The 72,089-nt window shown below is 35.1% G+C and overlaps 2 protein-coding genes across 4 annotated transcripts; one reads left to right on the top strand and one right to left on the bottom strand.

Moving 5' to 3' along the window:
• Nucleotides 1-56,865: 56,865 nt before the first annotated feature.
• LOC145108863 (cold shock protein 2-like) lies at nucleotides 56,866-57,828 on the top strand. The gene has a single exon (XM_079045950.1). It carries the CDS (start codon nucleotides 56,939-56,941, stop codon nucleotides 57,641-57,643), a length of 705 nt encoding a protein of 234 aa, XP_078902076.1. The 5' UTR covers nucleotides 56,866-56,938; the 3' UTR covers nucleotides 57,644-57,828.
• An 8,973-nt stretch (nucleotides 57,829-66,801) lies between these two features.
• On the bottom strand, nucleotides 66,802-71,170 carry LOC145169052 (uncharacterized). Of its 3 annotated transcripts, XM_079087642.1 has the most exons (10): nucleotides 70,674-71,170; nucleotides 70,466-70,580; nucleotides 70,010-70,097; nucleotides 69,805-69,913; nucleotides 69,149-69,231; nucleotides 69,032-69,062; nucleotides 68,889-68,955; nucleotides 68,681-68,791; nucleotides 68,512-68,577; nucleotides 66,812-66,898 (listed from the first exon to the last, which is right to left on the bottom strand). In XM_079087642.1, exons 7-10 carry the CDS (start codon nucleotides 68,949-68,951, stop codon nucleotides 66,875-66,877), a joined length of 264 nt encoding a protein of 87 aa, XP_078943768.1. In that variant the 5' UTR covers nucleotides 68,952-68,955; nucleotides 69,032-69,062; nucleotides 69,149-69,231; nucleotides 69,805-69,913; nucleotides 70,010-70,097; nucleotides 70,466-70,580; nucleotides 70,674-71,170; the 3' UTR covers nucleotides 66,812-66,874. The 3 variants fall into 3 exon arrangements, with proteins under 3 accessions (XP_078943766.1, XP_078943767.1, XP_078943768.1); XM_079087640.1 differs by having other exon boundaries at nucleotides 66,802-66,898; nucleotides 69,032-69,231; XM_079087641.1 differs by lacking the exons at nucleotides 69,805-69,913; nucleotides 70,010-70,097; nucleotides 70,466-70,580; nucleotides 70,674-71,170 and having other exon boundaries at nucleotides 66,802-66,898; nucleotides 69,032-69,765.
• Between the last annotated feature and the right edge of the window lie 919 nt (nucleotides 71,171-72,089).

Genomic DNA, 72,089 nt, shown 5'->3' with positions numbered 1-72,089 from the left:
CCTTTCCTTCCTTCTCTAAGCTTCAAATCACTAAAATGGCACAAAAATAGCTCAAGAACACTCATAAACTGATTAGGGTTTCGAGAATAGGGTCTGAGGGTGATGGAGGCTGGAGTGGAAGCCATATAAGTTGTTTAAATAGGGTGCAAACCCTAAAATTTAGGGTTTTATTCATACATCTCTACTTGTCGAGTCGGGGCTTCCGACTCGTCGATTAGGCTCTTCCACCCACGTCCAAGATTCGTCCCTACTCGAAGAGTTGGGGGCATCAACTCGTCGAGTCCCAGTGTAAAAATGCAAAAACTCAAAATTTAAAATACGTATCGGGAACCGGGCATTACAAAGACATTCAAGGTTTTCTCACAAAATGACATTCATCAATTTGAAGGGGTGTTGATTAGGTAAATTTTTCGGGTTTCGGGTAATTCGGGTTTTCATGTTAAAAAAAATACCCGCTACCCAACCCAAATTAAATTTGGGTTTGGGTAAAAAAATACTCCATCTTCTTTCCCTCTTCAATCGCCAAATCTGCGTGTTTATTTCCTTCTTGGACTAGATCTGTTTGGTGGTGGCTTCAAGGCGACGACAACATATCTTGACATGATGGTGTTGGCTTCTAACACTTGATATTGCTATATTTATACATATTTTAGGCAATATTTAATACATTTTATTTAATATTTTGGTTATTTGCAAAGATATATGATACTTATGAGATTAAATTATATTTTGCAGCCAAAAGGAACAATCTTGAAGAATAAGGACCATAATTGACAGGAAAGCAGAACTTTGGAGGATTAAAGAAGTAAATGCAGAAAAATCCTTGCGAAAAGCCCAAATCGCGACGTGGCCTTTGTAATCACGATGTGGAGTGAGTGTTCTAGAAGATAAGTGCACGAGAAGTCAGAGTCCTTGCCCGATAAGGATTTATCTCAAATACATGACGTGAAATCCTTGTTCACGTCGTGAAGTGTGAAAATTCCTAAAACTCTAAATACTCATTCACTTTCATGGTTTGAGGAGGCTTGGAAGATTTTCAGAGAGATTTCTGGAGAAGAGTTATTCAGAAAAACCAAGAGTAAACATTCTAGGAAGGAGATTTAATTGAAGATCGAGAGATTAAATAATAAATTCATCATCCTAGTTTGGTACACTATGATTATGTCTTTTACTATTGAATTTGTGTTTGTGATTTCAGTCATGAGTAGTTGAATTTAGCTGCTTCTGTTTAGCTAGATGAAGCTTTAACTCTATGGTTTAATTTATTAAATTATGTATTTTAATTGCTGGTTAAGAGCTTGTGTTTGATTATCTTGCCTAGCATGTTAATATTTGATACTTTGATTGCTTGAATTCAGGTTATGTGTAGCTTAGTGACCATTATATTACATGAACTTGTTACCTAGTAGTTTAGTGACTATTAAATTGCTAGAGCTAGGATCGACCCAATATTAGATAAGTGATAAAAGTAATTAATTTAACTGTGTTGGAGAACATAAATTGTGACCACAATTGTGTTTATTTAGATCAATCTTACATAGATTATCTACATCTTATAATTGATTTTGCATTTGCTAGTGTATGACCATATATAATTTTATATGAATTAATGAAAATATTAGTAAATTTGGACTTGAATTGCTAATAAAATAATATTTGATAACCAACATTAATAATCCATAATTAGTAGCTAACCATAGATGAGAAGTGGATTCGAACTAAATAGAAGTGTTCTTAGTAATTGTTTGAAGTTGTTAGTTAAAGAGTTTAAGTTTGTCTGAACTTGCAAAATCAGATAAAAATCAACTTAACTCTTGCTTGTTTTAGGCTAAGTTTTAGTAATTAGGTTGATTAATTAAATATGTTCCATGTGTTCGACCCCAACTTACTTTACTATACTATACACTAACTAGGTACACTGCCTATAGGTGCAATAATAGATAAGTAGTTAGGTTAAAAAATTTAAGCTAGAAAAGGTATAGTCTGCACCACATCAACACTGTAGCAGTTTTGGCTTCAAGTGATGGTGGTAGCTTCAGAATACCGATGGTGTTGGCTTCAAATTAGAGATGATGGTGGAGTGTGGTGTTTCTCCGACGTTTTGGTCTTGTCGAAGTTCTGTCTCCCCGAATCTGATAATGGACATGAAGAAAAAGGAGGGAAAGACCTTGGATTTGAGTTGTAGGTTATGGTTAGAGGTATAGGTGATTGTTTTTCGGTAGTGGAGATAGGTAGTTTTCCGACGAAAGGGCTAAAATGGTTGTAGAGATTGTTTTAGGTTTCTATGCTGGTAAAGTTAGGAGATGAGTATAGGAAGAATGATTGTACATCAGGTCATTTTAACTTGTTTTATTAAAAAATATATAAACTAATAATAAAACTAAATAAAAAAGAAATTTGAAAGGGTAAAATAGTCATTTCAAGTGGATCAGAGACAAAACACACAATAAAATCAAATGTTAGGGACGGTCTGAGTGCAAAAAAAATTTAAAAAAAAAAAAACTTAGGGACAAAACACGTAATTTCTGTAATCGGCATGGACGATTTTACTAATTTGTTCTAAACTTTAATGTGGATATATATTATTTCATACCCACTCTCATTATTTTACATACCGAATCATCATTTTCTTATATATTATGGCATGATGTTAACGAATATTTATAATAAATATCATATGTATCAATTAAGTGACATACGCGAATAGTGTCTTTTTAATGCTAATCGTTTGATGTTCAATAACTTTTAGTCGTAAGTTGATGAGTCTTTATATTAAAATAAATTTTCAGTTCAATTAACCAACTTTTTTAATTTTTATAGTTGTTTAATGATCTTAGTAGAAAAGTTTTAATTGATTAAAGGAGGTCATTCAATCATTTATCTTGAACCATATTAATTTGAAACCCCCACAACTTTTCATCTTGGGCATTTAATGGATTGTTTGATTAAAATATTTTTACTACATAACTTCTTTATCTTTTCAAGTTATGCTAATTAATTCATTATTTAATCAAAATATTTTATTTATATAAAAACATTATTTCCATATTAGATTACTTACACTTCTGCTTTTTTTTTTTTTTCATTTTGTTTTTGTTATCGGTATGTTAAAATGGAAAAGAATGTAAACATAGAGGGATATACAAAGTAGAAGATGACTACAAGTGATTTAACATATGACAATATGTAAGTGTTCTTTATTTGAGTGTAACCTTACACTGCTAATATCCATATATAATAGTGTATTTTTCTTTATTATTTTAACTTCATTTTCCTTTATACTTTCTTCAAATTTCACAAAAAATGTTTATGATTTTACACTTAGAGCCAAAAGAAAATGATGATATATTTTAATATAATTTGTTACAATTTGTTTGATTTAGGATTGTGGTATATTTTTGTTGTAGACATCATTTTAGCTATTTTGTCATAATTTTCTAAGTATATTAATAACTTTTGTGCAAAGATAGAACTTCATTAACGTCTTGAATTTTCTTTAGACTATGATAATCATCACTCATACAAAAATATGTTATGCTTAGTTTTTCTAGCATATGAATTTTTTTCACGTCGATTATACTTCACTAAATCATGATATACTTTAAGAAAGAGTGTTATATGTAATAATAAAAGAAGCGATACCGTTAATTTAAATTTATATATTTTGATTAACTAATGAATTAGTTAACATAATTTGAAAAGTTGTAGGAGTTATAGAGTTTAAAAATACTTAAAAATAACATTAAATCAAAATATATCCAATTTTTTTTATTTATGTGCAACCTACGGATATAGACAATTAAAATTATACGATTAAATATAAGTACTATAACTAGGTTATAACCCGTGGAAACCATGGGTAAAAAAGAAAAAAAATATTGATAATTTAAAATGGTTATGAAAAATAAAAAATTTATAAAATTTTATTAAATGAATAAGATATAGGTTTTGAGGTCAAGGGTTCAAGTTCGGGACATAGGTGAATTTAGGAGTAATGTAAGAGTTGGTTATATTTGTCATTCCAAAAAAATACAAAACATTATTGTATGAAAAAAATAAAAAATAAGAGTGAGAGCTTTTATTATTATTTCAAATTTTATGCAAACATAACATATATAAAGAATCAATTTTTATTTTCTGGCAATGTAAAATGTTAAAAATTTGAAAAGTCACATTAATTGTTTGACCTAATTTTTATTTATTGTATTGCAATCACATTTAAAATAAACAATAAATACAAACAAAAATAACTTTGAAAAAATATATATGGAAGTTATTATAGCATGACATAATTGTCTATATTTATGTGTTTCAAATTAGCAACCTGTCTCTACCTACTTGTTCACTATAACATTCTATTTTATTTTTCTTTCTATTTACCTGTTGTACTTGATACAATGATACTACATGCATTTTAGTTAAATTTGTTGTACTTGATACAATGATACTACATGCATTTTAGTTAAATTCCTCAAAATCGTGCTAGAGTTCCATTTTTAAAAAATAGACACCTAAACTGAAAAATATGAGCTAAGGTATATAACAATTTAATGATAGAACTGACATACAAAAAAGTCATGCCTAAAAGGTAGCACCAATTACATTTGTTAGTTCAATTTTTAAATAATTCCAATGAAAGTTCTAGAATTCCGTTTTATTTGTTAATCAATCTCAGACCAACAATAAATCCTTGGCTGAAAAGGCATGTAATTAGGAAGGCTTAGGTTTGCAGATTAAGTAATGTGAAATTCATGAATTAGACCGAACGGGGACCAATGTGATATAAATCAAACAACAGTCGTATTGGATATCTTGTGGCCATGAAACGTTCTATAATTAATGGATTTACAAATAATTCATCATCAATATCCGGTATCCAATTTATGGGCATCTAATTAGAAACATGGCCACAACATCTTGTAAAAGTCCATGTAAAATTTGTGTAAAAGACAAAACATTTATGTTTGTAGTTATTGGTAACGAGGTTATGTATCAAAGTCTTTTATGTCGTTTGTTACTTACTAAAACCCTACAACATTCAACAACGGAACTAATTAGCTTTAATAAGTTACCAAATCAAACAACATAATAGCACACCTGATAACCACATTTAATTGCCAAACATTTTTTTTTCACTTTCATTGAATCATACAAGCAAGAAATCAGAAAAAATAATATGAAGATGAAGATTTATATTCTTGTAGCCCTAGAGCTATGTGAGATGTTTACATAAATCAAAATCTTAGGAAACCTCTTTCTGTAAGTCGTCAAAATAGAGTCAAATTAATAAAAGAATATAATTATCCATATTTTTGTACACGAATAAGCATACTTTTCAAGGGTGAGAAGGGAAAGAAATAAAACATATTTGATCTTTCATAATAAGGTTAAGTGTTCAACCAAAATAAATTAATAATCATACACATTTCTGAAATTATGAATAGTATGTGTCCACATATACCCTTACCTTAGCTAAGAATTTCATGAATGTGAGTAATTAGAATTTATAAGATGTTATAGTATATTTTAGTTAAGAGAAAAAGGTAGGGTTACCTTACAGATTGGCAAATGTATTTAAAATGGCCAACCTCTTTGTCATTCCTACATATGACTTTACCCAAAAACAATTAATAGATACATCTTTCATCATTTCCCATTCAAAGCAGATTCAACTGCAAATAGTATAATATAAACTCACAAAAGTCAAATAATCAACAACCTACGAGATTCTCAGTTTAGAAATCAAATACAAGTTTGTACCTGTAAAACTCGTTAGCCTTTCAATCTGCCGTCTTTGTTAACCCAACTTTGAAATATAACTTCCATTCTTTAGATGAATCACCAACATCACTGGATTATTGTTTGTGATAATCTAGACATGAGACCAAAATGAGCTAAAAATCATCTACTAAATAAAAACAAACACACCAGTAATTCTTATATACTAACCTTTTTAGGGATGGCTGTTATGTCTTTAAACCACAATTTCTACAAACCGGTCATCATAATCTTTGACACCTGAAATCAATTAAATAACTTAGAAAACAATAGGGATAATAAAAGAGGAAACTCCATGAAATTGTCCCCCATACTTTAAGGAAACATCACCTAACAAATAAAACTTTTTAATAACTTCTTGTTTCTTTTCAATCTCTTTCTTTTTTGTACCCTTGAATATTTTTTAGTCTTAGGACATCCTTCCTTTTAAGTTCATCCAACTCTCGTTTTCTATAACTGAAGACACAAAATCAAATAAGTTTTACCTGTAAAATTCTTTCTAAATTCCTATTTTGTTACTGAGGCTTTTCATCAGAGGAAATGTAATGAATCAAAAAGAACATATTATCCAATCTCTACAATCACATTATTAATCCTATACTTCAAACATATAAGAACACTGTCGATTTGATATTTATACATGCAGATAAACAGCGAAGAAAGGTCAAAAGATAATTAGCATGATAAAAAGAAGCAAACATCATAATACATTTAACTACATAGGTCCTGGCCTGGAGAACCTATTGTAATGCTTTGTGATTTGACTGTAATCCAAATGGGAAAACATCTTGTTAATTTATATGTAAGCAATGGCTAAACTGTTTATGTATTTTTTTCTAATTTTCAAAGTGGGCTTGTTTTTAGAAAGAAAACAAAACCAAAATCCCTAAAAAACAAAGTGAAATTAGTTAAATCCAGATACACCATGATACTTTGATAAATTCATAAATGAATCGTATGCATCACTAAAAATCAAAACGAAAGTAATGGAAATACAAACATGGAAGCAAGGCGTGGATTCAGATGTGTAGATGTTTTGTAATACAAACTACAAACAAAACAAAAGCAATGGAAATGATTCGCACATTACCTCCGTCAGTTTGTAAACCAAATCGAATAGAAATTGATGATGGTCAAAGTCAGAGGAGGCGATCCCTAACCTGAATCAAGAGAGAAAATGAGAAAGACCAGAAAATGATATCCTCAAACTGTCAGCGGAATACTGAAATGCTTAAATTGAACCCCAATCCGCAAAATTAAATCACCATTTTAGAAAACACAAATCCTTAAAATCATGAATTTCAAGTCCCGCTCATTCTAATCAACACGAAAAGCTTGGTAATTTTGAAGCTGAATTCTCAGATTGAAGTTAGAAACTGTTATCTCTTCCGGTGCATTTTAAACGGTGTTCGATACTGAAGGCGTATATCCGAGATTTGATAGGTAAAGAAATGGGCGGGAAAAATCGATTGAGGGAGGCTAATAAAATGCCACGTGGCAAATTTGGTTTTATTTATTAGATTATGGGATATAAGTCTTAAATGTCAAACCTTTCGATAAACATCTCTTTTATCATATTAGTTATATTTAACAACATGTATATTTCTATATTTTTTTACAATATAATTTTCTTCATGTACAAGGTGCGGGTGTTCGACTAGCTCTCTTATAAAGTTGTTCATTCAAAAGAATGTGGTTCAAGATATACCATCTATCTTGAATCATATATATTTAAAACTCTCAAACATTTTACATTATGCTACTTAAAAGATTATGTAACACCCGGTTCTCGAGTTGCTTCATTGCTCGGGGGTGTGGCCCAATCATCAATTGTCATAAGGCTTAGGGCCTTGGGAAATGGAAGGATTTGTTCCATTGCGGATGTGGGTGCCATTGTATGAGTGATCCAAGCGTTCGATGTTGTCTTCGAAGGTCAAGGGTATAATCGTAAATTGGTGTTCGGTTTTTTATGGATTTTGGGTTTTGTTCGGGAGGTTTTAAGGCTTGGATGTGTCGTTAGAAGCATAGGGCTTCTCGCCGCCTTTTCGTGGATATAAGATTCGTTGGAAATAGACCTAGGATGGGGGAGTTATAGCATTTTGAAGTTATTGGCAGATTTGGCCCTTGATGGAAAAAGTCGACATTCCGATCCCATGCATGCAAAGGTGGCATGTACGTGAGTACGCCCAACGTAGTGATGGAAAAGTGGATGCGAGAGGTTTGGAGTTGTACGCCCAGCGTACGTGCAGGATCCCAAAACCCTAAATTTTTAGGGTTGGCTCACTATTTAAATACTTAAGTCCCAGGTGTTAGCCCCTCTTTCATCCTCCATTGTCCTCCAACCCAAATCTCGAACCCTAGCCTCATCCAAGAGTGGTGTGAGCTCTTTTGGTGCATCTTCGGTGGGTTTTTTTGGTGGTTAATCAAGAAGAATAAGCTTGGTGCAAGGTGGTGGTTCAAAGGAAGGCTTGTAGATCTTGACTCTTTGCTCAATTTTCAGTTCGTTAAAGGTAAAAAGTTCTTGTCTTTCTCATTTGAAGTTGAGATCTAAGATTATGTGGGGTTTGGTCTCATTTTGACCTCATGGGTGAGATCTAGTGGTTTGACACCACTCCAAGAGCTTTGGGTTGCTACTCTTAGCAGTTATGAGGTCATAAGTTCATAAAAATGCTTGCTTGATGCTTAGATATGGTCCATACATGTTCTTGTTGGGTTTTAATGGATTAGAATGGTTATTGGGTCCCATTGAGTCATGTAAATGTATAAAGGTGCTGACTTTATGCATTAAGAACTTATTTAGAAGGTATTTTTGAGGTTTTTAAGGAAGGACTTAACGGATAAAGTCATGAAATGAGTTTTGGAGAACTAGCGGGTACGCCCTGCGTAAATGTAAGTACCCCCCGCGTACTGTGGATTTTGGGAGTACGCCCAGTGTACCAGTTTGTGTACGCCCAACGTAAATTGCCCAATGCCATTTTGGGCTTGGTTGTCATCTTTGGACCTTGGGCCTTGGATTTGGGTCTTGGGCTTTGAGAGTTGTGTTGGATTAGTGTCTAAGTCCATAACTATAATTGGTATGTACTTGACCCGATTTGGCATGGTGCATTTAGGTTGCACTTCACCGGAACAATTTATATGGATAGTCTTTTGAGAATAGTATGTTTATGATTTATATTAATATATTATAAGTTCTAATATATTAATATGGAATCATATTATTTAATTAGTATTGATCAAGAATTAATTTAGAATTAATTTAGTGATCAAAAGGAACTAATTAAATATGGACTCTTATATATAGTATGGGCCAAGTTCATTTAGGTTGGGCTAAGCTTGCATGGATAGTCCATGGAGTTTTTAACCCATGGATCCTTTGGAAATGAAGGTCATGGGTATTAGGGTTTACATGGATGAAACCCTAATCCTCCATACTATATAAAGAGGTCTTTGGCACATGAATTGGCACTAGTGTGTGAGGATACAAGAGCGGGCCAATTTCTAGTGTGCTTACTATTCTCTCAAGTTTTCCAAGGTGTTTTGGTGATTTGTGATTCCACTTGAGGCTTCCACACTATTGGGGCTAAGCTCTTAAACTTCAAGACTTCAAGCTTCGTTAAAAGGTATGTCATCTAACTAGGCTTTTTGTAGTATAGTTGGTTCATATTATGCTAGTTAGGATGAAACCTTGGAATATTGAATATTTGCATGCATAATAGAGAAAACATAGATCCAAGGTTTATAGGGTTGCATGTACACCATACGGGTGTTAGAATGCTCAAAACCCATCAGTGGTATCAGAGCCTAGGTTTGTTTTCATTTATACTTGATGCAACTTATTTTTCAAAACCAGGAATCTGCCCAAACTGAAAACTCGATGAGTTATGGCCAAAAACTCGACGAGTTCATGTGTTAAAGCATGAACTCGACGAGTTGGTCTTCCAGTTTGCATATTTTTGTGTTTTAAGGCTGGAATTGGTCCAGAATCATTACCTTAAACTGTTTTAGACTTATAAAACCTATTTTTTGATGTGGTAATGATTATGGTAAACCAATTTCAAGGTTGTTATCAAAATTTCAAGTTTTATGTGTGTTTATGTAATTCTTGAAATTGTTGATATGGTTGTTCATACACTTATGAGTTTTGGTAGATCATAGGAATTATTTGCAAATTGGTTGTTAGTTAATTCTTGATCTAAATGTTTTTTAATGGAGTCCATAATTTGTCCTCAAGTTATGGATTACCAAAAGTCATTTCTTTGAAAGATCCATTAAAATTCATAGGTTACACAATTGAAGAGTCTTTTTGTCTTATGAACTCAATAACTTGTCCTCAAGTTATGGATGTTCAAGAATCTCTTCATTAAAGTTTTTAAAACCTTAATTAAACTCATAAGTTATGAAAATCCAAAAGTTTTTGAATAGTTCAAAACTTGCCCTCAAGTTTTGGAATTTGTAAAGTTTTCCCTCATGAATACTTTAATTCCAAGTTAAACCCTTAGAATTTTAAAAGTTAAAATATAACCCTTATACTTTATAGTATTATAAGTTAATATATATATATATATATATATATATATATATATATATATATGTATAAGAACAAAGCCAGTCTTACCGTTAGTAGGCCTCATTCACGAAGCCGGTCTATAAGGGGGGGTATAAGTTTGCTGCCTATAAAATGGCAGCTTAATGGGTGTCCACTCTCACCCACCGCTTCCTTGACTGGTGGAGGGTCGTTAGCCGAACATGTTTGACAGGACTCTAAGTCTCCCTTCATTAAAAGTATAATGATAAATAATAAGTAACTAAACACTTATAAATTCCCAATCTTAGTTACTTAGGAAAATGTGAATTTGGTGCTAACCCATGAAGTTACACTTTGCACCTTGCTTAAGTCATTAGTGGAGCGCGTGTGGTTAATCGGCACGCTAACTTGGATTTAACAAGGTATTCAAAGGGTAACTTAATGTTTATCATAGGATCGGTGGAGCGCGTGTGGTTAATCGACACATCGATTAAGTGATAAATATTAAGGGTACCAAGTATATTTGCATGGTTATTCACACCTTGTTTGTGATCCTCGGCATCCCAGTCACAAACTTGAGAGGACACAATCGAGATTTAAACATGCCATTGAAAATTTCAATGAATCTCAAAAGATCTAGGAGTTTCAAAACCAATTAAAACCTAATTCCCATTTCGTTTTTCATGGTGGAAATTGGTGAATCGTCATTCACCTACCTTTAAATATTTTGTAGCTTGGATTACGACATCCCTCTTCCAAGTTATAAAATATTGTGTTGGGTCCTAGCTTTAATATTTCATATTGGGTGTTATATTAAGGACTTTAAATCAACTAACTTGAATTTCTCCCATTGTAAATGTCTGGTTCAAACAACTATGATCTTCCCAAATCTCATGGAACAAGCTTTCCTAATGAAGATGATGTCTCGTGATTGGCTCATGGAAATCATACTTCACTTCCTCCACCTCCTCCAATTATTCTCCCTAACCCACAAGTTCTTGAATAGTTCAAGGTCACTCAAGCCCTATTGGAAAGCAAGGTCTATCTGTGCTCACATCTTGGAGATGAAGTCACATATTGACAAGCCGGGAGAGTTGGGTGTCAAAGTCTTGAAAAAGTTGGTTGTTCAATCACTTTCTAAGTCACATAGTGAGTTTCCTTTGGGACTACTATGAAACAGACTATGACATGACCCTTAATGATCTTATCTATTTGCTTGGTGCTACTGAATCAACAATGATTTGGAGGACTGGTAAAGCAAATTTGATTAGAAGATCAACTTCCCAAACCTCCATGGACATCGACAATGGTAACATTGGATATCCAAAAAAGCCTTCTCTTCCCAATGGAAAGGGATCGGCCATAGTCAACTCGGTTGACCAAATGGTAAAGAGAAAGGCTAAGTCTGAGATAGTCTCATGCACCATTACCAAAGAGTCCATATGGTTCTATTGCCAAAGGAAGGGGCATTGGTTGCGAAGCTGCCCTAACTACCTGAAAGATCTAAGAGAAGGTCAAGTCAAAAATTTTGACTCTGCTTCGGGTAAGTCCACTATCTAACTCTGTTAAGTTCCTTATTGATGATTCCTAATACAAAATGTGACTCGGTTACATTTTGATGTTTGGCAGGATCAAGCAAAGGGAAGGAAACTTAAAGAAAGAGTATGCTGAATGTGATCGCGAAGATGGATTGCAATCGCATGGTTCGAAGATCGGATTCTTGAGCTACTACTTAGGAGTTATGATAGATTGCTAGAAAATATGTAATAGCATAGTTTTCATTTAAAGTTGCATTGTAAGGAAAAAGTTTTTTTCCGTATTTTTAATAAATAAATAAAATTTTGTTTTATTTTATATCTCATTGCAATGGCATTTATGGAAAATTGATGTTTGTATGTTTCTAGCAATAATGGAAATGTGAATTTGATGCTTTCATTTGTGGTAGTGTCTAAATTTACCAAATAAGGAAAGATTCTCATCACCCAAGTTTCAGTTGGACTGAAACTTGGAATCATGCAAGTTGTATAGTATGATGAATGAAAATCTTCACCTTTGGAAAATTAAGACTAATTCCTTGTTCACATGTATATGTGAGTCAAGTGAAGGACTAAGGGATCGAGTACACATTCTTGTGCACTGGTCAAGTCCACCACAAAAGATCGATAAGACTATTCGTCATGATTTACTAAAGTTTAGTAAATATGGTTATACTTACAAGTTTAAGTATAATTCTAAAGCATTGGAAAAGTTTCGATGTATGGCAGAACAAATGAGAAGAATCAAATTTGGCAGAAAGATAAAAGTTTCTCAAATCTGAAAAGATGGGAGAGTACTTTAGTATCATGTTTTATGATCATCTTAATGATTGTGAGACCATATCACAATTCATCCTCCAGGGACATCTTAGTGCATTCTCATGGCTAAGAAGAGGAGTCATGAATTATTGAAATGGTTAAATCAAGAAGGTGATACACACTTCGTTCCAAAACAAGTCTTAGAGTCATACTCCAAGATTGTAATTTGAGTGACACGTCTTAAAGAAGGTTTATTAACACTTGTCAAATGTAAGAGTAAAATGTGTCCTACTCTTGTACATTTGAAATTGGTAAGTTGTGATGTTTTGGATAAAACAGAGACCAACTTAGGCCAATTGTGTGAAGTCTTTGTCTTGATAAGAATCTGCACTATCTCTTGAATATTTGTTTGTCAAGGAATGGGTCTTGGCAAGAGAGTCTTATATGTCAAGAGGACAGTGGGAGTCTAAAAGATCTTGAAAGAGTCTAAACAAGAATAAAACCTATAGTTTATCACTAGCACACAACTTGAGATTTATAACCTATCGTGTTGACATATTCCTATTTATGTGCCCATTCTAGTTAAAGTTGGCTTTGCATATGAGTTCTGAGAGTTCTCAATTGGTTGCATAACAACTTGGAAGCAATGACAGGCCCTTGTGCTGCGAGGTGGCAAGAAGTTAAGGTTGCACAAGTTCAGTCCATATGAGTTTGGATTTGTCACTAACCTTGTCTTGTGATTATGGTTTTGACAAATTCACATGGATAGGAACACATACACCATAAAATCTAAGTGTCATAAGGTTTCTCTCTGATTCATGAAAATTATGGTGAGGAAACGCGTTCACTAAGTAGATTTTAAGTAGATAGCAATTGTGATATTTGCATTCTCAAATTCGTTAGTGGAGCGTGTGTGGTGAACCGGCACACTAACATGGACTTGTGAGAAATGGAAAAGGTCTAAACAATTGAGACTATGATTACGACATTCCTTTTCATAGTTCTAGAAATTGTTTAGACACACATGTGAGCTATCTAAGGAAAGGTGTATGATTTTGATAAAGTTTTATCAAAGCATCTCGTATCATAAATCTAAACTTTGGTAAGAAAGTCAATAAAGTATTGATTTCTAGAAGTCGAGCTGATTTCTGAGTACATGTCAAAGCTAGTGGGAGCATAAGTGTTATGCTAATAATCATCATGCAAGTGGGAGTATGATAATTATAATAAGTGTTGCAAGTTAGCAATGTTAATTATAGAAAACAGAAGTTTCAATTGGGAAAAGTTGTTTTTCTATAATTAAGGGAGAGGAAATTATACTTCATTTCAAATCTAAAAGCTTAGATCGTGAGATTTTAATCAAATTTAGTCAAGTATATATATATATATATATATATATATATATATATATGAATGTCATGTTGGAATGGTTTAACATAAGGAAATTCTATATATGGGAACATTATTTGCGTTCTAAAATTCGATTATGATTACGGCATCCCTTTTCATAATCTGAATTATGAGAACATGACAAATAGAAATAGAAGTATTATAGCAAAAGACCGGTCTAGTATCATGTCTTTATGTGAGACATCATGAATCGTGTCCCATATGCTTCAGATATAGGATCGATTGCATGTGCTATAATATTCATCTGTTCTAAATTCTTCCAAATGCCTATGGCATTAAGAGGGAAAAAGTACTAGAACTGGATATGACTAAAGTGATTAAGCAATTGTTGAGGAAAATCTATGGTTTACCAAAGATTGGTTGCTCAGGGACAGTTGGAAGTATGGTGTAAATTTTTGGAGATGACCATATTGACATATTCTGAAAAGAGGTAACTCTTGTTCAGATGTGATAGTCAAAATGGGAATGTGGAAATGTTCCCATAGGTGGAAGTTATTCATTAGATCTGTGTAAGATTAGGAAACTTAATGCAAGAAGGATGTTCAAAGCATTGTACTTTGAATTTGAGACTTTGTTTCCATGGAATGATCTCCATTGGAATACTCTGTAATGTCTGCTGACAAGTCTTTGTGACTTTGTGCATAGTCATTACGAGAGGATCAATGCATATAAGTTTAGAATCTAACAAATTTCGGTAAATGGCAGGAATTTGGAATTCTTGCATTTGTGGTAAGGATTTGGGATTGTGAAATGAGAATCATTGGAATTATGTTCAATTGATCTACCCCACAAAGTAAAGATCATAGACAAACATGGTGTACATACTTGGTGTATGGCATGACTAGTGTTCATAAAAACATAGTGTACATGCTTGGAGCATGGGACAACTATTGTTTTAATTCAAGTATTAAGTTGATAAATTTGAAACATTATACAATTAATAATGTGTAATCAATATGGTGATAAATAAAAGGTGTTCTATTTATATTCATAAGTTCTGAGACCATATTGGATTCGATTATTCTTGTGTTTCACTTTGCATGTTTTGACTTCCAGAATAACTAGGTCATTCTTCCTGAATGACTAATTTATTCAAACCATCCACAATCGATAATACGTTGGAAGTAGCTATTAAGGCAAGACTGTCATGAAGTTGGTTTGTAGATGTCTAAGGTATTCGACATAGCAAGAATTGCTACAACATTAATGAGTGCTCATAAGTTCTGAGTATTGGATTAAACCCACGCTCATTTGACTCACTTCATGGATTTATCACGAGTGATCATGAGAGGATAATATCTTATATTCTTCAAACCTAGAGATATGAGTTGTTGCCTATGAGTTGGTTATACATTGATTGTACGAAAACGCATTGGTAACTCGATGTTATAAAACGTGCCTTTGTGTATGATTCAACAAGTAGTAGAACAAGCATATGAGTCGAAGTTTATCCATTCCTTTTACCCTTGTAGGGATAAAAGCGATATCTGTGGGCCCCTCGATGATTTAGTGATGACACCCCTAAGTGCTTGGCCAAGCCTGGACTGATTTGATTTGTTCAATTAGTCGGTCGTCACAAATCGGAAATCAGGAAACAAAAAATAGACAGATAGAATGATTATAATCCATGTCTCAGTCCATATGATATCTAGAATGGAGGAATATATGATCCCTTATCTAATGGACGCGTCATTGATTTGTTCAGAGTTCGACAACGGCTTTTAAGAGCTACGATTGCTAGTCGGGTTGCAGAGTCATACGCAATAATAGTTTTAGACTTATCCAAGTGGGAGACTGTTGGATTAGTGTCTAAGTCCATAACTATAATTGGTATGCACTTGACCCGATTTGGCATGGTCCATTTCGGTTGCACTTCACCGGAACAATTTATATAGATAGTCTTTTGAGAATAGTATGTTTATGATTTATATTACTATATTATAAGTTCTAATATATTAATATGGAATCATATTATTTAATTAGCATTGATCAAGAATTAATTTAGAATTAATTTAGTGATCAAAAGGAACTAATTAAATATGGACTCTTATATATAGTATGGGTCAAGTTCATTTAGGTTGGGCTAAGCTTGCATGGATAGTCCATGGAGTTTTTAACCCATGGATCCTACAGAAATAAAAGGTCATGGGTATTAGGGTTTACATGGATGAAACCCTAATCCTCCATACTATATAAAGAGGTCTTTGGCACATGAAATGGCACTAGTGTGTGAGGATACAAGAATGGGCCAATTTCTAGTGTGCTTACTATTCTCTCAAGTTTTCCAAGGTGTTTTGGTGATTTTTGATTCCACTTGAGGTTTCCACACTATTGGGGCTAAGCTCTTAAAGTTCAAGACTTCAAGCTTCATTAAAAGGCATGTCATCTAACTAGGCTTTTTGTAGTATAGTTGGTTCATATTATGCTACTTAGGATGAAACCTTGGAATATTGAATATTTGCATGTATAATAGAGAAAACATAGACCCAATGTTTATAGGGTTGCATGTACACCATAGGAGTGTTAGAATGCTTAAAACCCATCAAGTTGGACTCTGGACTGAGGAATTGTTTTTGGAATTGGACTCCTTCTTGGACTAGGTTATAGGGTCCCTTTATTGGGCCTTGTGGGTCCAATGGATTTGGGCCTTTGTGGGCCCAATGGACTTGTGCCTTGTGGTATACTTGGGTTTTCTGAAATTTGTTATTGATTAAGGAATTATTGGGCTTTAGGATAATGCCCATATGGGGTTGGGCCTAATTTTTATATTGGGCCATTAATGGGCTTTATGGATTCTATGGTTTTAGGCCTTTTCGGTGTTGGGCTTGGGCTTCAGTTTTGGTAATGGGTAAAATGGTCATTTTACCCCAAGTATGGATTATGGATCTCGGTTTGGGAACCCAATTGCTAATTGGGTGTTATTTTAGTATTGATAGCTCGGGAAGTCGTCAGAGCAGCAACTAGGGATTTCTTTCAGTGAGCTTCTGCATTCGAGGTGAGTCTCCCTTCGTGAATGTTATGGGTCGAAGGCACCAAGGTCGGCCCCTTTATTTATCGTATAGTATGATGGCTGTCTGTGTGATAATTATCATGGTTCATGTATTGCTTGATGATTATGTGATTTATGTGTGATATTATGTGGTAGTGGTAGGGGCGAAATAAACCCCGTAACCGGTTGAAATAAACCGAAGGGTAGGTCGGGCACCCAGGTATGCTCGACAGTATCCGGTTGAAATAGACCGAATGGGTAGGTCGAGCACCCAGATATGCTCGACGGTATTCGGTTGAAATAGACCGAAGGGGTAGGTCGGGCACCCAGATATGCCTGACAGTATGTTTGCATAATATGTGGTATTTGGGGAACTCACTAAGCTTTGTGTGCTTACGGTTTTCAGTTTATGTTTCAGGTACTCTGGTTTTTAAATGAAAGAGCTCGGGAGAATCACAGCGCATGCACCAGTGTTTTCCGCAATATGTGATCTCTGGGAATGAACTTTGATAACTGTTTTATTTGAAATGCTTTTCACTGTTGAACAAATTTACAATAGTGTTTTGATTATAATAAAAGTAAATTTTTATCCTTGAATTTTGGGATGTTACAAGTTGGTATCAGAGCCTTGGTTTGAGGGATTCGAGCATACTCTCGGGTGTACCTGAACTTAAACTGAAGGGTGTGATGCGTGCAATCGACTGAGCTCAAGTAAGTGGTTCCCAGAATACCAATACATGTTTATTATGATATATTATATGATTAAGAGAATTGCATGCTATCCATTAGGGCTAAGGATCTGCTCAGTATTATATGATAGGAGAGATGCCTTTTATGCATGACTGTATGAGCTTTAGAATTGCATGCTAGTATAGATTCCTGATAAGAGGATAGAATGGCTTGATTTGTGTATGTTGGTTAGATTTTCCATTATCTGAATGTTGCTTGCTTTGTGCTTTGTGGGAATCTTAGTGATGTTAATTGACTACTAAGTGAATATGCTAAGTCACATGTGACACAGGTTAAATAATCTGAAAGTGATGGATTTGACCTTATTACGCAACTCTTGTTTGAGTCCAACCGTTCTAGGGTTGAGTCTTTTACTCGAAGGATTATCTGATCTCTGTTGCATGTGACTATATTCATAAGGGATCTAGTTGACATTGGTGGGAGTCTTTCAACAACTGAGGGATGGTTGAGGTCGAGAACTTAGGAGAGTCTAGGATATGCTTCAGTGGGTTTAGTGAGTTTTGGTGCATCAGTTTGAGTAGGCGACTTAGAGGATTCGAGGGGATTCTTGAGGAAAGTATGGATAGGTGTGGAAGGTAGTATTGGGCTCGTACTACTGAAAGCACAGGATCCATACTCGAATCAAGGAGAGTCTTGGAGAATCTAGGAAGCTTATGGGGTGAGGATTCATGGTTATGTCCTGATCGTGGGTATGGTTTCTTTTTGGAATGGTGATGAGTACGCATGGAGAAGGTTCAGGGTTTGGTCTCGGCTCAAGTGGTGCGGCAGCTAGTGGAAGGACTGTCAGAGTTTTGAGTTTGCATTGGATTGAGGAGATAGAAGGTGTTTTACGCACTAGTCCCTACCCCATAAGAGTCAAGGTTCAGATTGCATTGGATCTCTTGTATCCCATCAATAGTTTTAAAATGATTGGTTGACATTGAGTTACACATTTATATAATATTTGTCCAATTACATATGATCTTAACTCTCTCTTTCTTTGGGCGGAAAGGGGTTGTTGGGAATTCATTGCGTGATCTATGGCACTTTCTGAGTTGGAGACTATGTCTTGGGAGGAGTTTGTGACCCTGTTTAGGGTAGCAGTTGCTCCAGCTATCGCAGTTCAGCAGTTGGCAAGTGAGATGGTGATCGTATTAGGGTACCAGACCCTGAATGATATGACTTCTAGAGCCTGAGAGTGGGAGATCGATTTGGAACACCTCGGGAAGAGGGGATCAGATCAGGAATAGTAGGGGTCCCGAGAAGAGACCCAAGACTTCTGATCAGCACTTGGGTGGCCAGCATGGCCGGAGTCTGTGCAGCACGTGCGGGAAACTGCACGATGGGACTTATCATTCCAGAGGGTTGGGCTACTACAAGTTTGGCAAGGTTGGTCATGTTATCATGGATTGTCCTCAAGGGGCAAGCCCGTTATGTTTTCTCTGCAAGCAGGTGGGCCACAAGAAGGCCGACTGTCCGATGTTGAGGGGAGGAGCAGTGAGTGCACATGATCCGACTACTTTGAGGATCACCGATGGACGAGAGGGTAGGACAGGATCCCCAGCACAGAGGAGCCATACATTGCAGTGTAAGACAAGGGAGGTCAAGACTCCAACAGACGACATAGCGGGTATGTTATCTGTTGCTTTCTTCATGGTTTTATCAGTATTTTCGTTATTTTGGAATCTTGCATCGAGTTGGGTATATATATTTGGTTTATTTCTCTGCTTATGTTGGGTTATATCTTCAAGAAATATTATATGCCATTTTCATGCCATGGATTGTTAGTGGGTTAGTAAGGGGTTGTATCTTGTATAGTGGATTCCAAGTGTTCGGTTATTATTTTGGGTTGCGGTCGGGATCGGCTCAGGGGTATTGTGTGGAAGGTCTGTGGTTAGCTTCATCAGGTTAGCTCTCCTGTATCGTTGGGGTATAGTGGTTTCATCATCTGCTCTGGTATGATCGATGGTTGCCTAAGGGAGAACTTTTGGGTCCAAGCACTACCGTTGCTAGGAAAGGAGCGGTAGCAAAAAGATACTAGCGTTGGTCGCACGAGTTGTTTGGTTATTAGATGTTTCAAGGTAATTGTATTTTCACATGGGTTGTGTTCGGTTAGAGTTCAGTGGTTCTGCGAGAATGGAATTTGGAGTGAGGATTCGTCAGCCTGGGTAAGGGTTATGGCTTCTAGTAGCGAGCATGGGAACTCAAGGAGTTGGTGCAGTATCATGGAAGGTGAATTGAGGTGTCGGACTGGGCTAGATTTCAAGAGTACTCCTCAAGATTTCAGAAGTTGGGCGATCATAGGGTTTGTCTGGTAATGGATCGCTAGAATTGGTAAGCGCAAGTTGTCAGCAGTTTAATTTTTTTAGAGGGTAAGAAGGATTAGGAATCCTTCAATTCTCATGTGTTGTGTAGACTTAGTCGAATCAAAGTGGGGGAGAATCGTTCAGGTATTCAGGAACAGAAGCAGGTGTGAAACTAGGATGAGTTTCGCATCCCCATCGGGGAAAAAGGTGGCCCAAGTGGCTGTCTGGATTGGGGATTCTGTGAGTTAGGAGTCCAGGGAACTCCCAGCATTGGGTTCACGTCTTCTTGGCGTTAGTTAGCAGGATTTCGGTAGGGAACCCAGGTGGGGGTCCCAGTCATGACTCGAGATCAGTTTGAGTGTTTGGTCTAGTGCATGCTCGATTCTAGATGTGTTCGAATAGAAATATTAGCGGTAAGGTGGAAGTGTTGTAAGACTGTGGAGTGGCTGTAGCATTCACCGGTCCCTGTTCAGCGGTGAGGTTGTGGCAGTCCGTGACTTGCTCAAGGATTTCTTCAGATAGTTTCGACCAAGGAGGGTCTGTTCGCAAGGAGATGGGAGGGCCACAACGTGTTTGGAATCATTATTTGGTAGGTCGTGGGAGACCGGGTATGAGATAAGACTACAGCTGGTCCTATAGCTTTCAGTTTAGTATCGGGTTTGTGTCGTGATGGTTCGGGTAATAATGGTCGGTCGAAGTTTTCAGTTAGAAGTCGTGTGGGGTGACGGTTGGAGTGTCATCTGGCTCAGCAACCGGGCAGGAACCCGGTATTTCAGATAATTGGCAGACGAATTGGGACCAGGGAGGTCACGATGGATTTTGGAAAGCAGCTAGAAGGCAACATGCTGTTTCGGGCAGTATTGGTGATTTTGGGTTTCGTGTGTTTATGAAGTAACTGGTTGATTAGGATGCTAAGTCACTTGCATTGGGATTAAATAATCTCAAAGTAATTGATTTGGCCCTGTTGCGTAGCTCTCGTCTGAGTCTAACCTTTGCAGGGATAAATATTCTACTCGAAGGATTATCTGAGCTTTCTATCGAGTATAAGTGTTCTGTAGCTATATGGTCAGTAATATTATACCCTTGGAAGCAGCAATGTGATCGGGGATTGGAAGTATCATGTTGGTATGAAACTCTTTAAGGTTGGAAGGGCGGCGGTTCGGTGTGGGAAGTCTGACAGGGAGTCAGACCATTGAGACTTTAGGTTTCGGATTCCATGTGGGGTAGGATTGGTTTTTATTTAGGAGATCGAGGATTCGTTCTTCATCCGGCTTGAAGAACTACTCTAAGGATGGTTTCAGTAGATCTGGTTAGGCCATGGTATGACCAGAGATGGAAGTGTTGTATTTGGTCTGTTACTCGATGAGGTTTTGGCATGGTAATGTTTCAGCGTAGACGGTCAGTCGGGGTGTCATACCATTATAAATTTCAGATCTCGGAAAGACAAAAGTGGTCTTACGGGTAGGGCTGTAAACAAATCGAACGAACACGAACGGGGCTTGTTCATATTCGTTCGTTTAAGTTAGCCGAACAAATGAATGAACACGAACGGATAAACGAATGAGTTTTCTTGTTCATGTTCGTTCGTTTAAAAAATTGCATTGTTCATGCTAGTTCGTTTATGTTCGTGAACATGCTAAATGAACATAAACGAACGAACATAAATGAACAAAGATAAACAAACATAATTCAAACATATATGAACATAAATGAACATATAATATATTAATGTTATCAAATACAGTTCACGAACAAGAATTTGTGTTCATGTTCGTTCATTTATTAAATAAACGAACATAAGCGAACTTCCCGCCGAACGGTTCACGAACAATTCGTTGAACGTTCGGTTCGTTTACAACCCTACTTACGGGAGCAAAAAGGTTAGTTTTCTTTGGGATGTAAGTTTTGGTTGTCTTGGTAAGGTTGACCTATGCGCAGAAGTTTCAGTTGCGCTTCTCAGGTTGTTTGATTTGATATGAGTGTTAGTAAGGAGCGATTTCGAGGACGAAATCTAATTTAAGCGGGGGAGAGTTGTAACACCCGGTTCTGGAGTTGCTTCATTGCTCGGGGCTACGACCCACTCATCAATTTTCATAAGGTTTAGGGCCTTGGGAAGGGAAGGATTTGGTCTATTTCGGATGTGGGTGCCATAGTATGAGTGATCCAAGTGTTCGATGTTGTCTTCGGAGGTCATGGGTATAATCGTAAATTGGTGTTCGGTATTTTATGGATTTTGAGTTTTGTTCAGGAGGTTTTAAGGCTTGGGTGTGTCATTAGAAGCGTAGGGCTTCTCGCCACCTTTTCGTGGATATAAGGTTTGTTGGAAACGGACCTAGGATGAGGGAGTTATGACATTTTGAAGTTATTGGCAGATTTGGCCCTTGATGGAAAAAGTCGGCATTCCGGTCCCATGCATGCAAAGGTGGCAGATTTGGCCCTTGATGGAAAAAGTCGGCAGTATCTGGTTGAAATAGACCGAAGGGGTAGGTCGAGCACCCAAATATGCTCGACAGTATCCGGTTGAAATAGACCAAAGGGGTAGGTCGGGCACCCAGATATGCCTGACAGTATGTTTGCATTATATGTGGTATTTGGGGAACTCACAAAGCTTTGTGCTTAGAGTTTTCAGTTTATGTTTCAGGTATTACATTTTTTAAATGAAAGAGCTCGGGACGATCGCAGCGCATGCACACGTGTTTTCCGCAATATGTGATCTCTGGGAATGAACTATGATAATTGTTTTATTTGAAATGCTTTTCACTGTTGGACAAAGTTACAATAGTGTTTTGATTATAATAAAAATGAAATTTTTATCCTTGAATTTTTGGATGTTACAGATTCTTTAATTCAAATATTTTGTCTATATAAGAAACATTTGCTTCTTTTCTACTTTCATTTTGTTTCTCTTTTCTTTTTCATTTTCGTTATTTTAAGTACATGAGAATGAAGAAGTTTCAAATAGGTTTTCTTTCTTCTTTCCACATCTTTTTTACTTCTTTTTTCTTAAAATTCCATAAGAAGTTTGTAGTGTACAAGAGTCTATTGAAAAGTTTTTGGTATTTAGAGATGATTGAGAAATGTGTCAAAGTTATACGTTTAGGGCAGAATGAAAAGTGTTGTCAAATTTGATGTGTTATATATCGAAAGTGTGTTTGTGAAAGAAAAAAATAAGATAGAAACAACGATAAATTTTTAAGTGGAGGTTTTACATTTAGAGCTAAAAGAAAAGTGTTAGTGCATTTTGATGTTTATAAAGTTTGTTTAAAAAAGAATTGTGTTTTGATGAGTTCTATTCACATGTTAATTTTATTTTAATAATTTAATTATTTTATTCTGATCTTTTTAAGAATTGTACTTTGAAAAATTCACACGTAAAGTTCAATCTCCAATTTTTTTTATTACAAAATGGTTTTTCAAAAAATCTATAGTTTGATGATTGTGCTATTGTCACATAAATGTGATTAATTTTATTGATTTTATATTGGGGTTGAAAATTATCGACTACTAACTCCAAATGCATGACAAATATTATTTCTAAAATTGTAGGGCCTTAAGTTTGTATATATGACATCTTCCAAACATTTTTTTTATTTAATACATATAAATATGAATAATATTATTAGGTAGTTATGGAACTATATTGTCTCAAATATTTTTGTAATTTGTATTATATATTTGATTAATATATTTGTATAGCAAAAATAACATACACTTCCATATAATAAAATAATAGATGTATATAATTTAGTTTTTAATAATTTGTTTAAAGGCTTTTGATATAATATTTGGTCTAAACATTAGATGATTATTTTATTCATTTAATTTACTACACACAATTTAAATAATTTAATATTCTTTAATTAAGTCTCATAAGTATAATGATCGAAAAAAAACCTTTTTAATTGTATTTGTTTAACTCTAACAACTTTTAATTGGAATTTCAAAAGTCGGTGCTAGTATCTTAGTGATTAGGGTTTAGGCCCAAGTCATCTAGGGTTTAAGTTATGCTACTTTTGTATCTCTATTTTATATGAGGTTTAACCCTCACTATTATAAGGAAACATTCTATTATCTTACATGGTATCAGAGCTCTAGGTTAAAACTCTACTGCTGACTACAACCCGTAGCCACCGCCATCCACCTCCGACGATATTCTCTCATAGTTGTAGGAGGTGCCTTTATTATGCTCCATATTTTTCCTTTTTTTTCTCTCTCTCATAAATAATAAAACAACCGTCTACACCAAACCGGAGCTCTTTCATCGGCTTCTTTTATTGCCTCGTTTGCTTGTGCATCCTCCTTGGATGACCCCCGCCTTCGAGCCTTCTGCCTTCTCCTCATCTCACCTCAGATCTATTTTTCAAGTCAGCCGGAGTAGGCTCTGTCCCCCACAACTCGAGTCGTCCTTCTTTCTCGTTGCTTTTCTCTGGATTCCTCTACCGTTGGCTCCATGATCGTGGTCGTCGCCGATCCTCTCTTCTTATACAAAGGAACTGCCGCTGGTCGCCGCTTCTTCTCTCTCTTTCTCTGACGAGTAGTGGTTGTTAATCGTCATCGTCAGAGCTCTGTCACCGCCATTGCCGCTGTCTTCATTTATGTTTTTTTTAATTTTATGTTTTGTTCTTTTTTTTATTTTCCCAGTTTAATCGACATCTCCCGATCAAACTGCGGGGGGATGTTAGTAAGTTAGTAATTAGGATTTAGGCTCAAGCCTTCTAGGATTTAAGTTATGCTATTTTTGTATCTCTATTTATATGAGGTTTAACCCTCATTGTTATAAGGAAGCATTTTATTATCTTACGGTTGGAATATTAAAATAGAATTTCAATGCATTTAACAAATTTTCGATATAATATTTAGTCAACATTAGATGTTCATATCATTCTTTTAATTGACTAAACACTATTTCAATCATATTTAACTAATCATCATAAGTATCAGTATAAATAAAAAACTCTATTTAGTTGTAGTTGTTAACTTTAAACAACATTTATTGATACTTTAATAATTTTAGTATTAGTCTAAAGACTATTTTGTAAAAGTTAAAATTTATAAGCTATAATGTTAAATGTAACACCTAAATTCAATTGTAATCCTAAATTAACTAAAAAATCCTTAAACTATTTATATAATGAACTGTATAATTGCATTCTACACAACGCACAGACATTTGTTTAGTATGGAATAAACATATGAAAACTGTTTCAGTTACTCTCTTTTTCTTCAGTTATTCTATGGGAATCTTGCAACTCTAACTCGACTATCATTGGTGCTTTAATCGACACTCTCTCCCTTTCATAATGCCTTCCAAATGAGACGATATCTCCCTCAAGGAATCGATGGTAGCCTTGGATGAAAACATAGTTAATCTTGTAAAAAAAGGATAAACTCCTTTTATTAAAATCAAAGAACTTAGAATAAGAAAATCTCTTTACAAATTCACATTGCACTCATAAAGACATCCTAATTGATATACAAATATTTAGAGCTGTTAACCACACGAGACGTTTGACACCCAAGGCGTGGATGAGTTGTTCCCATGCCAAAGTCAACTGAAGATGGAGCTTCAAAAGAAGAATATCAACCTCACAACTTCTATCCTAGGGGAGTTTGTTCCAATTCTCTCTTTACTTTTATGTTCTTTATCATGCATAACATGCAATGGGGACATTGCATAAATTAAGTGTGGGGTAGGGGGTTAATTACATTAGTTAAATTAGAATCATAGGTTCAATTTCTTTTTAAAAATGTTGCATAAAAATTGCTAGGATTAATTTAGAAAATTTTGGTAAAGCAATTAGGACTCATGCTAGTATTGTGTTTGATGATTATATGAGGACCCAAATGTTTAGTTGAGCCTATACATATTCTAGTGCATTTGTGGCCTCCTTTATCCTAGTGAAATCATGGGACAAAAACACAATGTCACTTAGTTTGAGGGACGCAACATGTTTAGCATTGTGTACTTGAAATGTATCCAGGAAAACTTAAGTAGTCATTGCACATATAGACTAATGCCTTTAACCAATAAAGGATGAAATTAAGCTCTTTGCTTAAGCATGTAGGTATTGAGTGAAAAAAAGTGAGGTATATGTTAAAAAAAAAAGAGAGAAATTACCAAAAAAGTTAAGGAATTTTGGAGCAGTTAAAGTATAAAGTACGAAGATCAAAATTCAAAAGAAATTCAAAAGTTGAAGATACCAAAAACCAAACAAAGAAGGTGGTGAATTCAAATAGATCAAAGATCAAATAAGTGAAGAATTCAAAGAGCTCCATTGTGGTATCAAGATGTAATTTTTCTAGAATTTATGTATGCTTGGTTGTTTAACCAAAAATGACTTGAGGTTAAGAAAGTTTTCTGGGGATGGATTCGGAGGGATGCATAAAATGAGCGTTGTTCAAAAGAAGTGGGCGCATGTTTATGAGGATTGTAAGTATTTAGAATTGAGGGGAGTCCTTAGGAAAAATTGTAGACACAAATGCATGTGTTGCGGTCTTGGCATAATGGTTGGGTTCGATTTGGATTGTCTAATGTGGTATTAGTGTGTTAAAATTCAGTTTTGCTTGGGGGCAAGCAAAAGTCAAGTGTTACTTACTTATTTTCTTGTTAATCCTAGGTTCATATTCACTAATATTAGGCAAATGATATTGTTTTCACAAAAACCATATGATACAAGCAATTAAGAAGATGTTCATGCAACTTAATAGACTTGATTATTAACAGAAAATAATTATTGTAAACACATAAGGGTCTTTAACAAGCTTAACAAGACAATTCACCAAATCAAATTAATCCAAGCCATAAAATCAAACCATATTCATAAGTTTATATAGTCTAAACAGAAGTAAAGAGTTTTTAGCTCATATCTATAGCAAATAACAAACTTAAAACGAAATCTAATGATTCAAACATGGTTCACACAAAAGATTAAGATAAAAGTAATGTTTGTTTGCCTTTGATCTCTTTAATATTGACTTCTAGGTTGAATTCTCGAAAACCACAACTCTAAGAACTCTTATGGCCTTCAAAAATCGGCCAAAGCTTCAATAATTAGTTAGGCATGCGAGTGGTAGTGAATGTGGGAGGAGTCTATGTGATACCCCCGAAAGATGAAGAGCAACAAATTAGGCAACAAGAAGAACAACCTCGGCCAAGGCAAAGGAATGTGAGAGGCCGGGGAGAAAGGGGGCAACCACAACCACCACCCCAACAGTTTGAGGGCGGTATACCGACCGACCTGTTTCAAAGCCGGGTTGGTTTGTACTTGGAAAATCTTCGCGAGGGAGTGACTTACAACACTAAAATTCTTGAAACCATGTTCACACGTATGAACTTGGTTTGACCACCTACGATGTCTCCCCAATGCCCGTACATTCCAACGTGAGGAGAATTATGGTCACGACAAGGAGATGGTGTCGGAACCAGTGGAGCACATCATGGTGAAGAAGATGATTAGCTTATTCTTATATTTCTTATATTTCGTTTAGTTTATTGTTGGTTTTTTTAACTTAGTTTAATTTGGTTGTGTAACGACTATTTAAATTGTTATGTTTCTTGTCTACTTATTTTGGTTATTATTTCCAGATTTGGTTAGAGAAAAACGCGACTAAGGAACCTTAGAGATATGAGAGCATTAACACGATTAGCCATGTCATTTAGAGTCGAGAGTCGAGACCTACGATCTTAGATAGGTATGGGGTTAGTCGAGAGAGAAGAGAGTTAGGAAATAGTGAAGATATATGCAGTTCAGAAGGGTCTAAATATGTTAAGACACAAGTGCACATTACACTCATTTAAAGAAAAGTGATTTCTGTGATGCTCAGTTTCCACGACGTGGAAGCCAGTTACACGTCATGGATTTAGATCAATACACGATTTCAGAAAATGGAGTTAATCGAGGCCACGTCGTGTAATTCTACACCACGACGTGGAATGCAAAAGTCCAATTTTTTTTATCTTTTCTACACCATTCCATGTGGCGTATGCTTTCCTACATTGGTATTTTATGCTTTGGAGATTTTTCTACACCACATTTGTTGAAGATTGAAGACTCAATTCATAATTTTTGTTGGCATATTTGCATATCTCACTTGTTAAAGATCCAAGTTCCATATTAGAAGAAGTCTGTATTCAAGATGCACAACTTATCTCACACGTGAAGAATTCGATCTCGCCACTACTACCCTAGGGGAGTTTGTTCCTTTTTCTTTCTCCCATTTTCTTGTTTTTAATTTATTTTATGCATACAATGAGGGCATTGTATGTAATAAGTGTGGGGTAGGGGGTTAAAAAAGTAAATTGCTAGAAAATTATAAAAATTCGAAAATTTTGAAAAATTTAAAAAATGGATTTGAAATAATAATCTAAAAATTAAATCTGGTAATAATTTGAACTTAAGTTGCTAGTTTTATATGGGATGATCCGATGAGAGCTCAAATGTTTAACCGATCCAATATATGTTATAGTATATTTGTGGTTTTCCAAGTCTTAGTGAAAATCCATGAGTTATGAAAAGGTAATTCGGTAGTTTTTATGGCATAATATGTTTTGCAGCCTAAACCTGAAATCTATCCAGGAAAGCTTATGTAGTCATTGCACATAGACTAATACCTTTAACCAATAAGGGTTAAATTTAAGCACCCTTGCTTAAGCATGTAGGATTTGGGTGAAAAAAAAGAGATACATGTGAAAAAAAGAGAGAAATTACCAAAAAGTTGAAGAATTTTAGAGTTATCAAGTATGAAGATCAAAAGATCAAAATTCCAAAAAAAAAAATTGAAGATACCAAAAGTCAAAAAGGTGGTGAATTCAAAGAAATTAAAGATCAAATATCAAAGAAGTGAAGAATTCCAAGAGCTCCAATTCGGCATCTAAAGTTGTAATTTCTAGATTATGTATGCTTGAGTTGCTTAACCAAAAATACTTTGAGGTTAAGAAAGAGTTCTGAGGATTGATTCGGAGGGTCGCAGAAATGAGTGTCGTATAAACTAAGGGGTGAAAGTTCATAAGGATTGTGAGTATTTAGGAGTGGGAAGTTTTAAGGAATTATAGATACAAATATATGCATTAAGGTCTTGATATAATGGCTAAAATCGAAATGGATTGTTCTATGTTATACTAGTGATGAAGGTTTGAATTAAAAATAAATAGTTTTGCTTGAGGGCAAGCCTTAAGACCGCTGTCGTACACGATTTAAACAAATAAAAATATAAATTAACTGCTCTATTGCACTAGCAGGTAGTACTGGTAAGCAGGGTCGAATCCTCAGGGACACGTCCTAATGTTTATACCTCTTTGCGTAAGGCATGAACTAATTCTTGATAAATGCACCAAACATAAAAGGGGGGGGGGGTTATTTTTGAAAAGTGAACTAATAGAAATCGAAAATGACAAAAGAATAACTAAATTTAAAAATTCAAATAAGAGAAAGCAATTCCAGTTTCGCGGTGACTCCCCTAATCATATAATTAACCTTCAACACAATATTTGACTATGCACTTGTGTAAACTGGTACTAAATCTCATTAACAAGCTCTAATGACCTCTATTACAAAAAATCATTTAATCAATATAAGTTCTTTGAATTAAACCTAACTTTTTACTAAATTAACCAAACAAGCTCTTGATTAACAAAGAAAAGTTGCATTAGACACAGTGTAATTCCCATTAAAGTTCAATACCTCTCATAAGCCCGGAGGCGTTAAAACTTGTTTGATCATTTCATATTAGAGTTAAACCTAAACTCATAATTAATCTAATACTTGTCACTTTTTACTAATTGATCTGGACAATTACAGATCTAAACAACTAGATGACTAGAATGATTCACAAACAATTTAAGTGGCCAACAGAAATTGAAATCAAAATCAAACACTTAATTTAACACATAATTGATCAAACTAAACAGTAATCATAGTCAAACATAGTGCCTAACGATTAATCATACGAAAAGGTTACGTCTTGCGAAACTGAAATCTGAGTTTTTAGCCTGACATGGCTAAAAACGGATTACAAACAGTAGAAATCGAATCGAAACGATAAATATTACTAAACTACGAATAGAAATTGAATCGTCTCCTTTAGATCTGCGTTCTTCACTAGAAACCCTCTCAAAATCGCCTTTGAATCGCCAGGAATCGCCAATTAGGGTTACTGGATGAGTATGGGGATGTATTTGTACGTCTAGCTGTTAAAACGCCGTACCTGCGATCGCATAGGGTATACCTGCGATCGCATGTATCACCCAAAACGTGTCATGGGCCTTTTTAATGAAGTACGTTGCCATTTTGATGCAATTGACCAACCTGCGATCGCAAAGGCACAACCTGCGATCGCATGTATCTCTTTTTCTAGTCTGATGAATTCTTTGGCACGAAAAAACCTTAAAGCGAAGCTGCGACCAAACGTGCGATCGCAAAGGCATACCTGCGATCGTAGGGATCAAGGTGCGATCGAATGTTTGGATTTTCGGCTCTTTTGATCGTCGTTCCTCCTTCCAAGTAGTTCTTGATCATTTCCCGGCATCCTTCCTCGGTCTAGACTCTAGTTAAGCTCCAAAGCATCCAATAACATATCCTGAACTCGCGCAATCATGCATGTGCTCCATATGGCCCTAAAAAGTCATAACAAATGTGAGCAGTACGGGTATTCTACAAAATAATCATGAAACACAAAATACATAAGAATAATCGGAAGTTAGTTAGCTTTTTATAACGAAATACGTAGGAAATTGTGCTAAAAGATGCATATAAAATGCATCTAACAAACCTCCCCAAGCTTAGACCTTACTTGCCCTCGAGTAAGGAAATGATAATTTTGGAAATGGAATATAGGCTAAGGGCAATAAAGGAATAACCTAGGAACACTGACAACTTAAAAACGAAAACCTAAATAAGAAGAACTACCAAAGCTAAACATAAAATATGCATGCAAAAATAAAGAAAATGAACAATGAACAAAAATAATATGAAAATGAGAAACGAACAACTAGAATGAAAACCGGCTTCTTCTTTTTTTTTTTACTTATATATATATATATATATATATATATATATATATATATATATATATATATATATATATATATATACGATCAGACCTTACATCGATACTAACACCAAAGCAACCATCCTGCTATCTTTCATGATCACAGACTCCCAAAGTGAGGAAGACCACAAAACGGTGTAATCCAATAATCCAACTCTAGTTTTATTTAAACTTTATACCTTAATTAGCTTTATGAGCGAATATAACACGGTCCGGATCTCATGTCCTTAAGACTAGATGGCCAAGAATCAGAATCGACGCATCCTTAAGAACCCGCACGACCAAATCAGCTTTCGCCGAAGCAGCAAGGGCCAACCCCCGTAGGAGCCCGAGCTCTATGCTTTCACTTTTTCGAGAGCCACAAGTATCATATTACACAATTCTTTATTCGCCAGATGTAACTTTGGAACGACTTCTAACTTGATTGAGCTTTGATTTATACTTCGTTTGGAGCTTGAATTCTTCAATCTCTTTATATATATATATATATATATATATATATATATATATATATATATATATATATATATATATATATATATATATTCGGAATTTCTTGAAATTTCTTCAATTGAGCGCTTGAAATTCTTGATTTGGGTACTAGATATGACGTCGTACTCTTTCTTCTTTCTTCGAGTGTGTGGATCTGATATACTTAAGCTATCTGTTACCGCGAGGGGTAACACGTGTCAACAAATAGGGCCATGTTCTGTGGGTTCAGAGTTGCCGATAAAGATTCTTTTAAAACATTCAGAAGCAAATCATCCTAAAGCTGTTATTACCGCCCAAAAAAGGTTTCAGTACGTCATTTTTTTATTATCTAAGGTCGGGGTCTCGAATCACGGTGTTTGGATCCCCTGGTTATGACAGCTGATTCTACACTTCCAATAATAATCAGGTTGCTTCGGATTTTTTTCATTTTCAATTCTCAATATCCCACTTCATGGCGCTATCGTATGTCAAGAGTGTCATCATCTCGTATTTTTTTTATGCAAATGCAAAATGCAACAAAATGAAAATATTTTAGAAAAAACTATGAAGAAATAAAATGACAAATAAAAACATAAATGAAAAATCTTTTTGGATTTTTTAAAGTTTTTTAATTTTTTTGGATTTTTTAAACTTTTTTAATTTTTTTGGATTTTTAAAATAAAAATGAAAAAATAGTAACTTTTTACAAAAAGATAAGAAATCCCCTCCCCAAGCTTAAAATTAAGCATTATCCTCAATGCTTAGGGAGGAGTGGAAGACGACTACTCGGACGGGGGTGTAAAGCGACGGAAGAAATCGTCGCGGAAATCGGTGAAATCGTCGCGCAAACCTAAGAGCTCGTCACGATAGTCGGTAACCAGAGAGCTATAAAGTTGATAATCGAGGCGGAGACCAGTCATAGTCTGTTGAAGAGAAGCAATATCCTGACGGAGGTCAAGAGAATGCTGGTAAGTGAAGGGGGAGTTGGCGTCAGGGTGAGATGGGTGGGTAGGTGGGGGCTGATCTTGAAAGTCAGTCTATCTGGGATCAGGCTGGCTAAAGGAGATAGGTGTGGCGTCTGCGTAATCTGGGTGCTGAGTGGACGAAGATGGTCGATCAGATTGTGGACGTCGGACCTGCTGTGTCCTATGTTGGTGAAGAGGTGGTGGAATGTTTGACGGAAGAACCCACACAGTCTCGTTAATGGGGTCAGCGAGATCGATGACATCAGGACCAGTGACCATGAAATAAGTGGATCGACCCTGCATCCAAACATACCCACCTGGGGCTGTACGTAGCATGTGCATTGCCCGAAGGTTCTGCAGGGTCAAACGAAAGGTGTCACCCGTAAAGAAGGTGTACCCCGGGACATGTTGCGCCGCGAGGGAGCGGGCAATGACAGAAATCAGACCGCCACAACAAATTGCACCGCCGGTGCGAAGGGCTATAAATTTGTGGAAACGTTTGATGATAATATCACCAAAATGCGGGCGGTGTGACCCGGTAATCATGCACCACAAAAGAAAAAGCTCGGCTTTGTCGGCTTTTGTAGTCTCAAGTTGTGCATAAATAATATTGCATATAATTTTCAATGCAATTTTGAGAACAGGGTTACACAATACTAGTCTGGACAGATTGGGATGAAGGTTTGAATTAAAAATAAATAGTTTTGCTTGAGGGCAAGTGTTAAGACCGCTTTCGTACACGATTTAAACAACTAAAAATATAAATTAACTGCTCTATTGCACTAGCAGGTAGTACTGGTAAGCAGGGTCGAATCATCAGGGACACGTCCTAATGTTTATACCTCTTTGCGTAAGGCATGAACTAATTCTTGATAAATGCACCAAACATAAAAGGGGGGGGGGGTTTATTTTTGAAAAGTGAACTAATAGAAATCGAAAATGATAAAAGAATAACTAAATTTAAAAATTCAAATAAGAGAAAGCAATTCCAGTTTCGCGGTGACTCCCCTAATCATATAATTAACCTTCAACACAATATTTGACTATGCACTTGTTTAAACTGGTAATAAAGCTCATTAACAAGCTCTAATGACCTCTATTAGAAAAATCATTTAATCAAAATAAGTTCTTTGAATTAAACCTAACTTTTTAATAAATTAACCAAACAAGCTCTTGATTAACAAATAAAAGTTGCATTAGACACAATGTAATTCCCAGTAAAGTTCAATACCTCTCATAAGCTCGGAGGCGTTAAAACTTTTTTTATCATTTCATATTAGAGTTAACCCTAAACTCATAATTAATCTAATACTTGTCACTTTTTACTAATTGATCTGGACAATTACGGATCTAAACAACTAGATGACTAGAATGATTCACAAACAATTTAAGTGGCCAACAGAAATTGAAATCAAAATCAAACACTTAATTTAACACATAATTGATCAAACTAAACAGTAATCATAGTCAAACATAGTGCCTAATGATTAATCATACGAAAAGGTTACGTCTTGCGAAACTGAAATCTGAGTTTTTAGCCTGACATGGCTAAAAACGGATTACAAACAGTAGAAATCGAATCTAAACGATAAATCTTACTAAACTACGAATAGAAATTGAATCGTCTCCTTTAGATCTGCGTTCTTCACTTGAAACCCTCTGAAAATCGCCTTAGAATCGCCAGGAATCGCCAATTAGGGTTACTGGATGAGTATGGGGCTGTATTTATACGTCTAGCTGTCAAAATGTCGTACCTACGATCGCATAGGGTATACCTGCGATCGCATGTATCACCCAAAACGTGTCGCAGGGCTTTTTAATGAAGTACGTTGCCATTTTGATACAATTTGACCAACCTGCGATCGCATGTATCTCTTTTTCTAGTCTGATGAATTCTTTGGCACGAAAAACCCTTAAAGCAAAGCTGCGACCAAACCTGCGATCGTAAAGGCATACCTGCGATCGCAGGGAGACAAGGTGCGATCGTATGTTCGGATTTTTGGCTGTTTTGATCGTCGTTTCTCCTTCCAAGCAGTTCTTGATCATTTCCCGACATCCTTCCTCGGTCTAGACTCTAGTTAAGCTCCAAAGCATCCACTAACGCATCCTGAACTCGTGCAATCATCCATGTGCTCCATATGGCCCTGAAAAGTCATAACAAATGTGAGCAGTACCGGCATTCTACAAAATAATCATGAAACACGAAATACATAAGAATAATTGGGAGTTAGTTAGCTTTTTATAACGAAATACGTAGGAAATTGTGCTAAAAGATGCATAAAAAATGCATCTAACAAACCTCCCCAAGCTTAGACCTTACTTGCCTTCGAGTAAGGAAATGATAATTTTGGAAATGGAATAGAGGCTAAGGGCAATAAAGGAATAACCTAGGAACATTGACAACTTAAAAACGAAAACCTAAATAAGAAGAACTACCAAAGCTAAACATAAAAGATGCATGCAAAAATAAAGAAACGGAACAATGAACAAAAATAATATGAAAAATGAGAAACGAACAACTAGAATGAAAACCAGCTTCTTTTTTTTTACTTTATATATATATATATATATATATATATATATATATATATATATATATGTATATATATATATATGTATATATATATATATATATATGTATATATATATATATATATATATATATACGATCAGACCTTACATCGATAATGAGCTTCATTCACTAACACCAAAGCAACCATCCTGCTATCTTTCATGTATCACAGACTCCCAAAGTGAGGAAGACCACAAAACGGTGTAATCCAATAATCCAACTCTACTTTTATTTAAACTTTATACCTTAATTAGCTTCATGAGCGAAAATAACACAATCTGGATCTCATGTCCTTAAGACTAGATGGCCAAGAATCAGAATCGACGCATCCTTAAGAACCCGCACGACCAAATCAGCTTTCGCCGAAGCAGCAAGGGCCAACCCACGTAGGAGCCCGAGCTCTATGCTTTCACTTTTTCGAGAGCCACAAGTATCATATCACACAATTCTTTATTCGCCAGATGTAACTTTGGAACAACTTCTAACTTGATTGAACTTTGATTTATACTTCGTTTGGAGCTTGAATTCTTCAATCTCTTTATATATATATATATATATATATATATATATATATATATATACATATTCGGAATTTCTTGAAATTTCTTCAATTGAGCGCTTGAAATTCTTGATTTGGGTACTAGATATGACGTTGTACCCTTTCTTCTTTATTCGACTGTGTGGATCTGATACTTAAGCTATCTCTTACCGCGAGGGGTAACACGTGTCAACAAATAGGGCCATGTTCTGTGGGTTCAGAGTTGCCGATAAAGATTCTTTTAAAACATTCATAAGCAAATCATCCTAAAGTTGTTATTACCGCCCAAAAAACGTTTCAGTATGCCATTTTTATTATTATCTAAGGTCGGGGTCTCGAATCACGGTGTTTGGATCCCCTGGTTATGACATCTGATTCTACACTTCCAATAACAATCAGGTTGCTTCGGATTTTTTTTTTTCATTTTCAATTCTCAATATCCCACTTCATTGAGCTATCGTATTTAAAGAGTGTCATCATCTCGTATTTTTTTATGCAAATGCAAAATGCAACAAAATGAAAATATTTTAGAAAAAACTAGGAAGAAATAAAATGACAAATAAAAACATAAATGAAAAATCTTTTTGGATTTTTTAAACTTTTTTAATTTTTTTGGATTTTTTAAACTTTTTTAATTTTTTTGGATTTTTAAAATAAAAATGACAAAATAAAAACGTTTTACAAAAAGATAGGAAATCCCCTCCCCAAGCTTAAAATTAAGCATTATCCTCAATGCTTAGGGAGGAGTGGAAGACGACTACTCGGACGGGGGTGTAAAGCGACGGAAGATATCGTCGCGAAAATCAGTGAAATCGTCGCACAAACCTAAGAGCTCGTTATGATAGTCAGTAACCTGAGAGCTATAAAGCTGATAATCGAGGCGGAGACCAGTCATAGTCTGTTGAAGAGAAGCAATATCCTGACGGAGGTCAAGAGAATGCTGGTAAGTGAAGGGGGAGTTGGCGTCAGGGTGAGATGGGTGGGTAGGTGGGGGCTGATCCTGAAAGTCAATCTGTCTGGGATCAGGCTGGCTAAAGGAGATAGGTGTGGCGTCTGCGTAATCTGGGTGCTGAGTGGACGAAGATGGTCGATCAGACTGTGGACCTCGGACCTACTGTGCCCTACGTTGGTGAAGAGGTGGTGGAATGTTTGACGGAAGAACCCACACAGTCTCGTTAATGGGGGCAGCGAGAGCGATGACATCAGGACCAGTGACCATGAAATAAGTGGATCGACCCTGCATCCAAACATACCCACCTGGGGCTGTACGTAGCATGTGCATTGCCCGAAGGTTCTGCAGGGTCAAACGAAAGGTGTCACCCGTAAAGAAGGTGTACCCCGGGACATGTTGCGCCGCGAGGGAGCGGGCAATGACAGAAATCAGACCGCCACAACAAATTGCACCGCCGGTGCGAAGGGCTATAACTTTGTGGAAACGTTTGATGATAATATCACCAAAATGCGGGCGGTGTGACCCGGTGATCATGCACCACAAAAGAAAAAGCTCGGTTTTGTCGGCTTTTGTAGTCTCAAGCTGTGCATAAATAATATTGCATATAATTTTCAATGCAATTTTGAGAATAGGGTACACAATACTAGTCTGGACGGATTGGGATGAATCGTAAAACTCCAAACCTGTAATGGAGTACCAAAACTCGCGTACGTCAAAAGTAGGGGCGGGCTGGGATAAACTGGTGATAGGGGTATGGAAGAAAGTACATAACTGGTCCACGTGAATAGTGTGAGGGGTGCTAAAAATGCGAAAAGCAAAGTTTCACTCATGATTGACCTCACTCCGCGTATCTAAAAACTCTCGGGTCAATAGGGGACAGGTGGCAAAATCCACAGATAAAAGGCGCTCCCAGCCAATATTGGCAAAACGGGCATGAACACCATCATAAATATGGAGTTCCTGCATTAATGTGCGGCTAGGGGCCCAGACTTGTGGCAAAATCTCACGATCGAGAAGTCGTTGGTTAAAGTCGAGTGCGACCTGTGAACCTAAATCCACAGTGACATTGTCCACCTGGACAGTGTATGACGGGTCTGGGGCGTCAACCTGTCTGCGTGAACGGGAAGGTCTAGGGGGCATTTTTTAAGTCAAAAGTAGGACAAGGTAGGCAAAATTACCAGGTAAAAAAAATATTAATAATAATAATCAAGCAAAAATAATTATTTCTAACTACTCCCAAACGGATACGCAAGCTCGCACAAATATATAACAAAAAACAAAAATTCAGTTTCAGAACGAAAATACCTGACTGTGCGCTGAGCAGCAGTATATTTTTCGTGCCTGAAAATTTTTTGATTTTTGAAATTTCGTTCGGATGAATCTCTTTTGAATTGCGTCGTGAGCAAACGTTTCAACTTTTCGTGGTCTGCGGATTGCTAACGGAGCGTAGATCTGAAAAAGAAACTCACAAAAATTCAAATTTCAAATGAACAAAATGAGATTTTTGGATAATTTCAACCGTAAAAACATGATTCCGTTACCGTAAAGATGTTGTAGGAGTAAATCAGAAGAGATTGATACCTTATTTGCTTGATTTGGATGAAAAATGAGCGATTTGAGTGATTGTTGGTGAAAGAATTCGAAAACTAGTGGAATCCAGAGAGAATTTTTGAAGTGTGGTGGTTACAAATGAAGCCTGCAATCGATATTTATAGCAGAAACATTACCTGCGACCGCAAAGGGAGGACCTGCGATCGCAGGTTTTTAAAAAATGACCGTTTGGCGTTATTTTCGAGGCAGGCTAACGGTAAAAGGAAAAACATTGATACATGCGATCGCATGTTTATAACCTGCGATCGCAGGTTTTTAAAATAGTTGTGCTATCGATCATTTAACGTTCAAAGGTGTGGCAGTTGCAATAAAACCAATACATGTGATCGCATGTATGAAACCTACGATCGCAGGTTGTGATAAAATTCCCGATTTCGTTCTTTTAATGGTCGAGGGTATAATTGAGTTAAAAAGCTTGATACATGCGATCGCATAGGGCATACCTGCGATTGCATGGACCATATTTTTGTCAAAAATCGTAGCAAAAATACCTCGATGAGCTTCTGCGACCAAAAAAACATACCATGTGATCGCATAGACTGGACTTGCGATCGCAGGTTCCACCAAAACTGCATTTTTCAACTTTTTTCAAATTCTCTCTGTTCCTTCTTATTTTAAAAACACGATTCAGTTAAAAAGGGACGCCCTAAGTAGCTAAAAACACAAAAAAAAAAAATTGAAAAGAAGTGCGGGGTAGGGGTTTAATTACATTAGTTAAATTAGAATCATAGGTTTAATTTTTTTTAAAAATGTTGCATAAAAATTGCTAGGATTAATTTAGAAAATTTTGGTAAAGCAATTAGGATTCATGCTAGTATTGTATTTGATGATTATATGAGGACCCAAATGTTTAGTTGAGCCTATACATGTTCTAGTTCATTTGTGGCCCCCTTTATCCTAGTGAAATCATGGGACAAAAACACAACGTCGCTTAGTTTGAGGGACGCAACATGTTTAGCATCGTGTACTTGAAATGTATCCAGGAAAACTTAAGTAGTCATTGCACATATAGACTAATGCCTTTAACCAATAAAAGATGAAATTAAGCTCCTTGCTTAAGCATGTAGGTTTTGAGCGAAAAAAAGTGAGGTACATGTTAAAAAAAAGAGAAATTACCAAAAAGTTAAAGAATTTTGGAGCAGTTAAAGTATAAAGTACGAAGATCAAAATTCGAAAGAAATTCAAAAGTTGAAGATACCAAAAACCAAACAAACAAGGTGGTGAATTCAAAGAGATCAAAGATCAAATAAGTGAAGAATTCAAAGGGCTCCATTGTGGTATCAAAGATGTAATTTTTCTGGAATTTATGTATGCTTGGTTGTTTAACCAAAAATGACTTGAGGTTAAGAAAGTTTTCTGGGGATGGATTCGGAGGGATGCATAAAATGAGCGTTGTTCAAAAGAAGTGGGCGCATGTTCATGAGGATTGTAAGTATTTAGAATTGAGGGGGGTCCTTAGGAAAAATTGTAGACACAAATGCATGCGTTGCGGTCTTGGCATAATGGCTGGGTTCGATTTGGATTGTCTAATGTGGTATTAGTGTGTTAAAATTTAGTTTTGCTTGGGGGCAAGCAAAAGTCAAGTGTTACTTACTTATTTTCTTGTTAATCCTAGGTTCATATTCACTAATATTAGGCAAATGATATTGTTTTCACAAAAACCATATGATACAAGCAATTAAGAAGATGTTCATGCAACTTAATAGACTTGATTATTAACAGAAAATAATTATTGTCAACACATAAGGGTCTTTAACAAGCTTAACAAGACAATTCACCAAATCAAATTAATCCAAGCCATAAAATCAAACCATATTCATAAGTTTATATAGTCTAAACAGAAGTAAAGAGTTTTTAGCTCACATCTATAGCAAATAATAAACTTAAAACGAAATCTAATGATTCAAACATGGTTCACACAAAAGATTAAGATAAAAGTAATGTTTGTTTGCCTTTGATCTCTTCAATATTGACTTCTAGGTTGAATTCTCGAAAACCACACCTCTAAGAACCCTTCTTGCCTTCAAAAATCGTCCAATGCTTCCATAATTAGTTAGGCATGCGAGTGGTAGTGAATGTGGGAGGAGTCTATGTGATACCCCCGGATGATGAAGAGCAACAAATTAGGCAACAAGAAGAACAACCTCGGCCAAGGCAAAGGAATGTGAGAGGCCGGGGAGAAAGGGGGCAACCACAACCACCACCCCAACAGTTTGAGGGCGGTATACCGACCGACCTGTTTCAAAGCCGGGTTGGTTTGTACTTGGAAAATCTTCGCGAGGGAGTGACTTACAACACTAAAATTCTTGAAACCATATTCACACGAATGAACTTGGTTTGACCACCTACGATGTCTCCCCAATGCCCGTACATTCCAACGTGGGGAGAATTGTGGTCACGACAAGGAGATGGTGTCGGAACCAGTGGAGCACATCATGGTGAAGAAGATGATTAGCTTATTCTTATATTTACTTTATTTCGTTTAGTTTATTGTTGGTTTTTTTTTGTTTTGAACATAGTTTAATTTGGTTGTGTAACGACTATTTAAATTGTTATGTTTCTTGTCTACTTATTTTGGTTATTATTTCCAGATTTGGTTAGAGAAAAACGCGACTAAGGAACCTTAGAGATATGAGAGCATTAACACGATTAGCCGTGTCATTTAGAGTCGAGAGTCGAGACCCACGATCTTAGATAAGTGTGGGGTTAATCGAGAGAGAAGAGAGTTAGGAAATAGTCAAGATATATGCAGTTCAGAAGGGTCTGAATATGTTAAGACACAAATGCACATTACACTCATTTAAAGAAAAGTGATTTCTGTGATGCCCAGTTTCCACGATGTGGAAGCCAGTTACACGTCGTGGATTCAGATCAATACACGATTTCAGAAAATGGAGTTAATCGAGGCCACGTCGTGTAATTCTACACCACGACGTGGAATGCAGAAGTCTAATTTTTTTATCTTTTCTACACCATTCCATGTGGCGTATGCTTTCCTACATTGGTCTTTTATGCTTTGGAGATTTTTCTACACCGCATTTGTTGAAGATTGAAGACTCGATTCATAATTGTTTTTGGCATATTTGCATATCTCACTTGTTAAAGATCCAAGTTCCATATTAGAAGAAGTCCGTATTCAATATGCACAACTTATCTCACACGTGAAGAATTCGATCTCGCCACTACTACCCCAGGGGAGTTTGTTCCTTTTTTCTTTCTCCCATTTTCTTGTTTTTAATTTATTTTATGCATACAATGACGGTATTGTATGTAATAAGTGTGGGGTAGGGGGTTAAAAAAGTAAATTGCTAGAAAATTATAAAAATTCGAAAATTTTGAAAAATTTAAAAAATGGATTTGAAATAATAATCTAAAAATTAAATCTAGTAATAATTTGAACTTAAGTTGCTAGTTTTATATGGGATGATCCGATGAGAGCTCAACTTTTTAACCGGGCCAATATATGTTATAGTATATTTGTGGTTTCCCAAGTCTTAGTGAAAAGCCATGAGTTATGAAAAGGTAATCTGGTAGTTTTTATGGCATAATATGTTTTGCAGCCTAAACCTGAAATCTATCCAGGAAAGCTTATGTAGTCATTGCACATAGACTAATACCTTTAACCAATAAGGGTTAAAGTTAAGCACCCTTGCTTAAGCATGTAGGATTTGGGTGAAAAAAAAAGAGATACATGTGAAAAAAAAGAGAGAAATAACCAAAAAGTTGAAGAATTTTAGAGCTATCAAGTATGAAGATCAAAAGATCAAAATTCCAAAAAAAAATTGAAGATACCAAAAGTCAAAAAGGTGGTGAATTCAAAGAAATTAAAGATCAAATATCAAAGAAGTGAAGAAGTGAAGAATTCCAAGAACTCCAATTCGGCATCTAAAGTTGCAATTTCTAGATTATGTATGTTTGGGTTGCTTAACCAAAAATACCTTGAGGTTAAGAAAGAGTTCTGAGGATTGATTCAGAGGGTTGTAGAAATGAGTGTCGTATAAACTAAGGGGTGGAAGTTCATAAGGATTGTGAGTATTTAGGAGTGGGAAGTTTTAAGGAATTATAGACACAAATAGATGCATTAAGGTCTTGATATAATGGCTAAAATCGAAATGGGTTGTTCTATGTTATACTAGTGATGAAGGTTTGAATTAAAAATAAATAGTTTTGCTTGAGGGCAAGTGTTAAGACCGCTTTCGTACACGATTTAAACAACTAAAAATATAAATTAACTGCTCTATTGTACTAGCAGGTAGTACTGGTAAGCAGGGTCGAATCCTCAGGGACACGTCCTAATGTTTATACCTCTTTGCGTAAGGCATGAACTAATTCTTGATAAATGCACCAAACATAAAGGGGGGGGGGTTATTTTTGAAAAGTGAACTAATAGAAATCGAAAATGACAAAAGAATAACTAAATTTAAAAATTCAAATAAGAGAAAGCAATTCCAGTTTCGCGGTGACTCCCCTAATCATATAATTAACCTTCAACACAATATTTGACTATGCACTTGTTTAAACTGGTAATAAAGCTCATTAACAAGCTCTAATGACCTCTATTAGAAAAATCATTTAATCAAAATAAGTTCTTTGAATTAAACCTAACTTTTTAATAAATTAACCAAACAAGCTCTTGATTAACAAATAAAAGTTGCATTAGACACAATGTAATTCCCAGTAAAGTTCAATACCTCTCATAAGATCGGAGGCGTTAAAACTTGTTTTATCATTTCATATTAGAGTTAACCCTAAACTCATAATTAATCTAATACTTGTCACTTTTTACTAATTGATCTGGACAATTACGGATCTAAACAACTAGATGACTAGAATGATTCACAAACAATTTAAGTGGCCAACAGAAATTGAAATCAAAATCAAACACTTAATTTAACACATAATTGATCAAACTAAACAGTAATCATAGTCAAACATAGTGCCTAATGATTAATCATACGAAAAGGTTACGTCTTGCGAAACTGAAATCTGAGTTTTTAGCCTGACATGGCTAAAAACGGATTACAAACAGTAGAAATCGAATCTAAACGATAAATCTTACTAAACTACGAATAGAAATTGAATCGTCTCCTTTAGATCTGCGTTCTTCACTTGAAACCCTCTGAAAATCGCCTTAGAATCGCCAGGAATCGCCAATTAGGGTTACTGGATGAGTATGGGGCTGTATTTATACGTCTAGCTGTCAAAATGTCGTACCTACGATCGCATAGGGTATACCTGCGATCGCATGTATCACCCAAAACGTGTCACGGGGCTTTTTAATGAAGTACGTTGCCATTTTGATACAATTTGACCAACCTGCGATCGCATGTATCTCTTTTTCTAGTCTGATGAATTCTTTGGCACGAAAAAACCTTAAAGCAAAGCTGCGACCAAACCTGCGATCGTAAAGGCATACCTGCGATCGCAGGGAGACAAGGTGCGATCGTATGTTCGGATTTTTGGCTGTTTTGATCGTCGTTCCTCCTTCCAAGCAGTTCTTGATCATTTCCCGACATCCTTCCTCGGTCTAGACTCTAGTTAAGCTCCAAAGCATCCACTAACGCATCCTGAACTCGTGCAATCATCCATGTGCTCCATATGGCCCTGAAAAGTCATAACAAATGTGAGCAGTACCGGCATTCTACAAAATAATCATGAAACACGAAATACATAAGAATAATTGGGAGTTAGTTAGCTTTTTATAACGAAATACGTAGGAAATTGTGCTAAAAGATGCATAAAAAATGCATCTAACAAACCTCCCCAAGCTTAGACCTTACTTGCCTTCGAGTAAGGAAATGATAATTTTGGAAATGGAATAGAGGCTAAGGGCAATAAAGGAATAACCTAGGAACATTGACAACTTAAAAACGAAAACCTAAATAAGAAGAACTACCAAAGCTAAACATAAAATATGCATGCCAAAATAAAGAAACGGAACAATGAACAAAAATAATATGAAAAATGAGAAACGAACAACTAGAATGAAAACCAGCTTCTTTTTTTTACTTTATATATATATATATATATATATATATATATATATATATATATATACGATCAGACCTTACATCGATAATGAGCTTCATTCACTAACACCAAAGCAACCATCCTGCTATCTTTCATGTATCACAGACTCCCAAAGTGAGGAAGACCACAAAACGGTGTAATCCAATAATCCAACTCTACTTTTATTTAAACTTTATACCTTAATTAGCTTCATGAGCGAAAATAACACAATCTGGATCTCATGTCCTTAAGACTAGATGGCCAAGAATCAGAATCGACGCATCCTTAAGAACCCGCACGACCAAATCAGCTTTCGCCGAAGCAGCAAGGGCCAACCCCCGTAGGAGCCCGAGCTCTATGCTTTCACTTTTTCGAGAGCCACAAGTATCATATCACACAATTCTTTATTCGCCAGATGTAACTTTGGAACAGCTTCTAACTTGATTGAACTTTGATTTATACTTCGTTTGGAGCTTGAATTCTTCAATCTCTTTATATATATATATATATATATATATATATATATATATATATATATATATATATATATATATATATATATATACATATTCGGAATTTCTTGAAATTCTTCAATTGAGCGCTTGAAATTCTTGATTTGGGTACTAGATATGACGTTGTACCCTTTCTTCTTTATTCGACTGTGTGGATCTGATACTTAAGCTATCTCTTACCGCGAGGGGTAACACGTGTCAACAAATAGGGCCATGTTCTGTGGGTTCAGAGTTGCCGATAAAGATTCTTTTAAAACATTCATAAACAAATCATCCTAAAGTTGTTATTACCGCCCAAAAAACGTTTCAGTATGCCATTTTTATTATTATCTAAGGTCGGGGTCTCGAATCACGGTGTTTGGATCCCCTGGTTATGACATCTGATTCTACACTTCCAATAACAATCAGGTTGCTTCGGATTTTTTTTTTTCATTTTCAATTCTCAATATCCCACTTCATTGAGCTATCGTATTTAAAGAGTGTCATCATCTCGTATTTTTTTATGCAAATGCAAAATGCAACAAAATGAAAATATTTTAGAAAAAACTAGGAAGAAATAAAATGACAAATAAAAACATAAATGAAAAATCGTTTTGGATTTTTTAAACTTTTTTAATTTTTTTGGATTTTTTAAACTTTTTTAATTTTTTTGGATTTTTAAAATAAAAATGACAAAATAAAAACTTTTTACAAAAAGATAGGAAATCCCCTCCCCAAGCTTAAAATTAAGCATTATCCTCAATGCTTAGGGAGGAGTGGAAGACGACTACTCGGACGGGGGTGTAAAGCGACGGAAGATATCGTCGCGAAAATCAGTGAAATCGTCGCACAAACCTAAGAGCTCGTTACGATAGTCAGTAACCTGAGAGCTATAAAGCTGATAATCGAGGCGGAGACCAGTCATAGTCTGTTGAAGAGAAGCAATATCCTGACGGAGGTCCAGAGAATGCTGGTAAGTGAAGGGGGAGTTGGCGTCAGGGTGAGATGGGTGGGTAGGTGGGGGCTGATCCTGAAAGTCAATCTGTCTGGGATCAGGCTGGCTAAAGGAGATAGGTGTGGCGTCTGCGTAATCTGGGTGCTGAGTGGACGAAGATGGTCGATCAGACTGTGGACCTCGGACCTACTGTGCCCTACGTTGGTGAAGAGGTGGTGGAATGTTTGATGGAAGAACCCACACAGTCTCGTTAATGGGGGCAGCGAGAGCGATGACATCAGGACCAGTGACCATGAAATAAGTGGATCGACCCTGCATCCAAACATACCCACCTGGGGCTGTACGTAGCATGTGCATTGCCCGAAGGTTCTGCAGGGTCAAACGAAAGGTGTCACCCGTAAAGAAGGTGTACCCCGGGACATGTTGCGCCGCGAGGGAGCGGGCAATGACAGAAATCAGACCGCCACAACAAATTGCACCGCCGGTGCGAAGGGCTATAACTTTGTGGAAACGTTTGATGATAATATCACCAAAATGCGGGCGGTGTGACCCGGTGATCATGCACCACAAAAGAAAAAGTTCGGCTTTGTCGGCTTTTGTAGTCTCAAGCTGTGCATAAATAATATTGCATATAATTTTCAATGCAATTTTGAGAACAGGGTACACAATACTAGTCTGGACGGATTGGGATGAATCGTAAAACTCCAAACCTGTAATGGAGTACCAAAACTCGCGTACGTCAAAAGTAGGGGCGGGCTGGGATAAACTGGTGATAGGGGTATGGAAGAAAGTACATAACTGGTCCACGTGAATAGTGTGAGGGGTGCTAAAAATGCGAAAAGCAAAGTTTCACTCATGATTGACCTCACTCCGCGTATCTAAAAACTCTCGGGTCAATAGGGGACAGATGGCAAAATCCACAGATAAAAGGCGCTCCCAGCCAATATTGGCAAAACGGGCATGAACACCATCATAAATATGGAGTTCCTGCATTAATGTGCGGCTAGGGGCCCAGACTTGTGGCAAAATCTCACGATCGAGAAGTCGTTGGTTAAAGTCGAGTGCGGCCTGTGAACCTAAATCCACAGTGACATTGTCCACCTGGACAGTGTATGACGGGTCTGGGGCGTCAACCTGTCTGCGTGAACGGGAAGGTCTAGGGGGCATTTTTTAAGTCAAAAGTAGGACAAGGTAGGCAAAATTTCCAGGTAAAAAAAATATAAATAATAATAATCAAGCAAAAATAATTATTTCTAACTACTCCCAAACGGATATGCAAGCTCGCACAAATATATAACAAAAAACAAAAATTCAGTTTCAGAACGAAAATACCTGACTGTGCGCTGAGCAGCAGTATATTTTTCGTGCCTGAAAATTTTTTGATTTTTGAAATTTCGTTCGGATGAATCTCTTTTGAATTGCGTCGTGAGCAAACGTTTCAACTTTTCGTGGTCTGCGGATTGCTAACGGAGCGTAGATCTGAAAAAGAAACTCACAAAAATTCAAATTTCAAATGAACAAAATGAGATTTTTGGATAATTTCAACCGTAAAAACATGATTTCGTTACCGTAAAGATGTTGTAGGAGTAAATCAGAAGAGATTGATACCTTATTTGCTTGATTTGGATGAAAAATGAGCGATTTGAGTGATTGTTGGTGAAAGAATTCGAAAACTAGTGGAATCCAGAGAGAATTTTTGAAGTGTGGTGGTTACAAATGAAGCCTGCGATCGATATTTATAGCAAAAACATTACCTGCGATCGCAGGTTCTTAAAAAATGACCATTTGGCGTTATTTTCGAGGCAGGCTAACGGTAAAAGGAAAAACATTGATACATGTGATCGCATGTTTATAACCTGCGATCGCAGGTTTTTAAAAAAGTTGTTCTATCGATCATTTAACGTTCAAAGGTGTGGCAGATGCAATAAAACCAATACATGTGATCGCATGTATGAAACTGCGATCGCAGGTTGTGATAAAATTCCCGATTTCGTTCTTTTAATGGTCGAGGGTATAATTGAGTTAAAAAGCTTGATACATGCGATCGCATAGGGAATACGTGCGATAGCATGGACCCTATTTTTGTCAAAAATCGTAGCAAAAATACCTCGATGAGCTTCTGCGACCAAAAAAACATACCCTGCGATCGCATAGACTGGACTTGCGATCGTAGGTTCCACCAAAACAACATTTTTCAACTTTTTTCAAATTCTCTCTGTTCCTTCTTATTTTAAAAACACGATTAAGTTAAAAAGGGACGACCTAAGTAGCTAAAAACACACAAAAATTGAAAAGAAGTGTGGGGTAGGGGTTTAATTACATTAGTTAAATTAGAATCATAAGTTTAATTTTTTTAAAAATGTTGCATAAAAATTGCTAGGATTAATTTAGAAAATTTTGGTAAAGCAATTAGGATTCATGCTAGTATTGTGTTTGATGATTATATGAGGACCCAAATGTTTAGTTGAGCCTATACATGTTCTAGTGCATTTGTGGCTCCCTTTATCCTAGTGAAATCATGGGACAAAAACACAACGTCGCTTAGTTTGAGGGACGCAACATGTTTAGCATCGTGTACTTGAAATGTATCCAGGAAAACTTAAGTAGTCATTGCACATATAGACTAATGCCTTTAACCAATAAAAGATGAGATTAAGCTCCTTGCTTAATCATGTACGTTTTGAGTGAAAAAAAGTGAGGTACATGTTAAAAAAAGAGAGAAATTACCAAAAAGTTAAGGAATTTTGAAGCAGTTAAAGTATAAAGTACGAAGATCAAAATTCGAAAGAAATTCAAAAGTTGAAGATACCAAAAACCAAACAAACAAGGTGGTGAATTCAAAGAGATCAAAGATCAAATAAGTGAAGAATTCAAAGAGCTCCATTGTGGTATCAAAGATGTAAATTTTCTAGAATTTATGTATACTTGGTTGTTTAACCAAAAATGACTTGAGGTTAAGAAAGTTTTCTGGGGATGGATTCGGAGGGATGCATAAAATGAGCGTTGTTCAAAAGAAGTGGGCGCATGTTTATGAGGATTGTAAGTATTTAGAATTGAGGGGGGTCCTTAGGAAAAATTGTAGACACAAATGCATGCGTTGTGGTCTTGGCATAATGGCTGGGTTCGATTTGGATTGTCTAATGTGGTATTAGTGTGTTAAAATTCAGTTTCGCTTGGGGGCAAGCAAAAGTCAAGTGTTACTTACTTATTTTCTTGTTAATCCTGGGTTCATATTCACTAATATTAAGCAAATGATATTGTTTTCACAAAAACCATATGATACAAGCAATTAAGAAGATGTTCATGCAACTTAATAGACTTTATTATTAACAGAAAATAATTATTGTCAACACATAAGGGTTTTTAACAAGCTTAACAAGACAATTCACCAAATCAAATTAATCCAAGCCATAAAATCAAACCATATTCATAAGTTTATATAGTCTAAACAGAAGTAAAGAGTTTTTAGCTCATATCTATAGCAAATAACAAACTAAAAATGAAATCTAATGATTCAAACATGGTTCACACAAAAGATTAAGATAAAAGTAATGTTCGTTTGCCTTTGATCTCTTCAAAATTGACTTCTAGGTTGAATTCTCGAAAACCACAGCTCTAAGAACCCTTCTGACCTTCAAAAATCGTCCAAAGCTTCCAAAATTAGTTAGGCATGCGAGTGGTAGTGAATGTGGGAGGAGTCTACGTGATACCCCCGGAAGATGAAGAGCAACAAATTAGGAAACAAGAAGAACAGCCTCGGCCAAGGCAAAGGAATGTGAGAGGCCGGGGAGAAAGGGGGCAACCACAACCACCACCCTAACAGTTTGAGGGCGGTATACCGACCGACCTGTTTCAAAGCCGGGTTGGTTTGTACTTGGAAAATCTTCGCGAGGGAGTGACTTACAACACTAAAATTCTTGAAACCATGTTCACACATATGAACTTGGTTTGACCACCTACGATGTCTCCCCAATGCCCGTACATTCCAGCGTGGGGAGAATTGTGGTCACGATAAGGAGATGGTGTCGGAACCAGTGGAGCACATCATGGTGAAGAAGATGATTAACTTATTCTTATATTTCTTTTATTTCGTTTAGTTTATTGTTGGTTTTTTTTAACTTAGTTTAATTTGGTTGTGTAACGACTATTTAAATTGTTATGTTTCTTGTCTACTTATTTTGGTTATTATGGGATGATCCGATGAGAGCTCAAATGTTTAACTGGACCAATATATATTATAGTATATTTGTGGTTTCCCAAGTCTTAGTGAAAAGCCATGAGTTATGAAAAGGTAATCTGGTAGTTTTTATGGCATAATATGTTTTGCAGCCTAAACCTGAAATCTATCCAGGAAAGCTTATGTAGTCATTGCACATAGACTAATACCTTTAACCAATAAGGGTTAAAGTTAAGCACCCTTGCTTAAGCATGTAGGATTTGGGTGAAAAAAAAGAGATACATGTGAAAAAAAAGAGATAAATAACCAAAAAGTTGAAGAATTTTAGAAATAAATAGTTTTGCTTGAGGGCAAGTGTTAATGGCTAAAATCGAAATGGGTTGTTCTATGTTATACTAGTGATGAAGGTTTGAATTAAAAATAAATAGTTTTGCTTGAGGGCAAGTGTTAAGACCGCTTTTGTATACGATTTAAACAAATAAAAATATAAATTAACTGCTCTATTGCACTAGCAGGTAGTACTGGTAAGCAGGGTCGAATCCTCAGGGACACGTCCTAATGTTTATACCTCTTTGCGTAAGGTATGAACTAATTCTTGATAAATGCACCAAACATAAAGGGGGGGGGGTTATTTTTGAAAAGTGAACTAATAGAAATCGAAAATGACAAAAGAATAACTAAATTTAAAAATTCAAATAAGAGAAAGCAATTCCAGTTTCACGGTGACTCCCCTAATCATATAATTAACCTTCAACACAATATTTGACTATGCACTTGTGTAAACTGGTACTAAATCTCATTAACAAGCTCTAATGACCTCTATTACAAAAAATCATTTAATCAATATAAGTTCTTTGAATTAAACCTAACTTTTTACTAAATTAACCAAACAAGCTCTTGATTAACAAAGAAAAGTTGCATTAGACACAGTGTAATTCCCAGTAAAGTTCAATACCTCTCATAAGCTCGGAGGCGTTAAAACTTGTTTGATCATTTCATATTAGAGTTAAACCTAAACTCATAATTAATCTAATACTTGTCACTTTTTACTAATTGATCTGGACAATTACAGATCTAAACAACTAGATGACTAGAATGATTCACAAACAATTTAAGTGGCCAACAGAAATTGAAATCAAAATCAAACACTTAATTTAACACATAATTGATCAAACTAAACAGTAATCATAGTCAAACATAGTGCCTAATGATTAATCATACGAAAAGGTTACGTCTTGCGAAACTGAAATCTGAGTTTTTAGCCGGACATGGCTAAAAACGGATTACAAACAGTAGAAATCGAATCTAAACGATAAATCTTACTAAACTACGAATAGAAATTGAATCGTCTCCTTTAGATCTGCGTTCTTCACTTGAAACCCTCTGAAAATCGCCTTAGAATCGCCAGGAATCGCCAATTAGGGTTACTGGATGAGTATGGGGCTGTATTTATACGTCTAGCTGTCAAAACGCCGTACATGCGATCGCATAGGGTATACCTGCGATCGCATGTATCACCATAACGTGTCACGGGCCTTTTTAATGAAGTATGTTGCCATTTTGATGTAATTTGACCAATCTGCGATCGCAAAGGCACAACCTGCGATCACATGTATCTCTTTTTCTAGTCTGATGAATTCTTTGGCACGAAAAAACCTTAAAGCGAAGCTGCGACCAAACCTGCGATCACAAAGGCATACCTGCGATCGCAGGGAGACAAGGTGCGATCGAATGTTTGGATTTTTGTCTCTTTTGATTGTCGTTCCTCCTTCCAAGCAGTTCTTGATCATTTCTCGGCATCCTTCCTCGGTCTAGACTCTAGTTAAGCTCCAAAGCATCCACTAACACATCCTGAACTCGCGCAATCATCCATGTGCTCCATATGGCCCTGAAAAGTCATAACAAATGTGAGCAGTACAGGCATTCTACAAAATAATCATGAAACACGAAATACATAAGAATAATCGGGAGTTAGTTAGCTTTTTATAACGAAATACGTAGGAAATTGTGCTAAAAGACGCATATAAAATGCATCTAACAGCAAGCAAAGAATAAGTGGGGTATTTTGATATTGCCATGTTTATACATACTTTTAGGCAATATTTGAATACATTTTTATACATATTTTTGGTTATTTGCATGGAATAATGGTACTTATAAATTAAATTGTATTTTGCAGCCAAAATAAGTCATTTTGAAGAATATGGACTAAAAGTGGAAAATGAAGAAACTTTGGAGGCTTGGAAGATTAAAGAAGATAAAACACACGAAAATAGTTGTATCCACGTTGTGGAGCTTACACCACGACGTGGAAAAGGAAAATTCTGGAAGATGAGTACGCGCAAAGTCGAAATCCTTGCCCGATAAGGATTCATCCACGACCACGACGTGGAATGTAATTTTATGACAACTATAAATAATCTTGATCTCTACGAATTTAAGAGGCTGGCTGGTGAAAAAAGGTTTCCAGAAGTCAATATTCAGAAGGTTAGAAGGCCAGGAAGTTGGTTTAAAAACCAAGGAAGAAGAAGAAGTTCATAATTACTTTCTAGTTGTGGTACTTTACAATGTTTTCAATTATGACTTGTTTGTGTTTACTTGTTAAAATGAGTAGCTAAATCTAGCTGCTTCATTTAGCTAGATGAAGCTGGAACTCATGGTTTGTTTATAAAAACATAGACTTTTCTTGTTGGTTAATATCTTGTGTTTGATTGATTATACCTAGCATGCTTAATTTGATACTAAGTTGTTTTAAACTCTTATTCTGTGTAGTTAGTGACCATTAATTTACATGAATTTGAATGAATTTGAATACCTAGTAATTTAGTGAACGTTCGATTATTAGAGCTAAGATTAAACCAATCTTAGATAAGTAATTAAAGTATTGAATTTGGTTGTGCTGGAGAACTCATATTATGAACATAATTGTGTTTGTTAACTCAATCTTACATAGCTCCAATTCTACTTAATGGTTAATTATGTGTGACTATGCATAGATCTACATGAATTAATTCAACATTAGTTAATTTGGAATTGAATTGCTAATAATATCTTAATTGGTAACCAACGAGAATTGTCACAATTAATAATTAAACCATTGAGGGAAAGTGGATTCGAACTAACAAAAGTGGTTTTATAATATTGAATAGTAGTTGATAAATTAAGTTTATCTAAACTTACAAAATTAGATAAATAACTTTTTAATTATTGTTTAATTTTAGATTAATTTAGAGTAATTATTTTAGCTAATTAAAACCGTTCCCTGTGTTCGACCCCGACTTACTTAAACTACATTACAATCCGACTAGGTACACTGCCTAGGTGCATATTGGTTAGTTAAGTTAGTTAAGAAATAAATTTAAAATTAGTTGGTACTTTTGTGCACATCAAGTTTTTGTGGAGCATTGTTACTCCCGATGTTTTTTGTGATCTTCCATATATTTGATTCGATTCCAATCAAGGCGGGCACTATATACATTTATGAAGACCATTTCTAGGCGATTCCAAGAAGTTTTTCCTGTATATTTAGGGGGTTGATTACATTAGTTAAGTTAGAATAGTTAAATTGAATCATATGTTTAATTTAAAAAAAATGTTGCATAAAAATTGCTAGGATTAATTTAGAAAATTTTGGTAAAGAAATTAGGATTCATGCTAGTATTGTGTTTGATGATTATATGAGGACCCAAATGTTTAGTTGAGCCACGTTCTAGTGCATTTGTGGCCCCCTTTATGCTAGTGAAATCATGGGACAAAAACACAACCTCGTTTAGTTTGAGGGACGTAACATGTTTAGCATCGTGTAGTTGAAATGTATCCAGGAAAGCTTAAGTAGTCATTGCACATGAGACTAATGCCTTTAACCAATAAAGAATGAAGTTAAACCCCCTTGCGTAAGCATATGTTTTTCTATGATTTTTAGTTTGAGTGAAAAAAAGTGAGTGTGAAAAAAAAAGAAAAAAAAGAGTGATGAAATGTTCGAATAAAGAATCTACAAAGCTATGAAGACAAAGAAGAATATCATGAAGAAAAGCTACAAAGTATAAAAGATTCAATCAAAAGTTGTATTTTTCTTTTATTTGTAATTTTCTTTTCTAGGTTATTTTATCGTATGTGTGCTTGGGGATTTAACCAAAAATAACTTGAGGTTAAGAAAGTTTTCTGGGGATGGATTCGGAGGGATGCATAAAATGAGCATTGTTCAAAAGAAGTGGGCGAGTGTTTATGAGGATTGTAAGTATTTAGAATTGAGGGGGGTCCTTAGGAAAAATTTTAGATACAAATGCATGCGTTGCGGTCTTGGCATAATGACTGGGTTCGATTGGGATTGTCTAATGTGGTATTAGTGTGTTAAAATTCAGTTTTGCTTGAGGGCAAGCAAAAGTCAAGTGTGGGGTATTTTGATATGGACATATTTAGTTATAAAATTCATGCATTATCTTAATACTTTATGTTGATTTTATTTCTTTTAATGAACAAAAGATGCTTAATTAGTTTTAAAATTTCATTTTCAGCAATAAAGACATGCTCCGAAGGAAAAGGAAGCGGAATTGGAGATTGGAAGCTTGGATTTTGGATTTTGAAGAAAGAAGGATGTTGCTGGACAGTTTGACCCCTTGTCAGTGTTTTAGCCATATCTCATGAACCGTAACTCCGATTGACAAGATTCAAAATGTTCTGAAAACTAGACACAATTTCGGACGACTTTCGTGTTTTGAGAAAATGCTGATTCCAAACGAACTTGACGAGTTGGCCATCAACTAGACGAGTTGATCAGAAAGTTTGCGATTCTTGACGTTGACTTACCGTACACGGGATTTTAATGACCAACTCGACGAGTTGGGTCAAAAAACTCGTCAATTTGGCCCTGTTTTCATAATCTATATATAGGATCACTTTCATTCGAAACCCTAACTAATTCTGGAAGCTTTGGACGATTTTTGGAAGCCAGAAGGGTTCTTAGAATTGTGGGTTTCGAGAATTCAACCTAGAAGTCAATTTTGAAGAGATCAAAGGCAAACAAACATTACTTTTATCTTAATCTTTTGTGTGAGCCATGTTTAAATCATTATATTTTGTTTTTATCTTGTTATTTGCTGTAGATATGAGCTAAAAACTCATTACTTCTGTTTAGACTAGATAAACTTATGAATATGGTTTGATTTTATGGCTTGGATTAATTTGATTTGGTGAATTGTCTTGTTAAGCTTGTTAAATACCCTTATGTGTTGACAATACTTATTTTCTACTAATAATCAAGTTTATTAAGATGCATGAACATCTCTTAATTGCTTGTATCATATGGTTTTTGTGAAAACAATATTGTATGCATAATATTAGTGAATATGAACCTAGGATTAACTAGAAAATAAGTAAGTTAATGTGTAAGCTTGTGTAATGAACAACCACACAAGAGTTGATTGAATTGATAAATTTAGTTAACTAATATTACAAGTCTTACTTGACCCGAACTGAACACTAGGAAACCTGTTAGTTTAATCAACTGATCACTGTTTGAATTAACTTGTTTGCTAAAGGATTAGTAATAGTGAACATGAACCTAATCATATTAGAAATCGGTAACCATTGATATATTAATCCATTGCACTTGCCACGAAATCAACCATAGGAATAAGTGACTCGAATCTAAACGGAAGTCTCTTTAATTTGATTGAATCTAGTTGTCTTTTATTCCTCTTTTAGTTGTTAATTGTCCTTTTGTTTAAGTGTTTAGTATTTGCTTAAGTTTCTAGTCTTGTAAAACTAGAGAAAAACCCTTATTTTACTTGTTTTATTTAGATAATATTAGTAATAATCTTAATTGTTTACCGTTCCCTATGTTCGATACCCTACTTACATGAACTAAGCTGCTAATCGATAGGTACACTGCCTTTTGTGTGTTTGTCTTTGTGTTTAAATTAGTAGGATTAAAACTAGTACATTCCACATACATCATTAAGAAACAAAAGATAGAATATGAGCATATATAAAATTACTCCCATTCGTGTCTATAACTAGACATAAATGAGATCGTGAGTCGGTAGTCTCGTTAACATGAACCAGATGTATATATTGGACATAAAGTAGGGTCGCATAATAAAAGAACATCACAAACAACAGGCGACATAAATTTGCGTTGCTAGAGACCTTCAAAATTAAAGGATATTGAGAACAATAGACAAGATAAATCTTGGAACCAACAACCAACAATACACATATTATACAAGGCACTTCTAAGTTGTTTTAGTGCTGATCTTGATAGTTTCATCTACAACTAACGCATACTCTGCAACTAACACATACTCTCGTTCATGAGTTCATCATTATTGTCGTTACTTGAATTTGAAGATTGTAGAATGTTCCTAAAGTATGTAACATTGTGGGATGATAGAATTTTGATTTGAGTTCATTATAAGTTGTATGCATACATTCTCATATGTTAGTCTTCATATTAAAAATATCCACTGATTGTGATAAGTATTTTTCATATGAACAACATACTCGAAAATGTATTATTGTATACGCACGCAATCAAAGGACATAACTAATCACCAACAAATGAAAGGAGATCAATGTCACATTCAGATGTTCATAAAAGTGCTTAAAGATATAATCTATCTACCTCTTAAATAATTGAAAATATATGACTCCCGACTTGATCGTAATAAACATCTTTATGCCTGTATGGTTGAAAGAAACTTAAAAAATATGCAAAAAATAATACTCACTCATGTTTAACTATTAATATTGAAAGTTGATACTATCTTAATTTTAATATTGCAAAGAAAATAATGTATAGCCAAGATTCTACGTGGCAAAAGAAACATATATCTTTTATCATGAGTCCACCAATATAATTTAGCATTGCTTGTTATTTTGTTACAATACCAAAAAAATATGGTTAAATAAAGATATATGGTTATTTTAATAAACAAATATCAAATAAAAATATAAAATTTTAGTTAATTTCGAAAATAAAAATAAAAAATAAAAAAAAATATCAAAATAGAACAAACATCAAAAGGGCCGAAACGAGTTAGGGTTCCATTGAGCCAAGTATATATACGCAGATCTCCTAAATACTTCTAGGTGTCTCGTTAGGTTTTTGGGATCGGCAGCAATGGCGGAGACAACTGGTGTAGTTGTTCGTTTTCACGATAGCAAGGGCTACGGCTTCATCAAGCCCGATGATGGCGATGAAGATCTGTTCGTTCACCACTCCGAGATTCAATCGGATGGCTACCGGAGTCTTACCGAAGGTCAGAAGGTTAAGTTCTTAGTTGTTGAAAAAAATGATCGGAAACAAGCTGTTAGTGTAACTAGTGTCGACGGATCTAGTATCGAAAGAAACCGTAACCGTGATGGTTTTGGCGGTGGTCGTAGAGGCGGTGATGATGGCTACGGATTTAGCCGCGGCGGCGGCGGTGGTTTCAGGGGTGGTAATGGTAACGGCGGACGTGAGTGCTACAATTGCGGTGAATCTGGGCATTTCGCTAGGGATTGTAGAGTGAATAGCGGCGGAGGCGGTGGCGGTGGCGGTGGCGGCGGGGCTTGCTACAGTTGTGGTGGGTTTGGTCATTTAGCTAGGGATTGTAATAGTGGGCGCGGAGGTAGTGGCGGTGGCGGTGGCGGCGGCGGATGTTATAACTGTGGTGAGACAGGGCATTTGGCAAGGGATTGTAAATCAGGCGGTGGCGGTGGTGGCTACGCCAGGTCTGGCGGTGGTGGTGGAGGTGGCTATAAGTCCGGCGGCGGTGGTAGCTGTTACAATTGTGGAGAACCGGGGCACTTCGCTAGAGAATGTCCTACCGCTGCCAGTACTTGATACATCAACTAACCGGTGGATCTTTCTAAGTACATTTGGTATTACTTTTATTTAATATTTTAGGGTTTTATTTTTGAGCTTATACAGAGGAACAACCATTATAGTATTTTAGTTGTGTGGCAATCTTATGAATATATTATGGTGATGACCTAGTTATTTTAACTAGGTAAGGTTTTTTGGCTTCATTTTTGTTCGTCATGGTTTTAACATAAAATTATCTATTTTTATAATTTTTATTTTTAAATCTTGGTGGATATCTGAGTTATGATCTGATGAGTTTATATTAATAATGAATGATTTTGATTTATGAATAGAATGCAATGAATGATTGATCAACTCAATGTGTTTTGGCTTTTGATCTAGTGCCCTGGCTTATTCGATTAAGCAAAAAATTATAGGTTGGTTGAGATTTTTAATATGTTTAACCCGTTTAATTTTAATTAAGTAGATTGGGTTGTGGTGTGAAACATGAAAATATGGGATAAGATAGATTGATATCTACCCAATGAGTTTGTATTTATTATTTATTTTCATTCTATATTTAATTTAAAATAAATATTTGATCATCTTATTATTATTAAATGTTGATGACTTGACTTGAGATGTGCTTGTGATGTTTGCTTGTAATTTGTACACCTAAATGATTTATTTGATTTCTCTTCTTCTAAATGATTTATTTGATTTCTCTTCTTCTTCTAAGAACTCATCTCACGAGGAAGGTTATGTTCATAGGAATACTAAGCTGTTAGCTGAAAAATAACATTTGGTAAGAACATAGGAATACTAGCTGTTAGCTGAAAAATAACATTTGGTAAACATATGAATATGATAAGCCAGGAAATGTAAATTTGTATAAAAAAATACGTAGAAGAGTCATTTAATATTATAAATTTATTTTGTCTTTATTTATGTTCATGATGATCTTATTAATAAATTTCTAAATTTTATAAATTTCTTTCTATATGTTGTATATCTTGTTTATGATTTATGATCTAGTAAGTTTATGATACATGATTTTGATTTATCAATTGAATGCATGGAATGATTCGTTAAATTCAATGTATTTTGGGTTTTGCTATTTGGGAAACTAGTACTCGGTGGTCATTTTGATGTAAATTGTTTTTCAATTGTTAAAATGTGTTTGTTACATGAATGAAATCGTGTTGGATTATATTAAACTCGTGCTCATAAAGAACACTTTATCCCTTCTTGTTTCAACCATGTTCTGAACAAGATCACCAATCCGATTTAGATCAAAAAATCCGACAAACTTAGCATTTTAAGAATATAAGTTTCAAGTTGATCATCAAGTATCTCCAAGTCTATATCTGAAAAATCATTTGGATATAAATGAGCTAGTTGAATCAATCTTTTATTTATTTATTTTTTCTGCAAAAGAATTACTTGGATTGAGACACGCCATGAAAAGAAGCAATTTGGTGTCAGTCTCACTAAAACGACTCTTTATTATTGTGTGTTGCAAATCAACAATATCATAGAATAACTCAAAACGATAGTGGACTGAGTGAGCATAAAATCCCATCCGTTATCCCTCAAAATTTGCAATTGCAACTTGCAAAATCTAACCAAGTTCATTGCATTTACAATATGTTGATCTTTCCTTTGCAATGTTTAGGACAACTCATTAGTAATATGGTCAAGACGCTTGCAAGAACCTCCAACAAACACAACCATCAACCAACATGAATAAGTCAATAGTAAATATATACCCTAATTTTGTTGAGAATATAGAATATTAACATGTAGTAAGTCATTAACTTGTTGCTTTGCTTGCTCAATTGCCAACTTCGATTAAGTGGATTAGAAATTTAGAAGACGACGATGTTTGGTGCACACACTTTGCACACACTTCTGTCATCTGATTTGATGTTGATTTAAACGAAGGAGATTTGGGTTGCTGATTACTTCAATCAGTTTGAAGGTGGGCCTCGGCTAGTAGTTTTTTTTTTACAACGTTAAGGTGGGCCTGGGTTTATTTTGGCCCTCATGTGGCTGTGCTAGTTTAAGATTAGATGCAAGATGTAAGTTTTTATACATTAGATAATGAGGAGACGACAACATATCTGTATATGTCTCAAAATTTGATAGGTTGAGTTAATATAATCATTTTAAAAAAAAAATCTATTCAATTAATAGATTTATGATCTCTGACCCACTAATTTGTTATATATAATAATTATTTTTATTTAATTTAATAGCAATGTTTGATTATCTCATAATTATTAGATATTGATGTCTAAGGTAAACTTATAATGATCACTTGTTATTTGTATACATATATGAATTATTTGATTTCTCTTTCATTCTTTTGGAATTCATGAACTCTAATACTCATTAGTGTTGTAATAATTGGTCTAGGTGGTCGACAGACGAAGCTTAGGCATTATACTAGCTGTTACCAAGCAAGAGCTAGTTGGGCTAATAAATATGCTCGATCAAATCGATCAAATTAGGCTAAAACCCTCACTTTGGTGTTGTTTGTTTTTTAATAGGTAAAAACAAGGGTGTCAAGATCGGGATCCTACCTAGGATCGTTTTTGGGTTTGCAATATCGGGATCGTAATATCGGGATCGGGATCCTAAGATCCCACAAAATAAAATATAATTTTAATTTATAATTTTTAATCATGAAAAGTATTTCAAACATTCAGTTTTTCGTTCAAAAATTATAAAAACTTTAAAATATTAGTCATAAGCCACAATACAAAATGATGAATGGAAAATTGGTAAAGGGTAAAAGACATAAAATGGTAAAAAAATTCATTTGCAAAAAAATAAAAATAAATAAATAAATAAATAAATCAAGGGAAGGTAGGATCGGATCGGATCTCGATCCTACGATCCTACCTACGATCTTACGATCCTACCTGCGATCCTACCTCAAATACGATCTTTTTACGATCCGAATCGTTTTTCATATTTAGGATCACAGGATCGTACGATCCTACGATCAGGATCGCGATTTTGACAACCATGGGTAAAAAGTTTGCAGTTTGCAAACTACATCTGCAAACATCTATAAAAGAAAAGGTGGACCAAACATCTGCAGATCGTTAAATAAACTGAAATTTAAATAAACTTATTGTGTTATACTTAAAAGTATTAAAAATTATAATCCATTAGCTCTTATACACAATAAAAACACATACCAATAAAAACATTTCAAATTTATTTAAACATTAGGATACCTTTTTCAACTTTATGTGTTAAATCCATTGCTTCATCAAATGCACTCTAGATATTCTCTCATGTTGTCCTTTGCGTAGCACAAATGTAGTTAATTAGAAAATCATATCAGAAACTCGGAGCTACAAATGTCTTACTACAAAAAATATAGATCTACAAAGATTCAATTACAAAAATAAGTTTTGTTCATCTGATTATAAAAATAACTCAAGGAGCCCATGCATAAACACAAATGAACTATATGAAGCAAGAAACATAATCTTATCTGATCTGATTTCAAGCAAAAAACCATATAGCAACATTCAAATCTGATCTCAGCAAAATAATCATATAGCAAATCTGATTTCAAACCTAATCTGAATACCTATTCCAGAAAAACCATATAGCATAATTTGATTTCAAACAACAAGCATAATCTGATTTCTAAACAACAAGCATAATATGATTTCAAACAACAAGCATAATCTGATTTCTAACCTCAGATTTTGCATAACAAGAAACATATTATAATCAGATTTTATAACAGGAAGAAAACCACACACACACAAAAAAAAAAAAAAAAAAAAAAAAAACTAGAAAAGAACAATGGTTGCTGGAAGATTTCAAATTATGTTTACTATAAGAAAAATACTAGAAGAGAAAGACTATATGAGAAGATATTCAAGCCCTCTCCTTGTAAGAGAGAATCACCCTTGATCTTCTTTCCACACTTGTAAATCTTCAATCATTTTCTCCAAGGGTTGATTCCACTATGTTTTTATTTTCACACGATGTTTGAAGAATATTTACCAATTAAAAATGAGATCGTTCATTTAAAAAAGGTTCAATGTATACTTATTTAACAATATTATATAAGTTTCTAATTCATGTAAGAAAATGGTTATAAGCAACCTCATTTCATTCTTGAATTCAAGACAATACATTGGTTAAATTCTTATTTATCTAACGATGACTTACTTTTTATTTTCTTTTATTAATTTATGTTAACATGTTTATATATATATATATATATATATATATATATATATATATATATATATATATATATATATATATATATTATTAATTTATACAATTAAGACGAATTATTCATCAATGTTTCAAATAATTAAACAGAATAAAATATTGGATCTTTTGGCCTTTAAATGAAACGTGGTTGTGTATTTCATATAAAATATCATTGTATAAATGCATATTTAACTCTTTTAAAAGAAAGATTTCTTTCTCCAAAAACTCAAACTCTTGTCTCCTACATTACTTGTAAAGTGAGACATACACCTTTGCATATCCAATATCTAGGAAGCCATTCATGTGCATTTCTATCCAATCTTTTTAATTCCCCACATGTCTTCTCAAAAGTACTCACTTTAAGGGATTTATTCTGAGATTGATTCATGTATGATTCAAATTGACAATAGTTGCGCAATTATGTATTTATTCAAGCATAATAAAAACCGTTTAAATAACTTATAACATATTTATCTAAGGGATAATGACTTGAAAGGGTAACGAACTTTCGACTTTGTTCACATTTAGTCACTAAACTTTTTTTCGTTATCTATTTGTCATTGAACTATTGAAACTGTTCACATTTTACCCTTATGAACGGCTGTTACCGGTCATAAGGGTAAAATGTGAACAATTTCAATAGTTTAGTGGCAAATAGAAAACGAAAAAAATTTTAGTGACTAAATGTGAACAAAATCGAAAGTTCGTTTCCCTCTAAAAAGTTCAATGACTAAATGTGAACAAACTTCCTCTTGTATTATGTTTTAGTAAATTATTTATTTTTGTTAAATTGTAGCAACATTTGTTGATGAAGAAATCTATGAAATAAAAAAAACAAAACCCTGAAAATATATTTAAAAAAAAACAAAAAACCAAAACCGAAATAAAAAACCAATGGTTTGACATTTGTTAATGAAGACCATTCTCTTGCTGACTTGAAATAAGAAGTGGTTTTCTTAAAAGTCAATGAACTTACGAACAATTGAACCTTACGTGTGAATTTAGCCAACCAAAAGTCACAGCGCATCTTCAATTTGCAGAGTTAACCACCATCGCCATAAGCCTCTTTCAACATACGTGCATACACTCTCGCTATCTTCGTTAATTTCTGTTTTGATTCCATTCTACAAGTTACAGGATTTCTGAAATATCTTGTGACGTGCTGAACTTTTAAAGAGGTTCTGAAATCGGGAATATTTGATTTCGGAATTTGGTTACAAAATCAGAGCAAATGAATTGTTGGTGGGATTAAGTAAGGCATGCTTTGAGGATTATCTTCATTAAATTAGATATTTTGGGTTGATGTTTCAATGGAAGAAGATGAAATTCTAAGAAGCCAATTTTGCTGCCCACCAAGTGTTTGATAAAATGCCTAAACCAGTTTTTCTCGTGCTGCAGCCTTATTGTTCAAGATAATGTAGTTTGCTTAGTTTGGATGCTTCTTGTGCACACCAACATTGTGTTGGTGTGCCATTTCCTTCCCTTCCTTGTTAAATATTGTTTCATAGTTTTAGCTTCATCTCGAGGCTTGTTCTCTTGTATGGCTTCTTCTTCCACAAGTTCGAGTGATATTTGTCTGTGCCCGTTCAGAAGCTTCCATTGTTGCCCAAATGGTGAACATAATTCGGTTGCATGGTCCAGGTTTGGGTCTGGAGTTGAACATCAAGAAAACGGAGATTTTTTGGCCCTCCTGTGATGGTAGGAAGCTTCGTGCCGATTTATTCCCAACGGATATAGGGAGACCTTCTTTGGGGGTGAAGCTCCTTGGGGGGGGGGGGCTGTTAGCAGAGACACATGGTTTATTAGCGGGCTGGCCATGAAGAGAGCGGTCAATGCTGTTGATTTGATGGGCCTTCTTCCACAACTATGTGACCCGCAGAGTGAGCTCCTTTTGCTTCGATCATGTATGGGCATTGCAAAACTTTTCTTTGGTTTAAGGACATGCCAGCCGATATACATAGAAGAGGCAGGGTTAGTCTTTGACAAAGGATTGCACAGGTCTATCGAGGATATGGTGGTATGTGGAGGCCCCTTCTTTGGAGACATTCAGTGGCGCTTGGCTTCCTTACCTATTCGTTTCGGTGGTTTGGGTTTGTACTCGGCCTACGAGGTTTCCTCCTACGCATTTGTAGCCTCGAGGGCCCAATCTTGGGCATTACAAGACCACATCTTACGTGACAGTGACATATGTGGTATGGACTCGGATTACCTATGTGCTATGACTCATCTTCGCAATACGATTTCGGGACTTGACTGTAGCGGTTTCACTAATAAGGACACCGCCCCCCCTAAATCCCAAAAAGCTTTGGCGTGTGCCCTTTTTAGCAAAATCGTCCAAGATATGGAAGTCGACTTTGACATGACTGTCAGACAGAAAGCAGTCTTTGAGTGTCTACGAGCGCCTCATGCTCAGGATTTTCTGCTAACTATCCCTATTGATGGTCTTGGCCAACATATGTCTCCTGTGGAGTACCGAACTATCCTTCGTTACCGCCTCATGATTCCCATATTCCCAATTGACGAGATATGTCCAGTTTGTCGCAAGGCATGTTTGGATACCTTTAGGGAACACACGATTCATTGTAGAGAGCTTACTGGTTTCAAGTATAGACATGATGTGGTTCGGGATGTTCTCTTTGATGCTTGTCGGCGTGCTGGTATTTCTGTGAAGAAAGAAGCGCCAGTGAACTTTTTGACGGACCCGCAGGATGGAAGGTCCACACTTAGACCGGCTGACATTTTGGTCTTTGGATGGATAGGAGGGAAGCATGCGTGCGTGGATCTTACTGGGGTCTCTCCTCTCGTTGGTTTAGGGAGCGGGGGTTTCACAGCTGGGCATGCCGCTTTGAAAGCCGCTGCGTGCAAAGTGGTAAAGCACGAGAATGCATGTATAGCAAATCAACATGTGTTTGTTCCTTTTGCATTCGATACATTTGGTTTTCTCGCACCAGAGGCGGTGGAGCTCCTCAATAGAGTCCAACGGGTCATGCATTCTAATGTCATATCTCCTAGATCCACAAATGTAGTTTTCAAAAGAATTGGTTTTGCTATCCAGAAAGGGCTAGCGGCGCAGCTTGTTGCCCGTTTGCCTTCAATCGATATGTATTGAACTACACAAGGACAAAAGTTTTATAATATTTGGAAATAAAAAATCAAAATTTCCAATCTGATTTTGGTTTTACAAAAAAATGAACCATTCTCACTGATGTGAATTATGACCATTGGTTTGACATGCAGAATTAAATAACACACAAAGAACACGGTGATTTGGGTGTTTAAGAGATGCATTCGATTATGAAAGGTGTTTACAAAAAAGGATCTAGATCTAAATCTATATAATTAACACACTAACACTCTCAATGTTACATCTCTCAAGCACACCTCTACATGTGGTATGAACCCACCTTATATAGACGTGTTTACATGTCTCTCTCTCTATCTCTCATGTCATAAAGGGGGAGTTTTGGATAGAAAATTCTGAATTGAACGCTTTCTCATTCCCTTTTTTAGTTTTATAATCATTTGTCGATTATAAAAAGGGGGAGGGATTTAGATATGGAAATCCGAAAGTTGAATTTTTATAAAACCAAAATCAGATTGGAAAATTGTGATTTTTTATTTTGGAAAATACCAAACCATTGGTTTTTATTTCGGTTTCGGTTTTTCGTTTTTTTTAATATATTTTTCGGGGTTTTGTTTTTTATATTTCATAGATTTCTTCATCAACAAATGTTGCTATATTTTAACAAAAATAAATAATTTGCTAAAACATAATACAAGAGGAAGTTTGTTCACATTTAGTCATTGAACTTTTTAGAGGGAAACAAACTTTCGATTTTGTTCACATTTAGTCACTAAACTTTTTTTCGTTATCTATTTGCCACTAAACTATTGAAACTGTTCACATATTACCCTTATGACCGGTAACAGCCGGTCATAAGGGTAAAATGTGAACAATTTCAATAGTTCAATGGCAAATAGATAACGAAAAAAAGTTTAGTGACTAAATGTGAACAAAATCGAAAGTTCGTTACCCTTTCAAGTCATTATCCCTTTATCTAAATATAATCATCTTGGTTATCAGTGGCGGAAGTAAAACTAAGCACAATGTAAAGGGGAGTAAGGTGGCGGAGAAAGATGTACGAAAGAAGCAAGTGAAAGAAAAACATTATCATGTCTTCTTATACTAATCATCTCCTTTAGTTTCTCAAAGTATATACTTCCTCTTTTCCGTCTTTATCAAATTCTATTTTTTCATTTTTTAAGTACTAAATTTATTATTTTTTATAAACACTCTTATGAAAAGTTAAATATTTTACATAAAACACATATCTAAAGTCCATTTTTTGATATTCTAGAAGTAATAAATGAAAATAAAATTATTAAAATATATAATGTAAAAGTATGGATCCTGAGACATTACGAAGTAAAGCCGTCAATGGAACATAGTGTAATTACAAAAGGCTTTACTATAAAAGCATATCATCTTGTGGTAGATTCTTTTTCTTAGACAATTTGCACATAATTGATACCGAATTGATCAATATTTGAATATTAAATATGTAAAGGCTACCTTTATTTTGTAAACTACACTAATATTGTTGACATAGTGGTTTACCTTTAAAATAAACAAAGTAACAAAAAAACCTGATAACATCTCTAATCATTAAAAATATTTATTATAGTTTATATATATGGATAGACAATTATTGTGTAGATGTAGGGATTAATGTGCACCAATCAATTTCAAAAACTTGAATAAGGATAAAATTGTAATATTAACTATTAATTAATCTTGATAATTAAATAATTAAACCATTGATCCCTTTAATTTAGGCAAATGAATTTAATTATTTAAAACCCTACCACAAAGACGTCGACCTCGAGTTACCTTCTTCATCCTCCCTCTCCACCGTCAGCCACTTCTGTCGCCTTCACACCACGGTATATCTTCGGTTCATATCTCCTATTTCTTTCGTATCCTTAACTGTCTATACCAGAATCCAAAAGCAATCCTCAATCCATGATGTTCAGAAGCATCTATTGGTTTTCAAAAAAAAAAGATTATTCACTTTTTTAACGTTTGCATCGGTAAGGTTTTTATTAGATTTTTAAGCGAGTTTCATAGTACGATTCTAATTTAATCTTTATCAAATTATTTTAATTATGCCATCCTTCATGGATGTAGGTACGACAAGGAACCACTTTATTTGGCTGTCAATAAGAGAGGTTTATCATATGTTCATTTAACTTTATAGAATTATTTTAAATTTTAATTTAATCATAGTCCTCATACTCTTTTTAGTTCATTTAATCCTTTTGTTTTTTACATTTTGATTTGATCAATATAGTTATTTTTACTTTCTTTATAGTTATGAATTCGTTCAGTGTTATGGATTCCATGATACATTTTGCTTACATTAAATAAAATTGTATGTATATTTAAGCATTTATTTCTTAAAATTCATGAATTTGTGTTTGTTTTGTTAAATATCTATTTCATAAAACTTGAATATTAATTGCAGGTTTACAAGATGAAAGATCGACCGAGTCGTAAATAAAGAAGCAATAACAAAGATCGACCGTGTCGTTAATAAAGAAGCAAAAACAGAGTGTAAAATCGCATCCTTTCGTCACAACATTCTTTTAAGAATAAGAATGTTGCTCCATTCTTAAAGAATATCGGTAAATTATTAAATAATGGTGTTTCATTCTTAAAGAAGGACCCATTCTAGCAAAATATCTCACTCTTTTATTTGTTTATTTTTTGCATTCTTAAAGAATGTAGTTGGTTTGCATTCTAAAAAAATTATCAACTTTTATTTTATTTTATTTTTCTCATTTTGATTATATGATTCTTTTGGGAATGCAAGTATGAGCTTTTCATTCACGTCTTATTATTTCAAGAATTTATTATATTTCCTTTAATTTTTTTTAAAAAAATAATATAAAGAAAAAAGTCACGTTATTAAAGAACAAGTCGTATTCTTTAAGAATCAATTTCTTTCAAAATGTTTACTTATTATTAAAACATATAATACATTAGATTACGTCCACGTATTCTTAAAGAATTATATGCATAAGGAATAGTACTTATAAAATCGGAATTATAGGAATTTTTTTTAACAAATTGAAATACTAAAATCCATAAATTTTTTTAAAAAAGTAACAATATATGGAGGTATGCGAGAATTTTGGGACGAGGTAATCAGTTACAAAAATATACAATGTTTCTTATTTTGATAATAACTAGATGGAATTAGATGCGCCGTTGGCGCTGTGTACCTTGTTTTCTTTCGTTATTTGAAACTGTAGTAGATAAGCGACCATATTATAGTATTTATGAAGGGATATTACACATATGAAACGGTTGTTGATATCAGTTACATAGGAAGGAAAGAGTAGATTACAAAAGATGATCGCATCAGACCACTACATTAGCAAAATATGGTTTCTGGGAAGATGCAGTAAACATAAGAGCCCTTTATTTTTCAATATCTGCCTCAATCATATGAGATACATATATGGGAGTAACTGACACATGTTAAGTTTCAAACCAATTAATCAGATTTAGGGTATGTACTTCCATAAATTTTATAATCTAAAAAAAAGTATTTGGTTTTTTAGTGTTGAAATTAGTTGAGGGGGCTTACAAATACACTCAAAAGGGTTCTGAAATCGACATTTTCATCTGTTTCTTCTTGGGGAGTGTCTTGAAACTGCATCATTAATTATAAAATGCTTTTATTTCCATGAATAATGGTAGAAACTATGATTGAAATCCATTATTCCATATATGATAAGTGATATTTAAAAACATACCTCTAGCCTGAAGTATTTAACTGTTTTATTGCGGTCAACCTTCCCTGATACACCAACTGATTCAACAACCTCCAACCTCTTCTTCTGTGAGTTTAATCTTCTTGCTGCACCCTTCAACATATAACCACAACAAACCAATCAAATTATAAAAAAAATCCAAACTTTTATAAAAATTTAACAGCTTTTATATAAATAATAAATTACATACTGCTGCAGATGCATCTCGACCAAGTTGTGCAAGTTGCAAACCCATGCCTGGTTGATTTGACATAAACCTTGCAGTTGAAGGGTTCCTATTGGCTACAATCGCTTTATATCATTTGTAGCTAATGAATACAAAAGGTGTCTTACCTGTTGTGATGCAGCCTTCCATCTCCTATCACTAACAAACAATGCATAATTTCAGTTTTAGAATACACCATCTAATAGCAACGCACTTTCACCCATTTCCAAATAGATCCCTCCTACCCTGGCTGATTCGACACTGTTGTCTACTACCATCCGACAGAGGTGGTTTTCACTTTTTTGTTCAGCGAAGGTGCAAATGTAGTCTTCAATGTCAATTTTTACAATGTTAGTCATCAGTTTTTCAAACAACCAACTTTGAGCCTGACTACAAACAAAACACATAGATTGAATGCATATCAGACAAGGATATGCAAACTGCCATGTATTTCAATTCCAATATTCCGTTTCTACCAATTTTTTTTTTTGACATTTTGTATATCTGTTTTTTGTTATGTAGTTTCACACATTTTTCCAAACAAACCCTTCAGTTTTACACATATAGCCGGTGGTTCATATATTTTCCTGGATTATGGATATAATGGGGAAGAATGGTTACTGTTCTTGGATATAAGAGGGAAAAATGGTCAAATGACAGTTTATGTTCATATTGTTTTTTTAAAATTTGTGTTCTATTTTGTATTGGGTATGTGTCATGTCATATTATATACTTTGAACCTTTTTGGTCCCCAGAATACATAAAATGGTGATATTTTTGGGACAAAAAAAAGTCATTTTACTTAGAACAAAAAAAAAATCAATCATAAAAGCCTCGTTAGAAAAACAGACAGGTGATGAATATAAATAATGATATGACTTTTTAGATTTTATTTATATACCTTAACAGAATCTTCTGCAGTCATCATGATTCTGTGTGGATTTAATGTGTTAAGAGGAGCAGCTCGCATTTCTTCATATACATTGTATAAAATGTATAACAGAAAGAAGCTATGCAACAACCATCCGCACAAATAGAACTAATATTAGATTTGGTTCCAATATACAATAAAGGGGAAATATTGGAAATTCAAAACTTAACCGCACCTTCCATTGCATTGATGAATAAACTGTTGAAACCAACTGGAGAATGAATTAGTTATCTTCTTGCTTTTGGAGCAACCACAGACATATCCTGATCAATAATGAGAAGCATGTTTTTAAAATTGGTCAATTTTGGTTACTATATATTATTGAATATTGATCGATCATCAACTTGCAAAATTGATGTGATATGGGGAAAACATTTCAACACCAGTACCCAAGTCGTATACCACATCAGGTAGATATATTAAAAATAGTTTGTTGATGTTAAATATTTGATAGTTATATAGAAGAACAAAGAACAAAAAGAATGATAGACAGTAGAAAGTCAATATTGTCCATCATTTGGGTTCTGCATTCATGAGTGCATTTTCCTTCTTACAACACCCAATGATTAAATCAGTGAAAATATCATGATCCAACTCAATCTCAATCCTCTCCATCACAAATCCCACTTACCATGATATAAAATGTCTTCGCAGTAGGAGCAACACCTATGTGAAGCATTTCATCGAACACTTGGAATACACTCTCCGTCCTACCTGATTTATAGTAGTTGCAAATATTTGAATTCCTTCAGAAAAAAAAAGATTAAAATGAAGATGTAGCTTCGATTAATAATCATATAAAAATGTATAGAGAATAACCATGTTGAAGTTAGAAACACCTGTGCTTTGATTGAGGAGACATGAAACGAAGGTTTATGGAGAGAATCAAAATCCAGAGGAAGTATCGACACCATCTGAAAATTGCAGACTTCACCAGAGACAGTGTATCGAGAACCAACGACAACACCCAAATATTGAGGTGTCGATGAAGTGGTAGTGACGAAGAGTATTCATACCAATCTCTCTTTATCCATCCATCGACAACCAATTTCATCTGCAGGGAAGAAAAACACCGGTTAAAAACACACACAACAAATTTTGGACTTGTTGATGTGGTGCGACAGCAAAGACAGCTGGCTGGTGTAGCGGAAGGTGGTGGTATGTGATCAGGAAATCGAAGTATATCGTTGGCGGTGGCGGTGGCTTTTGTGTTCGCGAGAGAGAAGGCGGAGAGGGAAGTAAGCAGAAAGAAAGAGGAAATAAAGAAAAGCGAACGAATTTGTATTGTACGAGGAGGGGGCAAGGCGACGACCCAAAGGGATAAGAAGGAAAGGGAAGAAGAGAAGAATTCAGTGGCAGCAGAAGAAAGAGAAAAAAAGTTACTGTCCCCAACTTTTTAAGCTTTTATGTATATATATAAATGCCAATGTACAAAAATGCCCTTACATATCCGTTTTCATTTAATGAGAGGCTATTAATGTATTTGTTTAATTTAATTATATAGGATAATTAATTTCTTAATTTTAAAAAAATGATTGGACCACAATGATCCTTACATCCATACAATAGTTACCATCCACATTATAACCTAACTCATATATATATATATATATATATATATATATATATATATATATATATATATATATATATATATAAAATGAGAACCACTAAAAGTTAAGAACTATTTGAGAACCACTTTCATTAAAAGTATTTTCGCCGACCTATATTTTTCTTATCATTAACATTAGATCTAACACTTTCACCAAACATCATACACTTACTCTCTCTCTCATCATTTTTCAAATTCTCTTAACTTTCAAACACTTTCCTCCTGTAGAACCACCACCGCCACCTACCTCCGATGACTGTACAACATCGCCACCACCTACCTCCGACGACTGTACAACACCGCCACCACCAACCTCCGACGACTATCTACCACCACCACTTACCGTCTCCGCCATGCCACTGCCTCCTGTCGCCTGGTAAACCCATTACCACCGTTGTTACGTCCTTCTCTAACTACTTCCAACATACCTGAAGGATTCCGGTGGGGTTTATCTCGTTTCCGGTGGTGTTTCTAGTCCACATCTATCATGATCCGGTCATATCTAGAACATTTACCTTCAGATCTAGAACATTTTCCTTCAGATTTTCTCTCATTGGCCTCACCAAAACCTCTTGCCATCGACGTCGATCTTACCACCACCGACCGCCAACCTTCAGATATGGAGTCGCCACATTCAGTTCTA

This window comes from Lactuca virosa, chromosome 4 (assembly GCF_052849685.1).
Source record: "Lactuca virosa cultivar CGN04683 chromosome 4, Lactuca_virosa_CGN04683_v6, whole genome shotgun sequence".
NCBI lineage: Eukaryota > Viridiplantae > Streptophyta > Magnoliopsida > Asterales > Asteraceae > Lactuca > Lactuca virosa.
The sequence above is the reverse complement of the archived record's forward strand: the minus strand, read 5'-3'. Positions and strand labels throughout refer to the sequence as shown.

Excerpts from the sequence above, each read along its gene's own strand:
- LOC145108863 (XM_079045950.1), top strand. The coding sequence starts at position 56,939 with ATGGCGGAGACAACTGGTGTAGTTGTTCGTTTTCACGATAGCAAGGGC.
- LOC145169052 (XM_079087640.1), bottom strand. The coding sequence starts at position 69,102 with ATGGTGTATTCTAAAACTGAAATTATGCATTGTTTGTTAGTGATAGGA. Across the intron at positions 68,578-68,680 it reads TTAAATACTTCAGGCTAGAG|TTTCAAGACACTCCCCAAGA; the intron begins GTATGTTTTTAA and ends TTAATGATGCAG. Across the intron at positions 66,899-68,511 it reads GAACCCTTTTGAGTGTATTT|ATGCTTCTGAACATCATGGA; the intron begins GTAAGCCCCCTC and ends GAAAACCAATAG.